Consider the following 72,089-nt stretch of genomic DNA (forward strand, 5'->3'; position numbering starts at 1 on the left):
GGCAAGGCCATCTGATCTGTCTGATAAGCTGTGCTTGGCTACCCACTCAGACAGCTGATACCACTGCAGTCTCACGACCTCCTTCAGTGTCAGCAGTCTGCCTTAACTATGCCTTTTCTCTTTACATGTGTCCATTCAGCAATGGACCCAAGGGATCAAGTTCTGTATTACTAAGCCCTTCCTGTCATCTAAACTCTACACATGCCTGATAAAAGCAGAATAAAGTATTGCAGGATGGTTACTGACATATTAGGTTGTACATGCTGGCACTCTCCTGAAACTGTTGTTCTTTCTCAGCATCTTCACCAGCTCCTTACCACAGTTATTTGCCAAACTCAGAAAAATATATTTTACACAACACATTTCATAATAAAATTTTACTTACCATACTGGTCCCTACTTGGTCATGGGTTTTTCCATTCTTCTCACAAGCTGCATATTACCAATCCTGCATAGCTCTCCTCACGCCATTGTGGTGGTCAGTCAAGAACAACGCAATGCCCTCCTCAGTTAGGTGAACACCATCCGTTCTGAACAGGTGAACATCTTCTGTGGTGATGCTGTCATGACAGATTGTAGATCCACCGACCCTGTGCATCAAGCCATGCATGGACATATTCTGTAAACATCTGGCCTTGTGTGCTGCCCGGTGACTGTTTGCTGTTTTCCACATCTGTCGAGGAATTATGTCAGACCACACAAAATGACAACGTGGCCACCACGACTGCAGGTCTTCAAAAATTGCTCTGATTTGAAACCGTAGCCTTTCGAGTGATTGACTAATGACATCATTCCCTCCAAGGTGCAGCACAAGGATGTCAGGCTCAGGGTAGATGGAACACTTCTCTTCCAACAACTGCAGTACTCTGCTCCAATGCATACCTCTTCTTGCAATCCAGTATACCTTCACACTGGATGTGGGAAACCTCCAGTTGTACTGATTTTCAGTTATGGAGGCATGGCTGGCAGTCCAGTGAAAGTAGGAATGGCCACATACCCACACTCTCACTTGTCATTCTCCTGCTTGGGAAGCCATGTCAGTATCAAAAGGTGGATGAACCTGCACAGGAAAGAAAATGCAAACAGATTACTACTGATGTTTGACAGATCTATTGGAAGACATATATATATATATATATATATATATATATATATATATATATATATATATATATATATATATATATATATATGTGTGTGTGTGTGTGTATATATACACACACACACACACACACATATATATATATATATATATATATATATATATATATATATATATATATCATAATGCATTACCTGGTTAGACCACCCAAGTCTTCACTCCTATCCACAGGGTCATTATTCTTTTCATTAGGTATATAAGTGGTGATGATGCTGCAGAGGTACATACCTACCACCCGTGAAAACACCAGATTACACACAATGACTGACAAGGGGGCACAGAAAGGGCACATGTAAATGTAAAAAGCAGGTTAAGGACCACCACTCCGCTAATATGCCGAGGACAGGCATGGTGCTTCAGCTCGTGGACATCTGAAGTGCTGGTTACCCACTCAGACTGCTGGTAGCAGCAATGACTCCCAATTGCATGCAATGCCAGCACTTTGCCTTACCTCTGCCTTTTCCAAAAATAACAAATTGAAAATGCATCCCTGTTATAACTCTCAAGTGCCCAGATTTTGCCTTTACAAAATGAAAGAAAGAAAGTGGTGCATGTGTGTGTGTGTGTGTGTGTGGGGGGGGGGGGTGGATTGCAATGACTCCAAGTGGAGAAAAAGTTAAAGCTGACTTGTGCATTCATCAATGTGATAATGACTTCTACTTATGTAAATAACAATGACAGCTGTTGAGAGTTTTACCTGAAAAGTCATGACTCATTGCTGTATTGTAACTGCACTGTGCTAATGACATGCAAAGTTATGCATGCTCATACACAGGTACTAATTGCCTTTTGAGTAGGCATTCATTATATTACCTTCTGCAGCTGTTATGTAACACAGAGTCATCATCATCTGTTAGTAGAAGGCCATTGTCATTCAGTAAAAATAGTATACTTACTCAGTAAAAATAGTATAACACTTATTATTGAGCCCTTCCTCCCACCTATTTGTTAGCAAGTTATCAAGCAATCACATATACACTCCCTTCACAAGGTGTAGGGCAAATGTCTTCCCCATAACGGGTGCCTTCAAAACACAAGTTTCTGTATGGTTAATCTTCTAATATATTTAAAAGGCCTTGAGATTTAATGCATACTCAAACTGTTATCCTTTCATGAATGCCTACACTTCATTTATTTTTTAAATCAGATGTCTAATATTAACCAAATATCAGACAGCAAAATATATTTCTTCCAAATGCCACTTAAGACATGATAATATATACAGATATTACTGATGCAGGTCGCAGTCAGATTCCTTTGCAGTATTGCAACTGCTCAGCTTATCAAGATGACAAAAAACACAGTTGTTTATAATAATTATGAAATGTAATGGCAAAACATTTAGCCTTGTGTTCTAAAATGTTGCTTTCCAAACGTCTGCATTCTAATGCAAGAATATCTTTAATGTTGGCTAACTATACATAAAGATTAAGTTAATGCACAATATGCAATATGCCAGGTTCTTGTATTACCTCTATATGTCAGTTAAATGACTGTATGATAGACAGGGTTGTCCCTCATCAAGCAGTGCTTTAGCTCTCTTAATTTTAATAAGGACAAAAATGTTCAAAGGTACTTTATCAAAATGCCATTCCCAATTTCTTGGGTAGCTAGAGCAGTTATCACAATAGCAACAATTTGACAAAGCAAATAAAACCACCACAACATCAACGACTTTCACGGCAACCAGATTTAATAAAAATTTAAACCAAGACTTGGCACTTTCACCTATAAAATACACTAGGCATCATCAGAGTCTGAGTTACTTGCTTTATTTGGTTCAGTATCACCTTGTGTGATTACTAACAATTTGACAATATTCACTTTCAGAATAAAATAGTGAGCTAATCAATAGCAAATACACTAATAAAGTAAAATCAAATAAAATCTTAAGTGTAAACTGCTTTTCATGTATCTGTGCAAATGTTCTGCTACTTGCTTAAAATACTAGTTATTCAAAGAGTTACAAAGTCCCTTTGACCAAGTGCTTCTGGCATAACAAAACAAAATTAATACTAAGCAGATACACTGTTTCAAATATAAATAAAATTATGCTAAAGGCTGTATTTGGCTAAAATAAATTGCAAGATACCCTACAAATGAAGTTGTTCAAACCCTTCACACTGTTTCAATTATCCAAGCAATAGCTAAACCAGCCATAGGTCCAAAACAGTTTCTTTATCTCAGTCCCAAGATGAAGGCCAAAATGCAGTTCAGTTTATGGAGGGGTATGCTTCTCTAATCAAAAAAGAAGCTAGTGTATTCAAACTACTAGTGCTGTCATTGAGAGAATTCCACTTTTTATAGCATTTTACATAAACTATGTCAAGATCAGTTTATTTCATGAAACCCACAAAAAAGATGTTTAACAGACTGAAGTTAAGAAAAATGTTTAAAATGTATTACCTCTCTTGGGTCCTCCATAGCAGCTTATTACTGTTGTTAAAATATATATATATGATACATCACATATGGGTTAAAAGGATCAGACAAAGAGGCCAAGTTCTTATTTTCCCAAATTATTAATCTATATAACCAGCACTATACTCACAAGTTTATTACTGCAGATAATTGTAATACAGTCCAAAAACATTCTAGGGTGAAAAATTTCACGTAATCTAAACACCCCTTCACCCAGAGATTTATGTGATATTACTTCTCTATTAATCTTGTTGATCTTATATCCCATAAGAAATACTTCACTTTTACCTCCCAAGTACACAAACAAGCCCTGGCTCATTATCAGACTTCCTTTTGTTCTCTTACAATAAAGTTCATAATATCATAAACTCTAAAATAGCTCAGCATTGCTTTTCCAACTGAACTTGCATCAGTCACTCTATTTGTCAGTCTGCACATCTTCCACAACAAGAATGGAAACTCTAAATGGTATTTTGCTGCAAGACCTAAAGGTTAAAGATGCAACTTGTTCTACCTACATTCATCACTCCTGAAAAGCAAAGACTCTTCAGTAAATTAAAAATAAGTTAAAATGTACATTTGATAGTCTTGCAGAGGCTACAATGAAGGTAATGCAAAATGAACTCAAAAATGTTCCATGCAGAACAGCTGTCACTAGTTAAGGATCACATGCTGAACACAAGCAATAATATGACTAGTATTCCATCCACCTTTCTAGATATAATCCAACATTTAACAAATCCTCCAATATAGTACACTCTATTGCCAAGTATGACAATGCTTACAGTGAGCCTCAGGCTGAACATTTATGATATTATATTAATTGACCATTAACTATAACAACAATAAACCCCATTCTATCCCACTAGATGCTAAAAACAGCAGCAGTACAGCCCTCATAAAACTGAACATTAATATCTTGGCTTCTGCTGTGGAAAAAATAATTCAAAATATTATACTTCCTATTATTCCTCCAGTTCATCCTGAGCTGTTACCATATGCAAAATTTAGCACAGCTATGTAAGCTACTATTTGTGAAAATGTTTTTAAAGACTGAAAATATACATGGCACTTGTTCCAGCATTGTTTTCAACTTAAATTGTGTTGCACCATGCAAGTATATTTCATCAATGTGGTATAACAGTGTTAGATTTTTGTTTTGATCTGTGCATTTATGCATAGTTCCTCAACATGTTAACAAATAAAACGTGTTTAAGAAAGATAGTGATTGTGACTACAATGATGTCCAGATCGTCTTGTGCATGTAATCATGATTGCTTTGTCACCAATTAAATAACTTTTTATTAGGAACAGAGTATTTTTAATGTAAAAATCGGAGCAAAAACGTGAATCGTGTGACTTCAACAGATACAGGAAACAATAATAACCGGGAAGAAATTCTGACATAAAGACTGCTGTGTCTCTCAGAGTATAAAGTGCATATCTTACTAGCCACAACAAATTTAGCCATTGTGCTTTTGCTGTAGTCTACAGCTGTTGCCAGGTAAGAGGACTTGGAAGGATGACAGACAACGGCACGCTATGTGCTCTTAAAAAAAAACATTCTGGGTAGAAACCGTTTACTATACTTAATCCTCAACCACCGCCACTTTTCTATTGCAAATAGTGTTAATACATTTCTAAACTGTGCCCACCCAACAGCTACAAGTTCAGGCTGAAACTGAAAACAAATACGCACCGCACCTGCAGGCAATAGGTGCTTCCTCCTTAAGACCCTACCCCAGTGATACATGAATGCCAAGAGGGGGAAAATAAGTCTAAAGTATATGGCATATGCATTTTGTGGGTGATGGCAACTCTGAACGTTTCGCTTCTATGCTTGTTATAATAGTTTGTCTACAAGGCGCTAAATTTACTGCTAATAAATGACCCTTTTTAAGCAGTGCCGGGGGACAGTAAGATTAGCTCAACCGTGCACAACATACTACAAATGAGAGGGGGCCTTTGGTTGTCTTGACTGACCTGTACACGTTACCTGAAACCAAGCGCTGATTTGCATGTCATTTTTGAGAATGCACGTATTTGTAACATTCTACGAATCTCTCAAATGCATGTAAGCATGTAAACCATGCTCATGCATACTAAGTAGCAGAATAGCACGGTGCATCTTAGTGGGATAGTAGAAAAAAGTGGAGATGAGAAGGATGGTACTGTTTAGGAGGTTAGGGTTAACAAGGTTACTGGGTAAGTTCAATTTGGTTGGCTGTGCATGACTAGTGGTATAGTGCCACATGAGACTAAATGGTCAGAACAGAAGGGCAGAGCAGCTGTGTTAGCACACAAGACAAACATTGTGATTAAGAGCTAAGTTAGAACATATTTTTACCTTGGTTATTAGGAAAAGTTGAACCGGGAAACTCTTTGTAAGCTGAACCGAGAAACTTGTTAGCTGAACTCCTTGTAGCTCTGGCGATCGGTGCAACCTGTGAGTCCCCAAATAAAATAGATGGATCCAGTAGCAGGTAAAATCTCCAAATATTTGCAGAAAAAAAGGAAATACCTGCTGCTGGACCCTCTATTTATTTGTGGAAAACAAAAAAAAAATGTTGGGGTGGAGGTGTGACGCAAGTGATGACTTGGATTGCAAGAATCCGATTGGCTGTCACCACTTGCTTTCTCAAACACTTTGGAAGTGGATTTTCGAGTAAAAGTTTAATGTGAACTTAATGTAAAATCAAGCTGAATTGTAACTGCATAAGATAAATTACAAGTTCAGTTATGATTTCAGCGTGTTTTGCATTAAGCTCAGCTACAGATCTGCAATAGAGTTCCTCACGCTTGTGGAAGGCACTCGGGTGTAACAACTTGCAAATAGTATCTTCTCATGGCGCACTCAGTGTTAAGCACAGAGGCACCATGAGAAGGTACTCAGGGTTAATGAGAGGCCTGTACAGTGTCACCAAATACATATGCAAGTACTCTGAGAGCTTAAATATCTCTAAATAAACCAGCCACTATTAAAAGGTTTAAATATATTTAATAATACATAATAAAATAACCACACAATACTCCAACAACCCAACACAGTCACTACAGAGTTCAGAATCACAGGAAATATTTTAAAACAACATTTCAGGACAGTCTCAAATAAATACAGAAAACATCTAAACTAATTTGTACTATATTCCTATCTATATCTAAGAGAAATTACTTTTCCCTAGTTACTTACTATTAGCAAGATGCAGGTAGAAGTGCTGATGAGTGGGATGTTTCTAGGTCCAAAGACAAATACAAAATGCACAGACTCACTCTCTGAGATAGTTTTTAAATTAATAATACACATTACTGTTGGGTTAGCCAGGATGACATCACTCTTTGTCACCTGCCTTCTGTTCCCAGGCTAACAGAAACTAACATAAATTTTAACATCTCTATGGGAGAAGTACATATTTCTCAGAAATTTGCCTATAACTGGAAGTCGTAAAACAATTAACACTTTTACATTTGAAACCTAGTAGTTATTTCTCTTTCAAGACAATAGAAAGACACTTTTAACTCTAGACATCGTGTCTCCTTGCTGCACTGAAATACAATCGTAAAACTTGAGGGTTTGCAAGTTAACTCTATATGTTCCAGTTTCTACCACAAAAACACACATTTGCACAGATACACAGTCCATATATATTTCTATTCTTTTCCAGTAGGGTACACTGTGGTTACATTCTTGAAGCTCAGTACATAACATACAGTTCAACACACACTTCTGCACCAGTAGTTTAATATACACATAGCATATAGTTTTTTTACATTTTTAAGACAAGCCTATGGATTATATTAATATTCACAATATTTACAAAATTCCAAATAGCTGGGTTAGCAGCCTCACACTAATAACCTTAACAAAGCTACTTCTTTTGCCTTCTTAGTCCAATATGCTGATGATTCCACCCTTATATGTGCCGCTCCATCCATAACCCAGAAATCCTTCTCTGAAATCAAATCCTGGCTTACTGAACTACAATTCATATTAAACCCCAATAAAACAAAATTTATGATTTTTCCATCCTAGTAGACCTACCAACCCCCTTTCCCCTTTTTCCATTAAAGCTGTAAATAATACAATTATCACACCAGTAACCTCTATAAAACTCATGAGTTTCATCATAGACAACAACACGAAATTTGATATGCACATATCCCAAACTATAAAGGCGGTATATAAAAAAAAAACTAGCCACACTCTATAGGAACAAACAGTTTTTAACCCACAATACTGGAATATCCATAGCAAGAACACACATTCTATTAACCCTCCTGTATGCTTCACCTATTCTTACCAACCTAAAAAAAATACTGACCTAGGAAAACGGGAAGCCTATTACAACAAAATAGCAAAATTTGCTACAGACTCTTCAGATCTAACACATCATTGTCTATCCCTGAAGCAACTATCCTGGATGGAACCTCCCCATTTACTAGTTTATAAACAGTTGATAAAAGCCCAAAAACTCCTTTCCCACTCAGAAAAAATATGTACTCTCCAAAACATAACTGAACCGTGTACCAACAACCAAGTATTGCGCTCTACTAACAAATTACTTCTGAAAGTAAGCAAAGCTAGGAATACTGCAGGTGACTTGCTATTCTCTAACCATGTCCACAAACTGTTAGATCCAATTCTAACAGCACCCATTTAAAAAAAATACTTCTTAAAAACCTATTTATCTAGTGCATGGTTATGCCAATGTAAAAATCCAGATTAGCATAAATCTTCTACAATATACTCAATTGCCCACAGTAATAATACTGTGAAAACAAACAACCTCCCCTGTCTCACTAATTTATAATAATGTCATCTTAGCTTACTTTCCTACTAAAATGTTACTAAACTCCCCTTTCTTTTCTAAATCAAATCTAAATTTAACTTAAGAAGCACAAACTTTTTTCTTTCTACCCTATTGATAATCTTAGTGGTAAACTCAGTTATACCTCTGCCTTTTCCATAACCCCTCTGCCTTTACATTTCCCCTTCCTTCTTACTTCTACCCTTACCTGCTTTCTATGCCTTATTTCAAATCAATACAGAATCTATACTTCTTATATTTCAAACTTTCAGATATTCAAAGTCCTATAAGCATTAACTAATACCAACTACATACTGCTCAGTGCAAAAACATATCCCAGTCAAGCATTGTATTTATGTTTAAGTTATATAACTTTCAAGACATGACCATTTGTTTGTGAAAGTTTAGAAAAATATAATTTGGGGATTGTGTGCATTACAATATGTCAGAATATTTATGGAAAAGTCTATGAATGCAGTGACTATTATCACTGTACTGAAAACTTCTTACTGATAACATTGTTATTAGTACAGTTTTAATAGCTTTTATTGGTTACAAAATGGTTATTTTTATCTTATGCTTTTTGAGTTTATTTTTCAGCAAATGTTCTGGAATGCAAGATGTGTTTAGACTGCTAGAGATGGGACATTCCACATAGGTATTAAATCCTCTATCCCATCTGCAGACATCTAATGCATGATTGGTGAGAAGTACAGTTGGCCTGGAAATCTTTAGCCATAAGCAAGAGCCATTCAAACACTAACAGCATATGTTCTTCCATAGGGTTGTTATTAAAGCAGTCCAGCAAAATCATCATAGACAGCTGAGTTTTTAGACACCATCTCCATGTTAATGACTACTACAGGGAGTATACAAGCTTACAAAAAAAAAGAAGCCTGAGACAAACAAGAGCAATAAACTAAGCATCTATCTTGTGTTGGGCCAGATACCTTTTCTAAAAATTTTGACATGACAGGGAATAATTGAAATAGGTCTAAAATCAGAAGGGGAAACTGGATCTTTTCGCTTAAGTAATGGAGTTAATGATGGTGTACTTCTAAATGTAAAGGAAGGACTTCTGACACTGGCATATATTCTAAATATACTTAAGTGGCTCCATAAGGTTATCCTCCGGGGTAAAGTTTGCCTGCTGCTATGGGCACGTGGGCATGGGAGGAGGGATAGACTCATAGGTTCATAGAAGGTTACTATTCTAATGGCCTAGGACCTTTACAAGCCTAGCTATGTTATACACATATTCCCTAATTTACCTTGGTTAGATGGTCATTATTTGCGTAATGAGTCTATGATCATCACCGACTACCCCTGTCCATGAGACACATAGGTGCAACAGTGGAGGGAATTTACAGTCTCCCATCCAGTTCTCTAGGGTGTACTTGTATAGGGTCATTCAGAAGTTCTGCTTCACATAAAATGGGAGTTTATCGAGAGAAGTAGCAATCTCTGAGCAGCATGTTCTGTTAATGTCATAGGGGTGGTTGAGATCCCTGTTGTGAGTGACTCTTGCTTCATTTGTTTTGCGGATGTGCAGCATTTCCATTAGGGCAGGATCACAGACTGCTCTACAGGCCAGGCACAAGTCACCTCTCAGCAGCCTATGAGATACAGAGTGCAGTGACAGGAGTCTTTCACTCTTTCCAAATAGGTCATGTTATGGAGGCCCTGAATTTTCTTGGTGAGAAATCTGTGTGGTATCTCCAGCTGCTGCAGGTGTCTGGTGAGGTACATGCAAAAGGGAGCATTGTACTGTATTAGTGGTCTGATGAGGGTTGAGTACAAAGGAGTTATAACATCCTTAGCCTTGGATGCAATTCCCTTACTTATGAGATGCACAATGTAGAAGGCTTTCCTTACCACTGTGGACACTGGTGATTGAAGCTTAGATTTCTATCAACATGTGTTCCCAAATCATGCACCACTGAGTTTGAGCTTAAGGAGGTGTTGTTAGTATTGTAATTTGCAGGGAATCCTCTTTGCCAAAGGGGATAATAATGCACTTTCTTTGCATTTAGTTTTAGCCCATGGCTTTCGCACCAATCATATGTCTGTGTTAGCCCCTTTTGTAATATGTTAACATCATTGGAGGACTCAATGATTGCACCCAGTTTGCAGTTATCAGCGAATTTGGTAAGCCACAGGCCATCTACTTTTGCCTGGACTTCCAAAAAATAGATTCCAAACAGTAGAGGGTGCAGCACAAATCCTTGTGATCCAGCACTGGTAACTGGTGTAGTGGTAGGGGAGGAATAACCAAATTTGACAGTATGCGTTCTGTCAGTTTGGCATCTAATGACATAAGGGTTAATCCCCCAGCTGGGGCAGTTTCTCAATGAAATCTGAGTGGGAGATTGTGTCAAAAGCCTTGGCTAAGTCAGGATAGGTGGTATGTACTCTTTTGCTTTAATTGAGGGCTTTGGTGACATTCTCAAAGTCCACCAGGTTTAATAAGCATGATCTACCCTTAACAAAGCCAAACATGGTCAGGTCAAGAGTTTGAAGGTCACCCATGTCCTTGTTGATAAGGTTCATGATGATTCTTTCCATGCCTTGTAGATAATGCTGGTTAGACTTATGGGTGTCTAGCTCCCAGAGTCGATTGATGGGCCCCCTTTGTGCAAGGGGATTACAGTTGCTGTTTTCCACTCTTCTGGAACAAAGCCAGTGCTAAGGATGTGGTTAAAAACAGTGTCAAGTGCTTCTGTTAGGTCTTGTTTTAGATTGTTTACTAAGCAGACTGGGATGTTATCTGGTCCCATAGAGGCCATGTTCTTGGCTTTGTAGAGCATGAATATGACCTGTTCTTTTGAGATACTAAGCAGAGAACTGGTGTCAGGTATGCTATGGGGTATGTCTGGTGGGTACAATGGGGTGAAGTTTGCACCAAATCTGTCAGCTAGCAAGTTGACAATTTCCTCAGGTTCAGTATGAGTGGTAATGTCCATTACAAGTTTGTCACATTGGTGGGCATTCCCTTTTAGATTTTGGACAATGCTAAATAATGCATTATGATTATCCTTAGCTAGGGATGCTAATTCAGCTTCATAATTAGCTTTAGATGACTTTACAAGATATTTTATTTGCTTTCTTAAGCTGTGGAGGGTATTCTTCCACTGTTGGGCAAGTTCCCTCTTGTGCTTAGACATCAGTTTCTTCCTTTTCTTATAGAATCTATTTATACTTGAAATCCACCATGGTGGCTTGTTTTTTCAGGAGTACTTGGTTTTGATCCGGTCAGGTACAGCCAAGACTATACAGTTGTTTTAGTGTTTATACAGGGCACTTGTTTACTCTTCTACATGGGAGTCAGTGCTGACTGTGTTAGCAGGGTTTATATTAGGTAATCAAAACTTTAGGTAATCAAATACCTAAAGCTCAACACCTAAACAGCGAAAGCTGTAAACATCGAACGGCTACTTCTGCAAATTTTTGCGTACGGAAAAAAATTCTCTTGGCCGTTATATGCCCTTTTCTCCATTGTAGAGTGATCTCAGAGTTGGTATATTTAGTTAGGGGGGTGTGGCAGCAAAGCCCCCCACATGGGAGGTGTGGGGGGTGAAACTCTGCACTTGATTAGGGATTGAAATGTTTTTTCTTCCGGCCAAGCAAATTTTTTCCCTATGAAAAAATTTGCAGAAGTGGCCATTCAATGTTTACATCTTTCGCTGTTTAGGTGTCGAGCTTTAGGTATTCGATTACCTAACATTTCGACTATATAATATAGACCCGTGTTAGCAGGGGGCTTGACATTTTTTATACCATTGCTTAGTAGGCTGTAATTTGATTTGGAGAAATTTTTAAGTTTTTTTGATCACGTGGAGGTGTCAGGTTCGATCGTTATTTTGAATGAGGCAGATTTATGGTCTGAGCTTACCACAGAGGGGAACACACAGGGGGTAGTGTGATGACTTCCCATGTTGGTGAATACTAAGTCTAGGACAACTGAGCCCTTTGTGGGGGAGCATGCAAACTACTGTTCTGGAGCATTTATACTGACAAAGTCCAGAAACCTCAGGGCAACCATGTTTGTGCTCCTGTATGTCACCCAATCTATGAAAGGATAGTTGAAAACTCCCATTACCAAGGTGTTTGCCTGTATAGTGACTGACTATAGCAAGTCCAGGCAGGTTGTCTGCTTCTATTGGTTCATGGTGGGGGACCTATAGCTAGCACTGGGTGTTTTATCTAGCTGGACCTAGAATGTTACTGAATAAGTTTTGTTATATTTTTTTGTGTGAATTTTAGAAATAGAAAGGATGAGTAAGATTCGAGGGGGTTGGATCCATGGAGGGTATGATGATTACACTATGGCACTTGAAATTAAGCAGTATCTTACATACTAAAATAGTGGCAATATAAAAACCCAGTATAATAGTTGCAATATTTTAGACAATAGCAAGCAGTCATGCAACAGTATTAAAACCAAGAAAGCATATGAGAAACGTCCTGTCACTAATTTCCAATATTCCCTCTTTTTCCAAGTTGTATCCTGTGGCTGGTTTTCCAGTCATCATGCTTGTTCAGTCCCAAAATCCTCTTTTGCTCAGGTCAGACTGTCTGCACTATAATTTTTCCATGTTTAATCCAGAGTTTGATACCTTTATCTCTGAACATTTAACATGCATAAATCATCCTTAACAACTGATATTTTCCTTGAACTTTGGAAATTATTTACATTTTTTTCTCAGACAAGACTCAAAAATCAGTGTTGATTACCTAATTAATATTCTGCTCACCAACATTTTTGAGAAGACTGCTTCATCCTAACTTAAACTCCACATTATATATTAGATTGCACTGTTGTCATAACAGAAAAAAGCAAGCTGTCTACTGTCCAATTAGATTCCTGTCCTTTAACCTTCATAACAGAATCTGTTGTCTGACAGTCATTGTGTAATTGATTAACATACTCAACTTCCACATTAATCTCTCTGTGAAAAAACAACTTTCAAAGGTCGACATTTATCATCTTACCCTTAAAGTGTAGGTTTGATTCCTTCTCCCTCTGTCATCTTTTTCTCAAACGTCATCCAATGCATTCTCTCACAACTGACTTGTGCACTCATATCATGGATTCACTTTATTTAGGTATTTCAAAAGAGACTAGATTTAACTGTCATATCCTCTCCTCATGCACCTTCTCCTTTATCCTATTGGGTTTTCCATACACCTTCTCAGTTAGCTTCAAATATTTATTTCAAAATGGGTACCTGAAATGAGCTCAGTTAACCAGATACAACCTAATCAAGGCTTTATCAAGACATAATAAAATTTCAGGGGGTGGGGTGGTCAAGATGGTGAGCAGTTAGCCACCCTGAATTGTGTGCTCTGCTTTTTTTTTGAAAATATTCTGATAGAATTTTATTTCTAAAACTCAATTAAAATAGTCTTTTATTACATCTATTATACAAGTAACTTTAAAAGTATATTATAGAAGAATAATCAAATTTGTGATTTTTCTGTAGCTTTTTTTCCTTTCAGAAGAACACCTGGTTTCATCTTCAAAATGAGCCACTCTAAAGGAATTTCCCAAGAAGCTACAATGAAGAAAGAATTGCAGTCCATTTTAACCAGCATTCAGGATCTTTCACTGAAAATGGATAAACTGAAGACAAAAATAGACATTATAAAAGAAGAATGTATGAAACAAATTGACTTACTAAATGAGGTTATTATACAACAGTCACTGCGGAGTTCAACAACAGAAGAAACAGTAAATTACATGGATGGAAGAGTGGCAGAAAATGAGAATCATATTAAATTAATACTAAACCAAAATGCTTTGCTTGTTGAAAAAGTAAATGATTCATATAGCAGTGCTAAAAGAAACTCTATTAAAATTTATATGGAATTTTGAAGAAAGAACAGGGAGACAATATGATATTGTATTTAAATTGGTTTACTATGGGCATTTTGAATCTACTTCGGTTGACCATTTAGAATGTTGACCTGAAACGCTGAATCCAGAATCCCGAAAAAATGAATACATCGACAACTGTGTTTCAGTGTATTCAACATAGCAAGAGGTGATGTCACTCACCTTCTGCTATGAACATTAACATACCATTAAACTCTACTGTCAATGATACATTAATTCAACTATTTTGCAGGGGGGTTATGCCCCTGCTGCATCCCCCACACTCCCTGCACATTAAATACACCAACTCTGAGATCGCACTACAGTGAGGAAATGGGCTAATTCCCTGTTCCTCACTGAACTGTGATCTCCCTGCACAATGCCAAACCTAAATGCTCAAATTGCATTACCCATTCACTGTATTGTAGTCAATACATTTTGGTTTGACGTTCTGCTGACTTGAAAACTACAAGTCGACCACATGCTGGTCAAACAATGCAGTTTCAAGGTCTTCAGTGTAAACATTTAAATAACTGGTTGCCAAAGTCTTTCAGCTTACCTGAAGCTTTCTCTTTTGGTATTGAAAGGACTCAGAGATCCCTTTAGAACACTTCTTTAAAAAACAATCCACCTTCTCCTAGATCAGCAATTGTTAGATTTATGTCCAAGCAGGATACAAATTTGGTTTTAAAGACAGCATGAGCAAATTCTCTTATAAAAATTAAACAAAACATCATTAGGTTTGATAATGACCATTTTTATCAGTTATGACCAAAAGAAAGGCTTGTATTCCATTCTTAAAAAGTTTAAAGAAAGTGTGCATTAAATCTCAACTTTTTTTCCTGACAAAAATTAGGATTTTTCTGCTTAAGGGACAAAAAAAATTAACTCCTTGGAAGATGTCATGGAATTCTCACAGAAGAAGATGCTTTTGGATAAACCATAAAAAATGCACTGATCCTTGACAAATTTGAAGAGACAAGTGCTAGAAATGGATGGAGTTTAAAATAAAAAATAATAAAAAACATAGGCACAAGTGACTACTTATATTCTGAGCAAGTTGTAATTTTCTCATATACACATTTTATTTATAATCCCCTTGTGAATGTCATCTACAATAAGGTAAAGATCTTGATTTATTAAATTTATATTCTCTTAGTGTCAAATGTTTGATTACTATATTTATTATTTAACTTTTTAATTGAGGGAGTAAGGATTAATAAACTAGGTCATTTTTAGTTAATAGTATTATTTTGAACAACAAATAAATAAATGTTGCTGCTCCAGAAGATAGTAAAATGCTATCAGAGCAATCCATTGCTGGATAGCCATAGTACTTAAAAGAGAATTTTATCAGTACTAAAATAGTTCCTATGTTACTGTATTATTGATAATAGTTTTTTTTTTAATTTATCTAAATGATTTGAAAAGAAAAATATATTTCTTTTCTTTTTTTGTTGTTGTTTGATTAAGCTAATAGATGGGGATTTTTCTGGGTTTAAATGCTTAGTGCATCTTATTATACTTTTACAGTATTGCTAAGGCATTTTTTGGGTTCACTAATGAAAAACTGTTTTAATTTTGAATGGCACTGCACATCCAAAGCAGTTGTGAGCTTCCTTCTCTTAAATTGTATAAGTTTCAGTTATATTTCCCACTCAAAACATCTTAGATAACATTTTTGCCATTAAAAGTTAGTTGTGAGATGGTTTTACTTACATTTGCAGCTTGACAATGTCGTGGAACTGCTAGTGATCCTGTAAGGACTGTTTGATCTTTGACATTCTTTGTAGCATGAAATGCTTCAATTAGAACATCAAGATGAGTGAAATAGATGGACTAATAAGTTGATATGTGATAATGTCTTTATGTTTTAAGGAAGAAGCGATTAGTAATGTTAAAAATGATTTAAATTAAGCTATACATCTGAAATGTATAAATAGTTAAAATAGTTGCTGAACAAGAAATGAGATGTAATGATATAATGTAGTCTGAATGCAGAATTAAAACAGATAAGTGCTTAAGATTAAGTAAGTAATGGAGAAGTGTATTTTTTTTTACTTCCTTCCAACGGATGGTGCAGTGGTGCAGCAGTAGTGTTGTCAACTAACAGTAAGAGGTTCTCTGGTTCGATTCTCAGGGGTGCCTTCTGTGTGGAGTCTGTATGTCCTCCCTGCATTCATGTGGGTTTTCTACAGGTGCTCTAATTTCCTCCAACATTACAAAGACATGCATCTAGAGCATTTCTCCCCGGGCCTCAACTGAAAATTGTCTTTGTTCCAAGTTGGCCTTTCCTGGTTAAAAAATGATAAGTAAAATTAAACATCTCATTGTATATACATCTTCTACATTACTTATTGTGAAAATATATGTTACAGTGCATTATTAGTTGACTGTTGTTTTGGTTTATGTTTAAACAATGTATTCATACCATTGATAGATGTGGTTCATTCTTAGAGCTACCTTATCAAGGGGAATTTTATTTTTAGGTGTTTTTTTTTTTTTGTAAATGAAGAAGCAGTGCTGGGTGATTAGGCACACCTTAAATATCTAATACATGATGATCTAATGTGGTCTATATTATGACTCCTGTTTAATGCAAGGTATACCACTATAGTTGTATTTACAATGAAATAGAAAGGAAAGTGTTACAGACATAAGCAAATATAAGCCAATATACTAGTAGCCTTCTTAGATATTAAATATATGGATTATATATAAGACTATTACAATATAAGCATGCTCTGTCATTATATTTTAAAAGGTTTATTAGTTTACTAGTTAAAAGTCATAGCAATACATTGAGTTTAGGCAGTTTTATCGAGTGGTTAGGCAACAGTTAGTATGATTATATCATCAAACTAGGAATTTGTTATTCCATATTAGGAGGTATTAAGGTGCTTAAGTCAAATTAAAAATGAATTCTTATTTGCTTTATGACATCATTTCATATTAATGTTTTAGTATTGAATTTTATGTCTGTCTATAAATGTTTTTCATTAAATATTAATGGTCTAAATAATGAGAGGTAGCTTGTTTAAATATCTAAAGCTTCACAAAGCTGATATTGTTTTTTTGCAAGAAACACACTTGTCTAGCGATGTAAATAGAATGCTTTAAAAGATTATTCTATTTTAGTTGATTGTCATTTTAGAATAAATTGAAGATGAACTCTTATTTTATGGAAAAAAATATTTGATTATGCCAAATGTGATTGATACTTATGCAGATAAGAATGTCATGTTAGGTTTGGTTGTAGATGAACTAAATACAAAATATGTTTGTAAGTACATATTCGATTCCTGGTATCGGAGCTAAAGTTTTCAAAATATTTAGATATCATAACTTTTTATATGAAAGCAGAGGTGATTATAGCAGGAAATTTTAACTGTATACTGTCTGATAAAGATATTATGGCTAATAAGAAACCTGGACTTTCATCAGTTGCAAAGCAGTTAAATCAACTATATAATTATATGATTATGAGAGACATATATGATTTGTGATTATCTAAATCTCTTAATTATACTCATGACTCTTTTAGATTTGGAACTCAAACTATTATAGATAAGGATTTACTTCTAATAGTTTGTTTACTAGAACTGAAGATGTGTTATATGTTTCTTGTCCTTTAACTGATCATAATGCAATTACTATCAATCTTAAATTACACCTAATAATTTAATACTTTGTAAGGGACTACCTGCATATGTAATTAAACGTAATGGTTTTAAAGAATGATTTATAAATGAGATAAAACATTTTAGAGTTTAATTATAATGGAGAAGTTACTGTGATCATTTTGTGAGACACTTTAAAAGTTTATTTGAATGGTTAAATGAGAAACTGGTATATATGTAAAAGAAGAGAATGAGATAGAGAGTTAACATAATTTCAATTTAATATAGATAAGTCAAAGTTAAACATAAAATCAAATGATAAATCTGTAAACTTAAAGTTGAAAACATTAAATTAGAAATATGTTGGTATTTTAAATCATAAGATTTCAATAAACTTAGAAAAGTTAAAATTACAGTTATAGTCGTTAAATCCCTACTATCTATGCAGACTAGCTATTAGATAAAAAAATAACAATTTAAAGCATATTAAAATATTTCCTATAAAATTGAAAGTAATAATAAAACTGTGACAGATTTAGCCAACATATTAGAGTGTTTTAAGAGCCATTATGAACAAATAAATAATAACAATAGGAGTCAGAAAAGCAATAGTTTATTTGATATATTTTTTTTAAAACACAATATACACTATAAGTTAACCAATGATAAAGAAATAGAATTAATACGTCTTTTTCATTTAAGTAATTAAATGATTGAATTGAAAATTTTAAAACCAATAAAGCTCCAGATTAGATAGGATAATTCCAGAAATATACAAATTAATACTAGATAATGTATTAAAAATTTTGTTGAAAGCATTTGAAGAAACTAAATCTACTTCCACTATAACCACATCTTGGAAATTTTCTCTAGTTTCACCTATTTGAAAATAAGATAAGAACAATAAATGTTGTTCTTCTTACCCTCCTATTTTGCTTTTCAATGTAGGTCATAAAATGTTTATGTCTCCTACTGTGAACAGAATGAATACTGTTTTTGCAGGAATAATGAATGGCAATCAAACTGGATTTAAATTAATTAGAAGGTTCGAGATAACATTATTAGACATTATGCCTTAATAGATTTTGGAAATAAGAACAAAAAAGAACTGTTGATAATAATTTTGGATATGGATAAAACATTTGACTCAGTCAATTGGAGCTATTTGTATAAAATTCTTAAAGAATATCATTTATCCTTAGAGTATGTAAATTTTATTACAGTGATTTATAATAACTTGTCTTCATTTGTTAAAATAGTCTCTTTTCTTTCTAAGTCTTTTAAAATTCAAAGAAATACAAAAACAAGGATGCCCCCTTTCTTCTTTATTTACATGAAGTATAGATCCCTTTACCAATTACATTAGATCAAATAAGAAATATTCCTCTAAAATACAACTTTTTGCAGACAATATTTTGCTTACTGTTGGTAAAATAGAATCATCTTTAAAACATATAGTCAATTCTATAAAATATTTTGAAGAGATTTCAAGTTTAAAATTTAATCACTGTAAAACAAACATGTTGCTAATCCACAAAAACTCAAATTCTGCCCTAAAAAGATGCAGTAATTTTAAGTGGGACAATACACAAATCAAATATCTTAGAATTATTATAACATCTAGTTGTAAGGAACTAGTTTTAATAAATTATAAAAATATAATTAATATAATTACTCAATTAACCATAAGTTGCAATAAATTATTTTACACTATGAAAGATCAACTTACTTTAAATAAAATGGTAATTCTACCTAAAATCTTGTTTTATATTCGGTTGCTAATTCTTACCTCTTCAAAAGATTTTTTTTTAAGAAATTAAAGTCTATTCTTTTTAATGTTTATGATATCTTAATAAACCAAGGATATCTTTTGAATGGCACACAAAAAGCTGGGAGGAAGGTGGTATAGGGTTTCCAAATATTGAATAATATGCTAAATCAGTTATCATTCAAATTATAGCTCAATGGCTCAATTTTTCATATGATTCCAAATGGAAATTAATCCATGAGAAAATTTTACTTGTTAATAATACAACTGCAGTAAAGACTCATACTCAAATTGTAGTTAATAAATGTTTTGGATTCTAAAAGATTTTTGTAATAATAACTCTATTTCTATACCTTTTGTTAATTATATACTTTCCACATTTAAGAGATATTTGAATGCTAATTATAAAGTCAAGAATCTTATATTTTTATTGTTTCCTATAGCATTTACAAATGAATGTTCAGAAACTTATAATCTGAATAAAATGTTAGATCTTAAAGATGACAGCTTAATCTTTTGGCATGAGTTCCTAAATGGTAATAAAGTACACTCAGCAGATTATTTGCTAGCTAGATATAGTTTAGGAAATGATAATTAGTTGAGTTTACAAATATGTAAAGATTCTTTAACTGACAAAATTAAAATAGTGATTGGTTCATTTATGAAAAATATGCCAAAACTTGTAGAAATTGTATTTTATATTACTAGCAATTTAATAAATAATATGTCCTATGTCTCTAAAATATGTAGAATTATTAGAACAGGTTCTACTTTTTTCAGAATTGACTTTTTGGAGGTATTCTACAAAAATCAATAATGAAGACTTTTCAGATAGAAATTAAAAATTATTACTTAGATCAGCAAGTAATTCTACATCTTCACTTTATTGAAGTCTATTCACTTGGAAGTATTTACACAGATTATAACTCAGCATAAGACTGCAGTAATGTATAAATTAACAAATATTAATTGCTGGAGATGTGGTGATACGTTGCATGCAGATTTGGATTCATATGGTGTTGGAGTGTAAAATGATAGCTCCTTTTTGGAATGACTTTGTGTGCAGATTGGATTCAGATGGTGTTAGAGTGTAAAATTATATCTCCTTTTAGGAATGAATTTAAAAATTTCACTCAAGCTTTTTGGTCTGACAGATGTATAATTACTAATTCTTTGATTTTTTTTTCAGTGTTCCAATTCCAGAATTTATTTCAAGAATGCAGGTGTCTCTTCTATGGTCTAATTTTGCTAATGCAAGGAAAGTAATTACAACATTCCATCTCTTTACCTCATTCTATGTAATAGACTCCTTCTGCATTTGTTTTTATTCATTTTTAATTTAATTGCATTTTTTAAACTGTTTGGTCTAACGTTGCTACATACTCAAGTGTGCACTGCATTTGAATTGTTTTGACTGCTGTTATAGCTACTTTTCTGTGTGTGTATATATATATATATATATATATATATATATATATATATATATATATATTTATATATACCTTTCCTGTAACTAGTGTATCCCAGATTCAGATTTGCTGTATCCAGGACTGTATGTAAGCTTATGAGCCCCCCCAGGCTTTCTGTGTTGGAGGGGAAGCCTTCTAGCTTATCAGTGGGAGTGGTAAGCACTAAGTAACCTATCTACCACATAAGGAGTGGTTCTGGCCCAGAAATTGTAGTTATTGGCCATTTAGGCAGTTTTCCCATCTCTCTCAACTTTCTGATTTAAAAGCCCACATTTGCACTTGTTTCCCCCCTTTCCTGTAACTAGCTAAGTCCAGATACAGATTCTTAGTTTTTAGCACTTGAATTTGCTTATTCGTGATCAGCACTTGTTCAGAACTTGTAAGCACTAAATAACCTACTAATTACTACAGCACTCAACCTTCCTTATTACCTAAAGGAAAACAGCTTTGGTACTTGCTTTCCTCACTTGCTTAGAGAAAAACTGCTCTTGTACTCACTTTCCTCACTTATCTAGAGGAAAACAGTTTTGTATTCAGGCATGTCCAAGGGTCAGCTCCCAGTGTTCTCTCCTGTCTATCTGATGAATCTAGGCATCTTGGGGCAATGTAGAAATTGCCTCATGTACACAGAAAACCCTCTCCTCCTACCACCCAACACTACAACCTGTGAGAGATGCACTTATCTAGCCAAACTGGAGGTAAAGCTTTCTCCAATCAAGACTGAACTTGACAGTCAAGAGGAGAAGGTAAACACTTGCACCACACCACAATCATGACATAGTCTCACTAAGTCTACACCACCAAAATCCACACATAGAAACACAAAAAGATTTGCAGAGGCTCTCAATAATAATCTGCTTAAGCAACAGAGACCTCCAAAGCAGAAATGCAGGCAACCTCCACCCCCAACACAACCCAAATGACACATAGCCTGCAGACTCAGTGTGCCACTCAACCACAGCCAATAAGGCAAAACAACATACCCAACACACTAGTCATAGGTGACTCTATAGTCAGGCACACTGATGTCCCACTCACCAGGCTAAACGAGGAGAAGGTTACTGTCAGCTGCCTGTCAGGTGCCAGGATCCGCCACATAACCCACGCACTCAGGTCACTCCACAACAAGTACAAATATGACTCTGTCATTGTACATGTTGGTGTGAACGAACTGAGACATACCTCTCTGGACTACATGAAAAGAGACATGGAAGAGCTCTTCAGTCTTGTAGCCCAGGCAGGTATGACCCTAGCCCTGAGTAGCATTCTGCCATCACCCAGAATGATGCCGCAGTACAAGGACAAAATGATTGACTTCAACAATTGACTAAGCTTCTGGTGCCATTCCAAAGGGATCCAGTATCTGTCTGCCTGGGATGGCATGGTCGACAGACCACGATGCTTTGCCAGAGATGGCCTGCACCTGTCTCCCCTGGGATTCTGGATACTGGCTAAGGTTCTTGCCGTCCCTATAATGCCTTTTTTAGGCAAGGTTCAAATGAAAAATTCACCACCATAACAGGAACAGGCAAGCAAAAACTGAGGGTGATGCTGCTCAATTCTAGAAGTCTGAATCTCAAAATACACTCACTCGAGGCACTCCTTAAAATGGAGAACATTGATAGCTGTGCAGTGACTGAGACCTGGTTCAAGGATCCAGAGATCACCCCTGCACTACCAGGCTATAATTCATACCACACTTTTCGGCCATGTAACCTGGACCAGAAGACCAAAGGTGGAGGTGTGTCCATATTCATTAAGGATATCCACACCTCCAGGCTAGTTGCTCAGCATAATGCAGCTGAGATTATCTAAGTGCAACTAACTCTGGGCAAAACTGCAATCCAAATTGTAGCTTGCTACAGATCACCAACCATGCCCCAGGATTCCCACTCCTCTTTTCTTGATGTACTGGAAAATATTAGGGTTCAACCAAACATCCTAATAATGGGCAATTTCAACTACCCCACCATTAACTGGGAAAACTACTCAAGTACCAACTCCTTTGCTCAACGATTTCTGGAATTCATAAACTCTAATGCCCTGGATCAACTTATCCACACCCCCACCAGGGGCAACAGTCCTAGATCTAGTCATTGCCAACATGAGTGACCGGTGTTCCACACCTGAAGCCAATGCCTCATTGGTCCGATCCGACCATAAGCTAATTACCCTAGATATCCACATCCTGCCCCCACCCCTCATTAAGGAAACAATGGTAAAACATTTCTCCAAAGCCAACTTCATGCTTCTTAAGACAGAAGTGTTGAATTTCATGACACCCATGCAAATGGACAATACAGTTATGACTACTGAATCCTACACAGTTGCACTTTATAAGCACTTACATGAGTGCATGGATCGTGCTATCCCAAACAGAAACAAGACGCTATCCTCCAAAAAAAGGAAGCTAATCTGGTGGTCCCCTGCCATAAGCAAACTGTATAACAGAAGGAAGAAACTGTTGCAAAAGAGAGTAAAATCCCACGAGTGGAGGAGCTCCCTGGTCAGCCTCAGTAAGAAGCTGCGATCCCTGAAAAATCCTCCAAAGCTAGTTATGAAAACAAAATCCCCACTGATTCTAAAGACAACCTCAAAGCATTCTATAGCTATGTCAAGAATCTCAATGGCAACACTCAGATCTGCTTTGAGTTACAGCACAATGGAACTAAATATACAGACCCAACTGATATTGCCAACATCCTGGCAAATAGGTTCAGTGCTAACTTTACCCCCTCTCACCCCCTAAAGAGTCCATCTCTATACCAGAAGAATGCAAAGTTCCTGTAATCATGACTGCACAGGTTAAAAACACACTCTCCAAAGCTAAGAACACAGCATCCATGGCACCAGACAACATCCCAGGCTGTGTTCTACATGAACTACAGAATGAACTGGCACCCCACCTAAGTACCATGTTCAATCATAGCCTCACCTCAGGCTTTGTGCCTGCTGAATGGCACACAGCAATGGTTATCCCACTCCACAAGGGTTTAGCCACCACGGACCCCTGAAACTACCGCCCCATTAGCCTGACGAGCCTGGTCTGCAAGGCCATGGAACGTATCATCATGGAACTTATAAACAAAGACATTAGTAATCTACAAACTCTGGTCCCCATCCAGTTCGGGTTTGTAAAAGGCAGATCATGTCTCCTAAACCTGATAGACTTCTTTGAAGCAGTCATCAAAGCCGTAGACAAGGGTAAGGTGGTTCACACAGCCTATCTAGATCTTGCCAAGGCTTTCTACACCATCCCCCACTCTGGAATTATAGATAAACTCACTAAATTAGGTATAAATCCCTATGTAACAACAAGGCAAGGAACTAGTAAAAAAACAAAAAACAAGTGCGAAGGCAAACGTAGCAGTCCAAATACACGTTTAATCTTTAAGCACTTTTCATCAGCTAGTTCACTGACTTCTTCAGAAACAATTAACAATAATAATAACCATTCTTGTGTTTAAAACCCTAAGCAATTATGACATCATTATCACATGACCAACTAAACATCCCATTCATTCTTTTTAAAATGACAGTGACTAGTTTATCTCAAGACGTGGAAAAAGGAGGTGTAAATAAAAGATTAATTAAATATATAAATAATAAAGTTCAGGCAAAAACCACAAATATTACATCTCACAAATGCTCGTGTTTTTCTAAGGTATAACCAAGCCATGCAGTTAAAGGCTTCAATAATTCAACCTGTTACATTAAATAGTCGTTAGGTTAGACTCATTGCAGTGGGCTGGCTACTGTAAATATATCACCCGAGTCACCTCTTAAGGCTGTTCAATTTGAGTACACTAGTAATAGAACAAGTGTCATTAAGTCCAGGGTGGCTATATGCGTTTAACCTCACTTGCCAAACCAATTCTAATTCTTCAAGTTTGAGGGGTCTCGGTCCACCTCTACAGTCAAAGTTGACTTGGTCAATAGCAACAAAATTAAAGTTGTGATTGTTGTAACCAGAAATATGTTTAGCTAAAGCGTTTTCAAATTTACATTTCTTTATTGCATATAAATGTTCGTACATTCTGTCCCTAAGTCTCCTTTCAGTTTTTCCTATGTATAAGACCAGACAGAATGTACATTTAGCTAAGTAGATAACGAAGGTGAAATTACAATTAAGTTTATGTTTCAATTTGTAAGACCTGCCATTTATATGGAAACAGTTTGTTTCCTCCACATATCTACAATAGTTACAATTCTGACACTTTAACATCCCTGGATTACGTACTAAAGGTGTGTTATCACTTTGCAAACACACTTTGAGGTTCTTCCCTTTCCTATAAAACACCTTTGGGCTATCGCCTAACTTTTCAAAAATGAGGGGGTACATTTTAAACAATTCCCAATTTTTCTCTAAAATATTTACACAGACATTACTACCTTTACTGAAGGTGGTTATGAAGTTAGTTGTGTTTTTAATGTTAATGTGGCTGACCTTCTGTCCTACAAGTTCAAAAGTACTTACGCAATCAGCCTCAGTCGTGCTATCCAAATGTTGTAAAGTCAAGTTGTTTTTAACAGGTAGTAGAGGTCTATAAGTGTTGTCACTTCTCTGCTCTATTATTTATTGTATTAAACTGTCTAAGAGTGGTTCAGGATAACCTCGATGTAGAAACATACTCTTATGTAGTGTACACTCATCAAAAAAGTCGTCATCTAAACTGACCATCCTGGCTGCTCTTACCAGCTGGCCTTTGACGACAGACTTTTTTTGATGAAAAGGGTGACTACTTGTGTAGTGAAGAAAAGTGTTGGAGTATGTCTTTTTCCTGATTATCTTGGTAGCAAAACAATTCATAGTATAGTTCTTACTCAAAAGTACATCAAGGTAAGCTATATTGTCCATTCCAAATGTGGACGTGAATTGCAAAAAATTGGTAGTACTATTGATATATTGTACTACCAATTTACTCACGTCCTCATTCCCATTAAACAAAATAAAAATGTCATCCAGGAATCTGGGATAGAAAATAAACCTGTTAAGGAACTCGTTGTTGAAAATAAACTCAGATTCCCAGTTACCCATAACCAGGTTGGCTATACTTCCTCCACAAGGTGCCCCATTGCCACCCCCACTTTCTGTAAAAAGAACTCATTTTGGAACATAAAGTAGTTGTTAGAAAGCACTAGGTCACTAAGTTCAGAGACAAGGTGGATTTCCCTATTGGCTGCATTATGTTTCTTTTTACAAATGCGCCACCCATTCAAGTGCTATATCATGTGGTATACAGGTATAGAAATCCCTCACATCTATCGTTAAAAAATTAAATTGAGGGTTAAACTCTACAGATTTTATATTCTCAAGAAATGTCCAAGAGTCTTTACATATTTCAGACTCCTTGGCTATGTATTTCTGTAATATAGTATCCACAAGTTATGCACAAGAATAGGTTGGTGACCCTATGCTATCTACCAATGGTCTCAATGGAGGGTTCTCTATACACTTATGTATTTTCGGAATACCGAAAATACATGGGTATCTGGGGAACGACGTTGTCAAGTAATTGTACATCTTCTGATCAATCTTACACTCAATATATAACTCCTCAATACAATCCTTGATAGACTTATATGCCGTATTGACTTCTGATCTTGAACTAGCAGTGTATGCTTCAGATTTAGGTAACTCATCCATACGGTGCTGATAGTCCAATGTACTGAACATGACTAACCCTCCTCCCTTATCTGGTTTACAGAAACGGAGGCTCTGTCATTTGAAAAACTGCAAATGGTCATGCTCTAACTTATTTGTATTAAAGACATTATTTTGTGTAGTGCCAGTCATGTTGGCATATCTAATGTCTAGCTCGCAACATTTCTCAAACAGCTCAAATATTGGATGCAATGGCGGATTATAGGTACTAGGAATATATAACGTGTCCTGTTCCATAGTTGTCAAACCATTACCCATCGTTAAATTAAAATTAAGTTTCCTAGTGTATAGTTTAATCTCAAGAATGGTGTCCACAATGTTTAATGGTTTGGATGGTACAATGTCAAACCTTTAGCCAAAAATTCTACCATGTCAATGTCAAATTTAGTAGTACTGAAATTGTAAAATTTAAAATCCCCAGCCTTATTTAAAACAATTTCCACTTGTTGTGGTACTAATAAATACTCAGTACTACCGATATTCTGTCCGTCAGAAGGTGGTGTATTCTGAATTTCAACAACGCTTGGTACTTGATCAAACACAATGTCCACACTAGGAGGGACAACCACATGGGGACAGGCTAGTGATGTTAATTCTTGTTCTTTTGCCTGTTGTCTCTCCATTTTCCTCTTGGTTGGGGTTGCTGAAGTTCTTTGATTTGGGTCTGGCCCCCAAATAGGGGCCCTGCCGAAAATTCTGGTTTGGTTTTGGTTAGTTGTCACTAACAGGGATCCTTTCAGCAGGGGTGCGTCTATGTGTAGTAAGCCCATTCTGCTCATGGTAAGGTGAATTTGTTTGGCTAGAGGGAAAAATACCTTTTCTCCATACCTGTTCTGGTGGAGGGTGGGGATAAGCTACACCTTGCTTATATGCATTACAATCTCTGTCAAGTTTTTTAAGTTTGTTTGATTGTAATTTCAGCATATATTCATCAATACAGGAGAAGACACGCCCGTACTCAAATCTGTACCTGCTGAACTCTAAATCGGACTGAATCAATTTGTCCAGTTCAATTACATGCAAAGAAAGATCTTCCACCCATAATATATAATATTTGACTATTATTTCAATAAGTTCCAGTCCTTGGCAATCAAAAAACTGACTAGTTCAATATGAAAAGCTGAACCGGCCTCCAAACTGGTGGGATATGGAGCACATCTTAAAGCCTACTACTACACATAGACGCACCCCTGCTGAAAGGATCCCTGTTAGTGATAACTTAGATAACAATCAAACTCATCGTCCACTAGAACCGGAGACTAATGTCGGCGAGCTGAGGGAGCTCACTTGGAGTGAGAGGTTATGAAGTGGCCAGCACAACTATAATTCAACTAACCAAAACCAAAATTTTTGGCAGGGCCCCTATTTGGGGGCCAGACCCAAATCAAAGAACTTCCAGCAACCCCAACCAAGAGGAAAATGGAGAGACAACAGGCAAAATAACAAGAATTAACATCACTAGCCTGTCCCCATGTGGTTGTCCCTCCTAGTGTGGACATTGTGTTTGATCAAGTACTGAGCATTGTTGAAATTCAGAATACACCACCTTCCGACGGACAGAATATCGGTAGTACTGAGTACTTATTAGTACCACAACAAGTGGAAACTGTTTTAAATAAGGCTGGGGATTTTAAATTATACAATTTCAGTACTACTAAATTTGACATTGACATGGTAGAATTTTTGGCTAAAGGTTTGACATTTGTGCCATCCAAACAATTAAATATTGTGGACACCATTCTTGACATTAAACTATACACTAGGAAACTTAATTTTAATTTAATGATGGATAATGGTTTGACAACTATGGAACACGACACGTTACATATTCCTTGTACCTATAATCTGCCATTTCATCCAGTACTTGAGCTGTTTGTGAAATGTTGCAAGCTAGACATTAGATATGCCAACATGACTGGCACTACACAAAATAATGTCTTCAATACAAATAAGTTAGAGCACGACTATTTGCAGTTTTTCAAATTACAGAGCCTCCGTTTCTGTAAACCAGATAAGGGAGGAGGGTTAGTCGTGTTCAGTACATTGGACTATCAGCACCGTATGGATGAGTTACTTAAATCTGAAGCATACACTGCTAGTTCAAAATCAGAAGTAAATACGGCATATAAGTCTATCAAGGATTGTATTGAGGATTTATATATTGAGTGTAGGATTGATCAGAAGACATACAATTACTTGACAACGTCATTCCCCAGATACCCATGTATTTTCGGTATTCCGAAAATACATAAGTGTATAGAGAATCCTTCGTTGAGACCATTGGTAGATAGCAGAGGGTCACCAACCTCTTCTTGTGCAAACCTTGTGGATACTATATTACAGAAATACATAGCCAAGGAGTCTGAAATATGTAAAGACTCTTGGACATTTCTTGAGAATATAAAATCTGTAGAGTTTAACCCTCAATTTAATTTTTTAACGATAGATGTGAGGGATTTGTATACCCCTATACTACATGATATAGCACTTGAATGGGTGGCGCTCTTGTTAAAGAAACATAACGCAACCAATAGGGAAATCCACCTTGTCTCTGAACTTAGTGACCTAGTGCTTTCTAACAACTACTTTATGTTCCAGAATGAGTTCTTTTTACAGAAAGTGGGGGTGGCAATGGGGTCACCTTGTGGAGGGAGTATAGCCAACCTGGTTATGGTATACTGGGAATCTGAGTTTATTTTCAACAACAAGTTCCTTAATAGGTTTATTTTCTATACCAGATTCCTGGACGACATTTTTATTTTGTTTAATGGGAACGAGGACGAGAGTAAATTGGTAGTACAATATATCAATATTACTACCAATTTTTTGCAATTCACGTCCACATTTGGAATGGACAATATAGCTTACCTTGATGTACTTTTGAGTAAGAACTATACTATGAATTGTTTTACTGCTAAGATATTCAGGAAAAAGACATACTCCAACACTTTTATTCACTACACAAGTAGTCACCCTTTTCATCAAAAAAAAAGTCTGTCGTCAAAGGCCAGCTGGTAAGAGGAGCCTGGATGGTCAGTTTAGATGACTTTTTTGATGAGTGTGCACTACTTAAGAGTATGTTTCTACATCGAGGTTATCCTGAACCACTCTTAGACAGTTTAATACAAGAAATAATAGAGAAGAGAAGTGACAACACTTATAGACCTGTTAAAAACAGCTTGACTTTACAACATTTGGATAGTACGACTGAGGCTGATTGTGTAAGTACTTTTGAACTTGTAGGATAGGAGGTCAGCCACATTAGCATTAAAAACACAACTAACTTCATAACCACCTTCAGTAAGGGTAGTAATGTTTGTGTAAATATTTTAGAGAAAAATTGGGAATTGTTTAAAATGTACCCCCTCGTTTTTGAAAAGTTAGGTGATGCCCAAAGGTGTTTTTTAGGAAAGGGAAGAACCTCAAAGTGTGTTTGCAAAGCGATAACACACCTTTAGTACATAATCCAGGGATGTTAAAGTATCAGAATTGTAACTATTGTAGATACGTGGAGGAAACAAACTGTTTCCATATAAATGGCAGGTCTTACAAATTGAAACATAAACTTAATTGTAATTCCACCTTCATTATCTACTTAGCTAAATGTACATTCTGTCCGGTCTTCTACACAGGAAAAACTGAAAGGAGACTTAGGGACAGAATGTACGAACATTTATATGCAATAAAGAAATGTAAATTTGAAAATGCTTTAGCTAATCATATTTCTGGTTACAACAATCACAACTTTAATTTTGTTGCTATTGACCAAGTCAACTTTGACTGTAGAGGTGGACCGAGACCCCTCAAATTTGAAGAATTAGAATTGGTTTGGCAAGTGAGGTTAAACGCATATAGCCACCCTGGACTTAATGACACTTGTTCTATTACTAGTGTACTTAAATTGAACAGCCTTAAGAGGTGACTCGGGTGATATATTTACACTAGCCAGCCCACTGCAATGAGTCTAACCTAACGACTATTTAATGTAACAGGTTGAATTATTGAAGCCTTTAACTGCATGGCTTGGTTATACCTTAGAAAAACATGAGCATTTGTGAGATGTAATATTTGTGGTTTTTGCCTGAACTTTATTATTTATATATTTAATTAATCTTTTATTTACACCTCCTTTTTCCACGTCTTGAGATAAACTAGTCACTGTCATTTTAAAAGAATGAATGGGATCTTTAGTTGGTCATGTGATAATGATGTCTTAATTGCTTAGGTTTTAAACACAAGAATGGTTGTTATTATTGTTAATTGTTTCTGAAGAAGTCAGTGAACTAGCTAAAGAAAAGCGCTTAAAGCTTAAATGTGTATTTAGACTGTTACGTTTGCCTTCACACTTGTTTTTTGTTTTTTATAAATCCCTGTGTCACAAGATGGGTTGCCAAATGGCTCACTGACAGAACCCATATGTGAATGTAGCAGACTCCAAATCCGACTTCAGACCAGTGACAAGTGGAGTACCACAGGGTTCAGTCCTGGATCCTCTCCTGTTTATTATCTACTTCTCTGAAGTACAGGCTAACACAGAAGATCTTTGGCTAACGAAGTTCAGAGATGACTGCAAACTAGGAGCCATAATCAAAACTCCTAATGATGTGGACATCCTACAAAAGGGCCTCACTCAGACAGATGCCTGGTGTCAAAGCTATGGCCACAAGCGCAATGCCAAAAAGTGCATTGTCATCCCCTTTGGTAAAAACTCTGTACCCATGAACTACAACATAGGCGGTAGTATACTTAACACTGAAAGTGTGATAAGAGACCTTGGGATACAGGTGGACAGTAGTCTATCCTTTGATAATCACATCACCATAGTAGTCAGGAAATCCTTCTACGTAGAAACCTCATCACAAAAAGTTTCTCATCCTTAAAAAAAGAGGTCATTGTCCCCCTCTACTCATCACTCATTAGACCCATTATAGAGTACAACACCCCTTTTATTATGTACCTCACAATACATCTACAACAACTGGAAAGGCTGCAGAAATACCTCACAAAGAGGATTACCAGCCTCAAACAGATGCCCTACGCAGACCGTCTCAAAAAACTCCAGCTTTACTCCAGTGCATATCGCCTACTCAGACGTGATCTCTGCCTAACATACAAAGCTATGTCAAACCCAGAGCTGTTGGACATGCTCCACTTAAAGAAATCCCAATCCCTCCGAGCTACATGCTCTAGCGACCTAAACCTTGTCACCACAATAAACAGAACATGCCAGAGGGATAGATTCCTGTCCCAGAGGCTTCCCATACTCTGGAAAAAACTACCTATCTATATCAAACAAAGCTTCTCATTAGCACTCTTCAAGAAAAATCTTGATGACTGGATGGGAAATAGGAAATTCACCCCCGGTGATCACCTCTGTGTCTGCTCAACAGTGGCACAGGAAAATAATTTTCTTGTGTGGCAAAAGCCAGGGTACCTTTTTGGCTGGGCTTGTATAGGTCCCAGGGCCGATAGCCTAGTACCTACCTATGAACCTATGAACCTATGAATAAATTGGAAAAGTAAGCTGCGCCATCATTTATAGAATTCATATATTTAGCCAACGGTATGTGCATAAAGGAATTGTTAACTATTACAATAAGAGCACCAACATGTTATGCATCAGTATATATAGGAAAAGATTAAGTGACTTACTTGAAAAATATTAATGGTTTAATTATTTATTATGAAATTCTTGACATGGATTACTGTAAATAGTTATTTAGTTGAAATGTTTAAATATTTTATAGTTTTCATTTATTGATGTTGTTAAAATATTATAAGAAAGTTATAAAAGACATAATATAATGTCAATGCCAGCAGTCTGCTTCATTACATCTACAGCCTATCACTGTATTTATTTCAGTTTGATAAGATGAGTGGAGTGATTGGCTGACCCCTTTCAGTCATGACTCAGGCCAGTTATTTCAATATAAAATACTACAATAATACATAGAAAACAAGTACTGAACATCGCATAGACAGTGGAATTGTAACATAGTGAAATTAAAACTTTTGCAGAGCTTTTATAGTAGGTACATAAGACCACAATTCTTCAAAGGATAACCCCTGTCATTCATGACTCAGGCCAGTTGTCTCAATATAAATCATTTAAGAATGCATAGAAAACAAATGCTGAACTTTCCATAGACAGTGGAATTGTAACATTTTGAAGATAACACTTTTGCAGAGCTTTTATAGTATGCACATAAGAGCAGAATTCCACAATCATTCAGAAGCTAATACATGATAAATGTACATGTAATAGATCTGACATAAGCATAAGCTATAAAGACTAGACATTATTTCTAAAGCAGAAGTATTTGAAGTACTGAAACATGTTGCATAAATAAATTTGATTATTATAGGCAAATATACTAAATTCTTGAGAAAGACAGCATCATCCTGAGTGAAAGTTCATGTTATATTATATTACACTGTTTGCTATGGAAGAAGAAAACATGTGGGTCTTACCAGTGAAACTAATATATTTCAGATTTCTCTCATTGTAATGGCCTTGGCTTCGTGTGATCTTGAGAATATATCCTTCCTCAACAAATGATAGTGCTTGTTAGCAAGGTTGCAAGATACTCAGAAAGAGGAAAGTGAACCAGCAATCTTTTGAAATACCTTTATCTTTCACTCAGTACTACTATGGTCTTATCAAAGTGCTTGTTCATTACATTCATGAGCAAATGAATATTATGATAGTCTATGGAGAATTTTTAATTATTTATCCTTTGTTGACCAAGCTGATCCCATGAGCTTGTGGCTCCTTGCAGGGAGATCTGAAGTGGTATTTATACTATCAGGCTAAATTTGCCCAGGACATCCAGGAACTTCCATCACTCTTTTTGATATGAGGCAATTTACATCCACCTGAGCTACCACTATGGGAACTTAGCATGACATCTCATCCAAGGGATGGCATGCTCAGGAGTGAAGTATCCCTTAATTCTGCACAGCTGTGTCAGTGGTTTTGTAAACAAATCCAGTCATCTGGAGTGGGAAAAGAACTTACTGCATTCTAGTCTCCCAACGCCAGTGGCAAACATGCTCCTTGTTGAGCTACTGGCATTGAAAAAATTGCCATTTCCACTTCTTCTCTGCAGAAACCTTGTCTTCATTGTAATCCTCCTCATTTGTTTCCAAAGCCTAAACGTGGATTAAGAGGACAGTGATCTATTTATACCCTCTTTGTTGGAAGAAGCAACAAGAATAGATTTTTTTTTCATTTACTATTTTTGTAATGAAAAACATTTGGTTCAGTTACTATGCTACCAACTTCTGAAAGAATGATTGTGAATATATTATCCCTTTTATCTGAAAGGAAACATTTCACTCTTTGCTGCCTGTTCTTACTGACTGTGCTAGTGAGATGATTATAAATAGGACCTGTTGGCAGGACAGATTTGTGTCCCAGAGACTCCCCCATCTGTGGAATAGACTGCCTCTCCACGTCAAGCAGAGTACCTCATTATCCCTTTTTAAGTGCAACCTGGATAACTGCATGGGAAACAGAAAATACACTCCTGGGATTCCACCTATGTCCCTGCTGGACAGGGGCTCTGGGTCTTGACTTGTCTAAACATTGGCTAAACTCTTGGCTAGGCTTATAAAGCCCTAAGGGTCAATAGCCTAGTAACCTCCCATGATCCTATGATCATATGATTATGTAAGCACACTGATTATACCAAAATATCTGATTGCTGAGCAGTAGTAATATCATTGCTGTCCTTGCACTGAAGTTATGGAATAGTGCCCCACCCACATTAAGTCACATGCATCAACAAATATTTTCTAATCTGTAGTAAAAGATTACCTCCAAATCGGAAATGGGCTCTCTGTTCACCATGTGTAGCCCTGTCCTTCCCAGTTTCTGCTTTATTCTTTATTACTGAATGCATTAAATGAAACATAGCCAAGTGCTTATCCAGTATGTCAAAATACCTTATGTTGCCTGCACCTCTTATCATGGACTTCCATCACACTGTTGTTGGTGTGTTTAGATTTCAACTCTATCTGCCTTTTTATTTGTATAAATGTTAGATAGCGGATTGCTATCTGACTGTTTCAACATACTTTAGATAAAACTTTTGTAGGTAGTCATACTGCTGTTTCATTTGAATGACATTTCCCTTAATTCTGTCAGGTAAGAAAACTCATAGTTTGCCTTTATGTTGACATACTTAAAGTATCATCGACAATAGCTTGCTCTGTGTGGGGTTAGCTTACTTTAGCTGCATTTCACTTTTTATTATTTTGATTACTAATTTTATTTTTAATTACTAGTGCTAGTTTGTCACTGAAAAGATCTTCTTGCCATCCAGTCATCTGCCATCTCAGAAAAAAAAAACATGAAAATTCAGCATAAGTAAAATCCATTTAACATCTGCATCCATTATAATCTCAAGGAGAAAGTTGCATCTCTGTTAATAATTTGAGAAAGAACAACCTTGCTTGGTATGCTTAATGTGCTTAAACTAATAATGGTTTCTCTAACTTCAACTAAATATTAACACAACACAAAATATATCTTATGGCTTGATGTTATTTTACTTTGATTGCAGTGCTTCATATATATAGCATGAAGGCTAACTATTGAAATGTCAGCACTCATAATTCAGAATGTTGTAATGGAGGTGGCAAAAGTCAAAAAATACAGGACAATGGCAAATATCATGTATATCTCTTTTGGACAAGCCTCATTGCATCCCCAAAACCTCCTGAACTCATACAGTATATACCAACTCTGAGCAGACATTTTCATACTTCAGAAAAAAAGGGAATGTTCTAAAAAGTGTCAGTTTCAGACTTGGTATATGCAGTTATTTTCAGCTATTCAGTCTGCATATTGCAGTTCTTGATATTATGAGTTTCAGCCATTCAAATGGTAACCAAACAGAAATTATCTCAAGACAAATACCTAGAAACCTACAAAGTGATCTTATTGAGATCCAAATCACAGTAAATAAAATTAGCTATCAATTTATACCATGATACAAAACTAACCTCCATGTCTCCAGAAAATCATACAACATTCCTAAATATTTAAGATAAACTCCCCTTAAACAGAAGCACATTTATCCTAGGTGATTTTAACTACCCAGTTATTAACTGGGGACTTATATCACCAGTGGAGATTATCCTCAAACATTACTTTATAAAGAAAAACTCCCAGTACCAGATTTTTCAGGAACTCACTGGAGAAAAAATATTCTTGACCTGGTCTTAACTAATTTAACATATGCATTACCATCCCCAAGATATCTTCATCATTAGTCAAATCAGACTACAAACAAGTAACCTTTTCTCTCAGAATCTCCAAGCTACCAGAAACAAATATCAGTGATATCAAGTTCTTCAAATGTACAAATCTCCTATAATTCTATGCTGAAGTCTTTAAATTCAGGTGTAAAAGCATTACTCAAATTGTTGATACTGTAAAATGTTATTCAGAAAAAGTTCACTCACATCTGGATAAATACATTAATTTGGCAGTTACAAGTAGATCCAAGCAAATAGGAGGTCTAAAAGCAAGAAAGTGTTATGATCCTTAAGCATAAATAAAGTGCATAATAAAATGAAGAAATCCCTAAACCTATATAGCAGAACAAATTACCCCCAAATTAAGGAGAAAACAAAGATCTAAATAAGAAAGTAAAAAGGACCTAAGAAAAACAAAGGCATCCTATGATCTCAGAATAGCTACATAAGCCAAAGATAACTGCAAATCCTTCTTTAGTTATGTCAGGAAAATGGAAAATAATATCCAACATTGCATGAGGTTCATCATATTGGTACCAACGCCTCCAATCCAGTAGATATTGCCAACATGCTGGCTAATAAATTCAGTGCTATCTTCACCCTAAATATATCTGTTCTAAATACCCTTATCCCAGATGGAATCAATTTACCAATCATCATGAAAAAGCATGTAATGAAGGTACTCCTCAAAGCAAACAATACTGCATCCATGAGGCCTGACAACGTACCCAGTTTTCTAATTAATAGCATTAAATAGGTTTTGGCTGGCTCACTCTTCAACTTCTACAGCTTAAGCTTATCAACTGGCATTGGCACACAAGAGTGACTAATATATCAAATATGCAAAGCCTTGAAAAGAAGTATTATTGACCTAATTAACTGCAATGTCAAAAATCTTATCAGACTCAAACCCAGTAGTTTAGCTTCGTTATGGGTAGATCCTGCCTAATGAATGTTACTCAAGCTGTGGACTCTGAACAAGTTGTCCACACAGTGCATCTTGACTTAGACAAGGCACTCAATGCCATAACACATGCAAATCTAATATGAAAATTGAAGGAGCTCCAATCTGACCCATATGGGGTTAGGTGGATAGCTAAATAGCTTAACAATAGCACTCAGACAATAACAATAGGAGGTGCATCCACTGAGAGCATGAAGTTGACCAGTGGAACTCAACAAGGATCTGTGTTGGGACTTCTGATATTTGGCATCTAATTCTTAGCTCTCCACTTATTAAATGAGGATCTTTCATTAACAATCTGTGGATGGCTGCAAGCTGGAAGTCATTATCAAGTCCACCTCTGGCATGCGTGCACTCCAACACAAGCTTATATTTATCAATAGCTGGTGTACTAAAAATGGGCTCAAGCCCAATGCCAAAAAGTACAACACTGTATATTTTGATAAGCACCTCTTCGTACCAGCCTACAGCATAGATAACATACCACTTCAAAATAAAAAGGTTGTGAGAGACCTGGGTAGTGAGAAAATCTCTCTGACATCTGACCATTATGTTGCAACAGAGGTTAGGAAATCCTTTTAACTTGCACAGCTTATAGCAATAAAGTATTTCTTCCTAATTAAAAGAAGGCATCATCTTTTTTTGCTCTGCTTTGATTATTCCCATCATTGAGTAGAGTACCCAGCTTGGCATGTACCTTACTAAGCAAATCAAAGCAATTGCTAAGATGTAAAGGACCCCAAAGGCCTGTAACTAAAATGGCCAAGTGGCTAAAAGATCTAATTATAAAGATAGACTGGAGATTTGGACTCCTTAGGGGAGATGTGTGTCAAACAAACAAATAAATTAGACAGTCCAGTTAACACCAGGGCCAGAAATCTAAATCTGCAAACAAAGAAGACTAAGAGAAAGCACAGACTTGTCACTTAGCACCTACCCCTTCTCTGGAACAAAGTACCCCTTCAAGTTAAGCAGTGTGATGTGTTGTGTATTTATGAAAGAGCTGGATGATTGGATGGGTGTTTGCTAATTGACCCATGTTATGATGGGCCTGAAGCTCCTTGAAATGAAAAGAAAGGCCTAATAATGGGAACTGGCAAGGCAGAAGTGACATCAAGGCTCATTTGCCTTGTAACTCATATGACCCTAAAATATGGCTGTAATGGCATGTTTTCCTTTATGTTCACTTTCACACAAGTGCTAAAGAAATAATTGCAAGTACCGTCTTCTGCTGACAGACCAGAATGCATCATCTAGCTAAATAAAGTGAGAAAGTGAACAGAAAATCCCAAGACAGTTTAAGGCAACATAAGCAGAGCTATCTGCTGCAAAATGATCCTTTCTTTTATATCTTTCCATAAGTCTGTTAGCAGGAACCGTGGTAGCTAAAGCACACTTAAGCTCCGCTGTGAACAATAAAACCTGATAGAAAGCAATGATGCAGGGACTTAACCCTATATCACATGTTCTACAGAGCTGCACAAAGGTTGTGCCAAAGCCACAAGTAATTAAAACAGAAAAGGCATTGAATATCAGTTAATCTATTGCAGGGAGACAGTAATAAAATAATTACAACATACTTTTTAAGTTCACTCAGGAGTACAAGTGAAAGTGCTATCCTAAGGTCTTATCTGGTTAGGAATTCCCACAGCAGTTCAGACAACAACCACTTCCCAGAGCACATATGACTGTTAGCGAGCATAACTAAAATGTACCTAGCAAGATGAACTTACATCTGCTACTTGAGAAAAACATTCGGGGCAGTTGTTATTACTGTCAAGACAACATTAAAGTATTACCGTTAAACACTAGGAGTCTAAACAAACAAACTACATGCTCAGCAGGCCTTACTTATCCTAGAAAACATCAATAAACGCACTGGCAAAGAGGCCTAGTTCAAGACCAGTGAAAGCACTCCAACAGTGCCGAGCTTCAATGCCTAACTCCTTTACAGGTTAACCACATCAGGTGAATCCACTAATGGTGAAGACATCTCTATATTCAGAAAAAAATCTCACCTCCAGACTCATTAGTAAAGATGATCAAAACCCTTTATCACAGCATTGCTAACACAGGAACCCCATCTATGTAGAATTTTGGCCCATAGTTACTGCCTAACCAGTATGGAGTCCCTATGTATTTAACAAAAACACCATTCACCTAGGAGACTTCAACTATCCCTCTATAAACTGAGAGTCTTATGCATCCTCAAACATGTATGTACAGACTCTCTAGACCAGTTAGTCTGCACGCCAAATAGGGGTGATAAGATCCTAGACTAAGTTGTTACCAATATGAAGCAGCTTTGCTTCATATGCATTGTAACCTCCTCCCTGATCAAATCAGACCACAAGTCCATCACATCCACAGTGAGACTAAAACCTGAAGCATCCTCGTACAGAATCCTTTACTGTCAAATTATATACCCATGTAAACAGCTGTGAAAATGCTTCCTTTGCCCCTAAACAAGGAACTCTGGACCCTGAAGAAAGACAAAAAATGAGGTAAGAATACCAGGTGAAAGATAACCACAAATCCTTCTTTGACTGCATTAGAAATCTGAGAAATAATGCCCAGCACTGCACAGAACTAATAGTAAATGATATCACCTATTCAGACACATATGACATAGCCAGTCTGCTAGAAGATACATTTAGTTCAAACTTCACCTCCTTCTCCCCCCAAATTCACAGATAACATACCTGCATTTATGCATCCACCCAAATCTCCCAAGAACAAGTCCTCAAGGCATTATCTATGGCTAAGAACACTGCTTTTATGGGGCCATATAACATACTAGGATGCTTATTGGCTAGCCTTAAACAGGATATGTCAACTCCCTACAGAAATTATTCAATATCAGCACCTGAAGAGGCTGTGTTCCAGAAGAATGGAAGACAGCAACAGTCATCCTCTTCCAAGGGTGGGGTGTCAGCTGACGCAGAAAATTATAAATGCATAAGTTTGAAGAGCCTCATAAAGACTGGCATGATATTTAAGGTGTTTACCTCAATGACATAAGGTAGAGGGTCTGATTCTCACTTTAGAAGAAAAAATGGGTAGGCAGAAAATGGCCTTCAGGGGCAATTAGCCTAATACTTACCTATGAAAGTATCATTATGGAATTAATACACCAGGATATATGTAACCTACAATCCATTCTACCAATCAAGTTCAGTTTTGACAATGGCAGATCCTGCCTGTTCAACCTGGTTGACTTCTTTGAAAAGGTTACTGAAACAATAGATGAGGGGAAAATCAGTAGACATCACATAGCTAGAGCTCACTAGGGTATTCAGTACCATTCCGCAGTCAGGAATTGTTAAATGATAACTCTTAGCTAAATGTTAAACCCTATAAGACTCACTGAATAGCGAAACTGGCTAACATATAGAAGCCAGGAAATTTCAGTGAATCGATCCGTCTCCTTCAAAAGACCTGTTATCTGTGGTGACCTGTGGTGTACCTCAAGGATCTCTCACTGGGCTAATCCTCTTTACCATTTGCTTCTCTGAGGTCAAAGCCAATGTTAAAGGTTTATGGCTGATAACATTTTCTGATGACTGTAAACTAGGTGCAATTATTAACACTCCAGAATACATAAAGATTCTCCAAGAGGGCCTTTCCCAAATAAATAGCTGCTTTCAGAACCATGGACTGCAAATAGATGCCAAACAATATATAATAGTATCATTTAGCAACTACAACACTCCCTGCAACTATCACATTTATAACACACCCCTGAAAATCAATCTAGTAGTCAGGAACCCAAGAACATATGTAGACAGTGAACTGTCCTTCATTTACCATGTATCCACTATTGTAAGAAAGTCCTTTTCCATTGTGCAGCTTATTAGTAAGGTTATGGTATCCAGGTCCACGGATGTGGTCATTCTAGTATATTCAGCACTTATTAGACTAATCATTGAATATAATGCCCCCTTTAGCATGTACATGACCAAACACTTGACAGAACTTGAATGCTCACAACATTTTCTCACTAAAAAAATTAAGGGTCGAAATCATAGAACATTGATCATCTCAAAGCAAATCATAGAACATTGATCATCTCAAGGTCTTGTCCCTATTCTGACTATCATATCGGGTGAGGAAAGGTAAGCTCTGTCTCATATACAGATCCTCTATAGACCCTATCCTCTCAGATCTTCTGCACATCCACAAGACCAGTGGTGGCATTATCCCCACTCAAGAAGGCATTACCCCCACTCAAGAGATCTTAATCTCTTCTGCAACATAAATAGAATATGTTGGACAGATAGGTGTGCATCACAGAGAATTCTACTTCTTTGGAATCATCTTCCTCACCACATAAAACAAAGTATGTCTCATTCTGTTCAAAAGCAATCAGGAGGAATGGGGGGAATCAGAAATTAATTTCTGGAATAGCACCCTTGTCCCTTAAGGAAAGGAGTAACATGTAAATGTTCTGCTTCTCTGGGTTATTTTGTATGCAAATTGCAAGAGCAAAAAAAAGTCCATAGGAATGTATAGCTAGGCTTCAAAAAGTCCTCTAGCTTCAACAGCCTGGTAAGAACCTGCAAACTTATGAATCTATGAATCTATGTTTGTCATGACTTGCAACCTGTACATCAGCACTGCTCAGGCAAAAATGAATGACACCACTTGTTTATTTCATTCAGCAAGATCTTGTATAACTTTAACCAAATATGGCATGTGTTTAGCTTTATGTACTGTTAGTTTTGAAAATAAGCAAGAACCAACATCATATAAAATTAAACACACCTTTATTCTTAAACAGAAATATGGAATTACCTCAGAGGCATATTATAATAATTTCAAATACATAGAAAACAATAAAAAGGAACAAATAAAGAAAAAAAATCAGCAAACACTGCCTTTGGCAGACTGTGTGAATGAACTGTCTATAAAGAAAAATATCAGGTAGTTAAAAATTATTGTAAAAGAATTGCCTATGTGGAAAATGCCTTAAAACTCAACCACAATGACATGCTTTTGAAAAAACTATTTGGTGCAATGGTTAAATCTGATTTTAGAGTAAATATATAGAGTTGTTTATGCATCTTAATGGTTTGCATTATGTAACAGTATCAGAAATAAGTAAAAAAAATGGAGTAATAACTGAAGTCTCAGGACCTAGAAAGTACAATCAGAGTTATGCTTAAAAATTTGTTAAAAATTAATGAGGTTTTCTTTCCTGCAGGAATAATAATCTTTTAGACTTGGGCTGCATGCATGTTTTCACTACAGGCAAAAAACTAAGAAAGTCAAGTACTAGCAATCATTTCAGAATTAATAACTTAAGCTGAGACAAGTTGTATAAAATACTTGGATGAGATTTAATGAAATGTTTCATCCTGGTACAGAAAAGTTCAAACTTGTAACATGACTAAGTGATGTGGCATCTTTCATAGACGTATTTAATTCAGACCACCATGCTTGCTTCTGTGAAAGAGCATACATAGATACTTCTCCAAAACTAAGAATTGAAAACTAAAGTTCAAGTAAAAGTTGAAGAATCAGAAATTCTTTTTAGTTTAATTTAACTTATACTGATTCCTAAGTGTTCCGTTCAACGGTATATTTGTTGGGACCTGAAAACAGAAATGAACCCAGTTGTAACTTCATCTACAGAGAAATAAATGATACAGGTAAGGAGAGAGTGTGGTTCAGCATCTGAAAATATGCCACCCATGTGACAACAAGCACAAATTCAAAATTCTGAAAAGCTGCACTTAGAATAATCCACTCTTGATCCATATATACACACACATATTTTTGTTTCTCTATCTGCCTGCAAAGCAGTGAAACTTTAATGTTTGTAAGTTTCTGAGCCCCCAAGCCTGTGTTGGAGGGAAGCCTTCTAGCTTATCAGTGGGAGTGGTAAGCACTAGGTAGCTTATCTAAAAAAAATAAATAAAAATCCACTTTATGCATCGCTGCTCTGCTAGGATTAAACTATTACCAGTACCATAAAGTCTGCTCTTCGAATTTTCCCTTACAACTAGCCAGTTTTTTAGTTTAAACAATCAAATCTGTTTCTTTGAGCTCAGCACTTGTTCAGAACCCATTGTAAGCACTAAATAAACTACAAATTACTACAGCACTCAACTTTCCTCACTTGTCTAGAGGAAAAGAGTTTTTAGTATTTAATAAATAAGCACCTATCCAGGCATGACTAAGGGTCAGCTCCTGGTGTTTTCTCCTATCTACCCAATGAATCTGGGCATCTTGGGGCAATGCAGCAATTGCCTTATGTACACAGACAACCCTCTCCTCCTACCACCCAGCACGCCAGCCTGTGAGAGATGCACTTAAATAGCCAAACTGGAAGCAAAGCTCTCTTCACCCAAGACTGGACTAGACAGTCAAGACGAGAAGGTAAACACTTGCACCATACCACACTCATCACATAGTCCCTCAAAACCTACACCACCAAAACACATACATAGAAACACAAAACACAAACCTACATTCATGGAGGCTCTCAATAAAAATCTGCCCAAGCAACAGGGACCTCCAAAGCAGAAATGCAAGCAACCTCCATCCCCCAATACAACCCAAATGACACATAGCCCACAAACACAGTGAGCCACTCAACCACAGCCCATAAGGCATAACAACGTACCCAACACTCTAGTCATAGATGACTTTATAGTTAGGCATACTAATGTTCCACTCACCAGGCTAAACAAGGAGAAAGTTACTGTCAGCTGCCTGTCGGGGGCCAGGATCCACCACATAACGCATGCACTCAGGTCACTCCACAACAAGTACAAATATGACTCTGTCAATATCCATGTTGGCGTGAATGACATGAGACATACCTCCCTGGACTATATGAAAAGAGACATGGAGGAGCTGTCTGATCTTGTAGCCCAGGCAGGTATTACCCTAGCCCTGAGTAGGATCCTGCCATCACCCAGAATAATACCACAGTACAAGGACAAAATGATTGACATCAACAATTGGCAAAGCTTATGGTGTCATTCTAAGGGGATCCAGTATCTGTCTGCCTGGGATGACATGATCGACAGACCATGATGCTTTGCCAGAGATGGTCTGCACCTGTCGACCTTGAGATTCCGGATACTGGCTAAGGCTCTTGCCACCCCTATATTGCCTTTTTTAGGCAAGGTTCAAATGACAAATTCACCACCGTAACAGGTACAAATAAGCAAAATATGAGGGTAATGCTACTCAATGCTAGATGTCTAAACCTCAAAATGCACTCACTCAAGGCACTCCTTAAAATGGAGAACATCAACATCTGTGCAGTGACAGAGACCTGGTTCAAGGCTCCAGAGAGCATCCCTACATTACCAGACTATAATTCATACCACACCTTTTGGCCACCTAACCTGGACCGAAACACTAAAGGTGGAGGCGTGTCCATATTCATTAAGGATATCCACACCTCCAGGCTAGTTGCTCAGCATAATGCATCTGAGATTATCCACATGCAACTAACTTTTGTCAAGTCCACAATCCAAATTGTAGCTTGCTACAGATCCCCCACCATGCCCCAGGATTCCCACTCCTCATTTCTTGATACACCAGAAAATATTAGGGTACAACCTAACACCCTAATAATGGGTGATTTCAACTACCCCACCATTAACTGGGAAAACTACTCATGTACCAACTCTTTTGCTCAGCGTTTTCTGGAATTCATAAATCCCAACGCATTGGATCAACTTATCCACACCACCACCAGGGGCAGCAATATCCTAGGCCTGGACATTACCCACCCATGCCAGAGGTCAATTCCTTGTTGGTCAGATCCGACCACAAGCTAATCACCCTAGACATCCACATTCTGCACCCACCCCCCATTAGGAAAACCACCGTAAGAAATTTCTCCAAAGTCAACTTCACGCTTCTTAAGACAGAAGTGGCAAACTTCACGACACCCATGCAGATGGAAAATAGAGGTATGACTGCTGAATCCTACACAAATGCACTTTATAAGCACTTACACAAGTGCATGGATCATGCAATCCCTAACAGAACCATGATGCTATCCTCCAAAATAAGGAAGCCAATCTGGTGATCCCCTGCCATAAACAAACTCTACAACTGAAGAAAGAAACTGTTGCAAAAAAGAGTAAAATCCCATGATTGGAGGAACCCCCTGGTCAGCCTCATTAAGAAGCTGAGATCCCTCATAAAATACTCCAAAGCTAGTTATGAAAACAAAATTGCCACTGATTCTAAAGACAACCACAAAGCATTCCATAGCTATGTCAAGAATCTCAATGGCAACACTCAGATCTGCTCTGAGTTACAGCACAATGGCACTAAATATACAGAACCAACTGATATTGCCAGCATCTTGGCAGATAGGCTCATTGCTAACTTTACCCCCTCTCACCCCCTAAAGGGTCCATCTCTATACCAGAAGAATGCAAAGTTCCTGTAATCACGGCTGCACAGGTAAAAAACGCACTCTCCAAAGCAAAGAACACAGCATCCATGGGACCTGACAACATCCCAGGCATTCTACATGAACTACAGAACAAACTGGCACACCACCTTAGCACTATGTTCAGTCATAGCCTCACCTCAGGCTTGGTGCCCATTGAATGGTGCACAGCAACGGTTATCCCACTCCACAAAGGGGGGGCCAACATGGACCTCGGGAACTACCGCCCCATTAGCCTGACAAGCCTAGTCTGCAAGGCTATGGAATGTATCATCATGCAACTTATAAACAATGACATTGGTAATCTCCAAACTCTGGACCCCACCCAGTTTGGGTTTGTAAAAGGCAGATAATGTCTCCTAAACCTGATAGACTTATTTGAAGCAGTCACCAAAAGCCGTAGATGAGGGTAAGGTGGTTCACACAGCTTACCTTGATCTCGCCAAGGCTTTCAACACCATCCCCCACTCTGGAATTATAGATAAACTCACTAAACTAGGTATAAAACCCTATGTCACAAAATGGGTTGCCAACTGGCTCACTGACAGAACCCACACTGTGAAAGTAGCAGGCTCCAAATCCGACTTAAGACCAGTTACAAGTGGAGTACCACAGGGTTCAGTCCTGGGTCCCCTCCTGTTTGGGATATACTGCTCTGAAGTACAGGCTAACACAGAAGGTCTTTGACTAATGAAGTTCGGAGATGACTGCAAACTTGGAACTATAATCAAAACTATTAATGATGTGAACATCCTACAAAAGGGCTTCAATGAGACAGATGCTTGGTGTCAAAACCATGACCTCAAGCTCAATGCTAAAAAGTGCAAAGTCATCCCTTTTGGTAAAAACTCTGTACCCATGAACTACCACATAGGCGGTAGTCTACTTAACACTGAAAGTGTGATAAGAGACCTTGGAACACACGTGAACAGTAGTCTCTCCTTTGAATACCACATCACCACAGTAGTCAAGAAATCCTTCTTTGTGGCACACCTCATCACAAAAGGTTTCTCATCCAGGAAAAAAAGAGGTCATTATTCCCCTCTACTCATCACTCATTAGACCCATTATAGAATACAGCACCCCTTTTGGTATGTACCTCACAAGACATCTAGAACAACTGGAAAGGCTGCAGAAATACCTCACAAAGAGGATGACTGGCCTCAAACAGATGCCCTTCACAGACTGTATCAAAAAACTCCATCTTTACTCCATCGCATATCACCTACTCAGAGGTGATTTCTGCCTAACATACAAAGCTATGTCAAACCCAGAGCTGTTGGACGTGCTCAACTTAAAGAAATCCCAATCCCTCCAAGCTACATGCTGTAGGGACCTAAACTTTGTCACCAGAATAAACAGAACATGCTGGAGGGATAGATTCCTGTCACAGAGGCTTCCCATACTCTGGAACAAACTACCTACCTATTTCAAACAAAGCTCCTCATTAGCACTCTTCAAGAAAAATCTTGAAGATTGGATGGGAAATTCACCCTGGGGATCACTTCTGTGGTTCTGCTTGACAGGGGCACAGGAAAATAATTGTCTTTGGTGGCAAAAGCCAGGGTACCTTTTTGGCTAGGTTTATATAGGCCCTAGGGCCAATAGCCTAGTACCTACCTATGAACCTATAAAGAAGACTGCTTTTATGGTGGCTAATTTTTCTGGCTGATATCTGATAGTGGATGATTCTTGTTAGTAAAGTTTCCACTCTATTGGAAAGCAAACTATAAAATATGTGATTCATGACTGAATTCAGATGACCGACACATAGCACACCCAAATTTAAGGAACTGCTCATTCTGCTTTGGATTATCAGCCAAAACCCTGCCTCTGTTATTGATACCTGATAAGCACAATGACAGTCCTGAAAAGAGGATGAAACCATAGGCATAAACAGTGCACTGTAAAATTTTTCCTTGGGACATGCTCTGGTGTGTCTAAAGCAAAAAGTAAGACAACGGTTTGCTGCTAATAGCCATTTGTGAGTCAATATGAAAATGACAACATGTTAGAAGAATGTATTACTACAAGGCAGTACAACTTATCTGCTGGACTTACCTGGTGTATTTAACAAATAAACTTTAGACAACACTGCCTTCAATAGTTTGTTCTGTTTAAATGTACTTGAGGCTCTGGTTTTAATGTTATTACACCACTCTTCTTTATTTTTATAGTGCCATCTTAAATAAAAATGAAAATAACACAAGAACTGCATGTTGAAAAGAATTATTTTTTTACTAAAAATGATCATCTGTAATCTTCCAGAGAATATTGCCAGATAAAAAGATATTCGGGTACACTTATGTAACATAAACGTCTATTATAAACAAGTATGCTTATTACACAAATTACATCTCATAATTATTGTTATCAACTCTATCTCTTCTATCAATAAGTCACGAACCTACTCTTAAAATACATATATAATACTAAAGCCTCCCCATTTGCTCTGGAAACTGTAGAAGATATCCAAGTAATACCAGAAGACATTATTTACTTTATTCCATCCCCAAATAACAACTTCTTCAGTGAATAAAATACTGTGACAGTTACACAAATACATACCTCTCAAATGTCCAGATCTTCACAGAAAGTTCAGAATTTTGCCTCATATTTTAGAGCATTCCTCATAAAATTTGGAATTTTCTAGCAAATAACTGAGGATTGAAGTTACTAAATAATGACATACATTTGAGTTCCAGGCTTCATATCATTCAGAAAATGTATGCTAATGCAAATTCTGTTATTCTAGCAACTTTGAAATTTAGTAAGAGCAATAATTAAAATCAGTCCATATTTTTGGGCATTAGTCCCCCCATTATTTTAGTTTTTGTCCAAATTTCTTGTGTTAAGGGGTTGAGAGGTATGTAGAAGTACCTGTTATATCTTTTTTTTCTCAGCCCAACATGGCAATTTTTAAAACAATATGCAAACTGTACCAGTTAAATTTGAATACATTGTAAGCACAAATAAACATTCTCCATCAACTGAGCTCTGGTGTTTACATCAGGACCTGTTCTTTACCATCTCACTGGCCAAAAGCCTGTCATGTTAATGTCCTGTAAGTTGTTGCTCTTTACCCTGAGTAACAAAGAGAGACAATTTATTCACCAAACCATACTCTGCACCGAGTTTCAGATTCACTTAGTCTGCGTGGTAAGAGGTCTGCTTTTAGACTGAAATGCAGGTAATCATAATAAACTGTGATTAAACACAAATTACAAACTGAATTGTTTTCCATTGCTGGAGCTTCTTAAACATAACTTCTAGCACCTTTACTACACATTTTAGATAAATTTCATGAAGGGGGGAGACTCTAGAAATACAAATCTTATTATGACTTCAGCAGCATCTAACTTATCTATTAACAAAGAAATATTAGTCCCCAGTTATTCTATGCTTAAACTTGAAAATAGAAGCCTAACTAACTTAAACAAGAATTATATCAATGTGACTTTTCCAGCTAGTTTAAAACTAATAGAAGTAAAACATATGATATCAAAACTGCCTGATGAAAAGCTGTGTTACAATCTCATTTAAGTTCATGCAGGAGCCAATGACCTGATGTCCACTTCACTTACCATATGAAGGATGTCATTCTAGAAATACTAGAAACTTCTGTTAACCTTATTATAAGTGCAATAATGTCATATCCTCACTGAAATTACTATTTATTTACCAAAGCTCACATTTTCAATAGTTGGGTAAGTTAACTTTGTCAAGTAAACGGTATCAAACATCAACTTTTAGGAAGACTGTAGATATGATGATCACATGTTTTCCAAAGAAAAACGAATCTTAGTCAATACCGGACTGTTTTTGTATCAGGAAAAAATAAAAAAAATATCTAAAAGCTTTTTTTAATAAAATCCAATATATCAACATTTAATAACCCAGCATACAGAAGATGTGATACAACTTTGAAATGTTTGTATTACAATGCACACATTCTAATCACCAAGTTTTATGAATTGTTCAGTATAGTTACTGAGCATAACTACAGAACAGTTGTGGACTCTTGGAACACATCAGCACTAAAGATTCCAAATTACACAAAATATGAATGCCTCAGAGAGAACTCCTGAGATGGAGGAGTAACATTATATGATCACAGGATCATAGGAGGTCACTAGGCTAATGGCTCTGTGGTGCTTACAAGCCTGGCTAAGATTTTATCCCCAAAAAATAAACTTTAATCAGCACCTGTCATGCCTGTCAATGAGGGACACAGGTGGAAACCCTGAAACAAATTTGTGGTTTCTCATCCACTCATCAAGGCTGCACTTGAAGAGGGTCAGTGATGTACTTTGTTTGACATGCATGGGGAGTCTATTCCAGAGATGGGGCAGCATCTGGGAGAGAAACTTGTCTCTCCAACAGATTTTGTTAATGTAGCATATTAGATTTAGGCCTTTCTGTCGGGTAATGTGCGAAGAGTTAGACTTACGGATATGGAGCATTTCTAGTAGGACAGGGTCCGAGATTGCCTTGTAGGTGAGACACAGATCACCTCTGAACAATCTGTATGATACTGAGATCAGTAATAGTGATTTCAGCTTGTCCAAATAGGACAGGTGTTGGAGGTCATGGATTCTCTTTGTGAGGTATTTCTGTGGCCTTTCCAGTTGGCACAGGCTTTTGCAGAAGTACATACCAAACGGGGTGTTGTACTCAATTATTGGCCAAATGAGGGAGGAGCACAGAGAGGTAATAACCTCCTTTTTTTCAGATGCAGTCTCTTTACTTATGAGATGAATGAGGTAAAAAGCTTTTCTGACCACTGCCGCTACATGATCAAATGTGAGATTGTTGTCAACTTGTGTACCCAGGTCTCTCACAACAGGTTGCATACTTAGGGGGTTGTCAGTGATGTGGTAAACAGCAGGGACCATTGTTTTGCTGAACTGTATGTTAATACATTATTTTTGCACTTAACTTAAGGCCATGACTTAGGCACCACCCATTTATTGCCGTGAGACCTTCTTCTAGTATATTAACATCATTTGGGGAGTAAATAACACCACCCAATCTACAGTCGTCTGCAAACTTGGACAGCCACAGGCTTTTTGTCTTTGCCTGGACCTCTGAGAAGTAGATGCCAAACAGTACGGGTCCCAGGACAGATCCCTGGATAACATCACTAGTGGCAGGTCTGCTGTCAGAGGTGGAGGCACCCATTTTGACCCTGTGGGTCCTATTGGTGAGCCAGTTGTTAACCCACCTGATGAAATAGAGATTTGCGCCAAGTTGTGTTAGCTTTTTGATGATGTCTGGGTGGGGGATTGCATCAAAGACCTTGGCCAGGTCAAGGTAAGCTGTATGTACTGACCTTCCCCTCATCCAGGGCCTAGTTGACAGTCTCAAAGAAGTAAAATAGATTAAATAGGCGAGATCTGCCCCTGGCAAGCCTGAACGGGATGGGGTCAAGTACTTGGAGATTGCCTATGTTCTTGTTTATGAGGTCCATAACAATATGTTCCATGGCCTTGGAGATCACACTTGTCAAGTTAATTAGGATATAGTTTCAAGGGTCAGTAGTGGCACCACCTTTGTGCAGGGGAATGACAATGGGTTCTCTACTCTGCTGGAATGAAGCCTGTAATTTAGCTGTGTTTGAATAGGATGCTCAATGGTGAGGCTAATTCTTGCTGGAGATTGTGCAAAATACAGCCTGGGATACTATCAAGTGCCATGGAAGCTGTGTTCTTTGCCTTGGATAGGGCTTTTAACATTTGATCTATGGAGATGTGAGGTGCAGGACAAGTAATGGGGATGTCAAATCAGCCTTTGGGGGGGTGGGGAGTGACGTTTATGTTGAACCTATGTGCTGGCAGATTAACCAAGTCAACAGGATCAGTGTAAGTGGTACAATTAAGAACTAATTCGGAACAAATCTGGGTTTTTCCATGGAGGTTCCTGATGTAACTGAAAAAGGCTTTGTTGTTACCCTCTGTTTTGGAGGCTAGTTTTGATTCATAGTTGACTTTGGAAGTTTTCACTAGTGATCTTATTTGCCTGATTTGGCTCAGGAGGGAGTTTTTCCAATTGGGAATTTGTGCCTTTTATCCTTGGACAACAGTTTGTTCCTTTTGTTGTAAAGCCTGTTGATAGAGGAGATCCACCAGATGAGTTTGTGTTTCCTTGAGGAGCAGGTATTATTTCTGTTGGGTATGGCTTCGTCCATGCAGTTGTACAGGTGCTTGTATAGTGCACTGGCGTACTGTTCACCATAGTTGTCTGCATCCTCTGAAGGGGGCGATGGTGTGAAGCTACTGATACCCTCCCTTAGAAGGTTGCAGTCAGCTTTTGAGAAGTTTGTGGATTCATAACAATATTCCATCTTAACATGTGATCCAGTTAACAAGGTAAAATATATAATGTTTCAAGTTTTTGATCCATTATCAAATAAATCCTTTAGAATTGTTCTTTATTACTATAGACTGACAATGGAAGCATCAAAACACTGGGATTACCTCACCTGTATAAATCATACCTTATTAATGAAAGACATTGGGCAGGATTCACAAAGCCTCTGTGTAAGAGTTATAACTCTTACATGGAGGCTGCAGCTAAACGGAGTGATGTCAGCATGCTCTGCATATTCATGAGAGCATGCTGAATCACACCTAAGGCTAACACGGTCCATGTAAGACAGCAGGGGGCGTGTCCGTAGGCCAAGCCCTGCAAGCGGACACGCCCCCAGAAGAGTAAAAGTGCCCAAAGTAAACACCCATGACAGAGTCCATGGAAATGTGAATAAACACAACACATCACATGCCCCCACAGACTACGAACATAAAATGTACAAATGAACATCTTATAATTTTTTTTAAATTGTAAAGATGTTTGCCCGTGAGTGCGCTTCTTGCTGGCGCCCGTAGCGCAGCCACAGTTAGCAGTCAGTGGGAAAGCATGTAAGAACTAAATATGCAAAGTAAACCAAGAAGCAATAGAGTAGCGATAGAGATGTCGGCTGAAGAGCAGGCATCCATGGTTTGAGCCCCCACAACATCAATTTTTTTTTTAGTAAAATAAGCACGAAACAAGTCCCTGACAAATATGTACACATATAAATTCACAATTTATGTAAAATGTAATGAAATAGTCCATTTATTTTGAAGAAATGTGAGGTAACAAAACAATAGAAAATGCCAGATGTGCCTATAGCTGAGCTACAGTTTAACAAGGTGAGTGCATCTGCCCGTAGCTGAGCAGTGGTTTAACAGGTGGAAAATGAGTGCCCATAGCTGAGCAGTGGTTTAACAGGCGCAAAATGAGTGCCCGTAGCTGAGCAGTGGTTTCACATGCTGAAACTGTGTGACCCTAGCTGAGCTGAGCGTAATATGCGTGCTGACAGCCAAATGAGGCGTGAACCAGTGCACCCCGTTTGCGCGGAGCTGCGCACCGCGCTAACAAGCTAACCGGCGGGCAACGTTGAGCAAGCTGTAACAAAACTGCCTTTACACAGACACACCCCCTAGCCTGTCTAGACAGTCATAAAACATAAAAAGCAGTGGCCAGTTTCGAACCCAGGATACCAAGCACCATAGTCAAAGCACTGAACCATTAAGCCACGACAGCTGTACTCAGAAAAGCAGTAATAGCAAATATATAGGAATGAATAGAAAGTGGAGCATGACAAAGCAGGTTTTGTGAAGTGGATACAGTTCCAAAATGGCCAATCACAGATAAGTGCGGGAAAAACGGCATATATAAGCCCCATAGGCAGGAATACACAGCATAAACAATTGTAGAACTGACTTGCAGCCAGAATGTCAGGTGTAGGTGAGGGTAGTTGCTTTCGAGCACAGAGGTGGGGCATTGAGGAGTCCAGATACTTGGTCTGGCTCCTAGTCCACAATCATGAGGCCCAACTCATGCAGGGCCAGTTCCTGTGGGGAGCATATAGGGCTGAGGCGTGGGACCGGTTGGCTCATGATCTCACCAGTGCCACAGGGATTCCAAGGACTGGTGAGCAGGTCCGTCACCACCATGTGGACCTGAAGAGATGCAAGCAGGACCAATTGAACCTTTGGATCCAGGAGGCCCGGCAAATGCCCAACGCCCCACTACTGAGTAAGTTACATTTAATTATGTCTGTAAGAAATTAAATTAGCTGATATTATGGAGATGTGTATTCCAATATTACTTCATTTATATTACAGCTGCAGGTGTCCGTTCTGCGAACCGCAGAGCCTATGGTGATAGGCTGGTGCGGTTGCGCCACCAGGCAGGTCAGTAATCCACTCCCAGTAACTGTAAAGAAATATCAAAGTATGACAGTTAGCAAAAGAGTGCAGTGTAGTCATTAAGTAATAAAATGTGCAAGTAACAGTGTAAAAGTGTTTGCAAGTATTGCTTGATTAGAAAAGCGTGTTGCAGTCTGTAATCCAAACAGAAAAATGAAAATGTCTGAAATAAAGTCTGAAATAAAGATGCCCCACTTGTAATATAATAGTACACAACCTGCAGCAGGCTGAAAAGTACAGCTGCAGAAGATGAGCAAATCACATGTGTGAAATATATCCCTGTTGAAATACTGAAACATGACAGAAGTGAGACTGCTGGAAAGGATTGTAATAACTACAGGTAAAACATGTCAATAAAGCCTAGAAGTAAGTACCATCCTGAATAGTAAAATGAAAATAAAAAGTGAGAGAGTGTGAGAAAGAGTTATGAATCCACCAATAAAGTAGTACAAACCCCTGAATAAAGTATACTGCAGTCAGTACAGAATGAAATGAATGTGACAAGTAGAACCAAACTGCGAAATGTGTCCAAAGTGTTGCTGCAGCTGGAATGTGTATCCCAAAATCTGGATATATTGCTCTCAGTCTGCAATATGCAGATAGTATGATTGTCTGAAATATCAAACATCCACAGTTGTCTATAGCTATATAAAGCAAATGTAGCAGGATGATGTAGCTGAACAAAGCCAGATATGAACGTGTATGAATAACAATAAAATGTATATTGATGTAGCAGTAACAGTCCTATCACCAAATTGAAGTAGTTATCATATAGGAAATTGTAGTTAGAAGAGTAGTGTATATATATCTGTAGCTATTAGAAATGTACAGCATATGTATTGGTATTCGAAGGTGTTAATAATATTTTCTTCACCCCACCCTATAACCACATATAATCCATTCCACGTGAAATTGGTATGTGCAATCACAATTAACACCCCTGGACATTTGTCCTGTTGGGTCATAAATATTTGCATGTCCATTGATGCATCTGCCCTGTTCATACATCCAAACCTGATGGCCTGTTGCCATCAATCAACCCTGCATGTTGTTGGACTGTGTATTGCTGTTCAAATTATGCATGTGTTATGCTCGCTGTTCAATGGTGTGAATATCTAACCCAAACTGTCATGACATAATGCAAAACATAGGACGACAGGGAAGGCGGGTACCAGCAGACCCACCTCTCCCACCTCAGCTGGCGAGTGCACCTGGCACTAGTGCCCAGTCTGGACCCTCCTCCGGTGGCCCTGTGCCACCTGCATGTGGAAGCACTGCAGGGGATGGGGCCTGTCCCCCCTCTGCAAGCGTGGCCGGAGGAGAACCACCAGTCACCCTCCATAGCGTCTGGACTGTGGTGCATAGGGAGATCCAGGACTCTTTTCATGGGCCCCTACGCCAGCTTGAGGCACAGGTGGCACAACGTACGGGCATACCTGTTGCCCAGCCTACACAGCCCCCAGCACAGCCCCGTCCTGGGCAGTGAAGGAACAGTGGCAACTGTCCATGGGTGGGGATATCAGTTCCACTGTTGCCATCTGTGGGGTCATGGGCTCTGGATATCCAAACCTCCGTCCCCGTCAATTGTGTAACCCCCCTACACGTGTCATACACCGCCCCTGTATGCGTCTTGTTTGTCTTGTCTGTTGACCTACCCAACCTACCTCCCCAGCTATACCGACTTCCTTCACTTGACATACCACTCACATCTGAAAAAAAAAAAAAGGGCACTCTGTACCCACAAAAAAATTACGCCCCATACATAGCTGTCCATTCCGCACATATGTCTGCCGGACATGGAAACTATCAATTACAATTGGCTGTACAACAAGTATTATTGTTGTCCTTACACCTCTCTCAGGGGTGGAAGGTATCAAATGTCACACCAAATTACAAACATATGCACAGCTGTTGCTGATGAAGAAATGGGCAGCTATGGGCCTTACCTACATCCCTCTTGCAAAACCCAAGCTTGTTTCCCTACTGTCTTACCCTCTTTGTGACCCCTTTTTCACCACTTTCCTGTCTCCCCATTTTCATTTCTTTCAAAGAAAATAGCGTGGGGTGTGCGCAAGAGTAAGCACGTTTAAGCAGTTGTAAGCGGGTGTGCGCAGAGCTGAATGCCAGTGCGCATGCGGGAGCTCCGCGCAAACCAGCGCTAACCTGGTTACAACTGCTTAAAAGTGCCTTAGTCACTCTGATTGACAGGTCCTGTAGTCAGTTCAAAAGCAAAATAAAATCCCACTGTCAGTCCCGAACCCAGGACCTTGGAAACAGTAGTCTGCATGACTTACCACTACGCCATGACTGCTATACAAGAACATTGTGCTAAAATAAATATATCATGTAATAGTAGGAATGAATGTAAAGGGAATATAGGATGTGTAGTACACAAAGCATGTCATTTAGAATTACTGTCAAAACTAGTGGATTTCCATAATAGTAGTGTTTGAACAGAAACAGCCATGCTAGTTGGTAGCTAGTAGGTAATAATGTCACTGTAGCACCTTGCAAGCCACACACATACTCACAGCAGGATAATCACTGCCCATACCCCACAACCTCTTACAGGCACACATCAGGACCAAGTAATAAAATATGTGGAGCAAAGGGCCAAAACCAGGGACACATTACAAATAATGTTACAACAAACTTAGACAGTTCAGAGAGTAACAGGTTCTGCATTTTGTGGGATGTTTGAAAGGGTATGAAGTCTGAAACTTGAATGTTTGTCACTATATTCTGACTTGAGCCCAGAATGATTTGCCAGAAAAAGCTGTGCATGAGATATTGACCAAAATATGAGGCAGAAATGTGGACAACCTGCAAATATTTGTACACATGAGAGGTCTGACACCACCATATTTGAATAGTTAAGAGCCTAGACATAGCAACAGTGAATGAGTTACAGGGATACCCCACAGAGTCCATGTGAAATGTACAAACAGTAGGCAGAAAGGTGTTACAACACATGCAATGGTAACTATGGAGTCCTGAAAGTATGCACCACTTGCATGGCAGAAAAAGTGTAGTAATACATATGCTCATGCTATCCCACAGTCACAATTGCAGCATACCAGACAATTTAATGGGTGTACCCCACTGATATGTACCATTCCATGAGGCAGATAACAGATGCACCTGAGAGTCTCTGGGGCCTGCTCAGCAGCATACTCAAATACCCTAATAGATGTCAAGGCCCACACCATGGCCAGACCACACTGCATGCTGTAACACCCTAGCAGATATAGCAAGCATTCCAAGGTGTGAATCTACATGGAAAATAGGAAAGCCACAGCAGCACACTACAGTCAGGACACCTAGCAGGCATACAAGTAGTGACTGTAAAGGGCAAATATTGAAGCCATAGCAACAAAGTGCAAGCAAAAGTGCAAGGAAAGCACACACACACACATTAACAGTAGTAGTAGTCGTAGGTGTCAGTGTACATACACAATTAGTACAGGAAACTGGAGAAATGAATGGAGGAATGTTAATCTACAACACAGCTTGAAATATGAGAGAGATACCAACCTTTACACTCACAGAACATTGTCCACAGCATACCAGCATGGTCCCTGCCCTTAAAATCTGAAAGGGCTATGCCTATCTCACATACCTTTTTATAGCACTGTTCTGAAATCACAGTGAGAACTGCAATCAGTACACAACTGGCTGCATGCAATTAGCAAATGCTGGCTAACAATTGGTGCAGAGGCCATCACATGGACATATGCAGATACCTACAAAAGTATGCTGTACTCCCAGTCCACACATGCAATACTTTCATTGCACCCTGAGGAGGAAGTGAGAGACAGACTGAGAGAGAGAGACAGAGACAGAGAAAAACGAAATTAAACATACACAAACAAAACTGTTCAGCAACAGCCACCTGAAAGCTGACAACTGGCAAGTGGGGCAGCAGGACACAAAACCAGATGGCAACACAAGCAGCTGTGACAAACACAGGTAATGTAAAGTAATACTATAAAGGTCTACATACTGTGAACCCTCCATATGTGTCATTGGTCTGTATCCATATGTATATGAAGATGTGCAAAGGGCAGGGGACATACAGCAACTATCAGTGAAGGCTGTACATACATTTGTATGTGAGAGCATCTATGTGCACATATCAATGTAGGTTGAATGTAGGTTGTAGTGCAATGTACAAAGTAGGTTTCACAGTTATGTATGTTTAGCAGTATGTTAGTGTGTGTATACAGTATGGTAGACAAACATGTTGATATACCTGTCTATCATATGGATACGTATGTATGTCAAAATATGTATGTATGTATGTATATATATATATATATATATATATATATATATATATAATATGCATTTATGTATACATACATAGAGAGAGATGTAGGAATACATAGACAGATGTAGATAGATAGAATATGTACAAACATATATATGTAATACACACATACAGATATAGATATATGTAGATACATATACATAGACAGACTGATCTGATTATCTACAGGTATGACTGTATATGACGACCTCAACACCCCCTGTCCCACCTCCTCTGTCACTCTCACCCCCTCTGTGTCACACACCCCCTCCCCATATCTATAGCAATATATGTACATCAATATATATATGTGTATATGTATACAGACACATATATATATATATATATATATATATATATATATATATATATATATATCTATACATATAGATATAGCTATATACATATATATATATATATATATATATATATATATATATATATATATATATATATAGAGAGAGAGAGAGAGAGATGTATATATATTCTGAGTGAGGCACATGTGTATAGATGTATTGCAACAGGTGCCTGGTGACAAAGGCATGGAGTGAACACCAGTGTCAAAACTGGAGTACCATACCCCATTTCAAATCACCTACACCAGTAACCACCAGATATGTGATTGGCTGCCCACCACTGCATGTGTCAGGGGTGAACAGGGTCATAAATGTGTTTAATATTTCCCCCAATGATATTCACAATGGCACACTATTCCTGGAATACCTGCACATGGTATGTGTCAGCAGACATGGTGTGTCAGCTATGGACATGTAGGTCAGTGTACCCCTCCACACCACATAATGGCTGCCATGGTATGTACCTCACATGACAGCTACAGATATGGAGAAGGACACAGTGACATGTACAACACTGTGACAATGCACGCAAACACATTACCAATGCACAGTGACTGACACCACCACAGAGTACACACATACTACCCACATAGAGGTTACCACTCCTGGATTTACATACGTAAGTTACACCCATGACAGATGTCCAACAACCATAGTAACACCTCACACCATCCACAACCTAAATGATTGCTGTGTGTCGTCCATGTCACTGCAATAGAGAGCACATGTGGAGGTAAAGGTTCCTACCCACAGATAAGACATACCCTGCAATAAACCACACAGTGTTAAGAAGCAAGACTCCCCATGAGTACATGTCACACATACCCCTGCTGAATGTTAGTCAGATAGGTAATATGCCATATGAGTCACCCTGTGTAACTGTTTGACAGCAGCAGGTACCATCACACCACATGTGTCACAATGGTCAGGGTAGCAGAACAGTATGCTGCTGTAGTCCCAGGGACAATAGCATATTGTATAGTATTGTATTGTAATGTATTGTATTGTGTTGTATTGTATTGGTATGTTGAGGTGCCTCCTTCATGGAGTGGAACCACTGCTGCTGTGCGCCAGTGTACAGGTACATATCCTGTAGTCAGGCTAGTGTTACATAGCACTTCTATATGTGTGTTTAGCTCCTGTCAGAGTTCATGTAGCATGCAACCGGGGATACCATTAGGTCCCACTCATGTTGTGTATTCTGCTTTCCTGAGGGTGGCTCTCACCTGGACATCTGTGATGACAGGGAGGTTACAGTCAGCTGGGATAACTATGTCATATTTTGGGGGAGAGGGAGGAGTGACACCTGCACTGAACCTGTCTGCCACAATGTTGTCAATATCTGTGTTTTCAGTGAATTATTTGTTGTTGTGTACTAACTATGAGCATAGAGGAGGGATTCTGACATGGTTGCTAACATAACTGAAGAAGGCCTTCTGGTTATCTATAGTGTCCCTCTTGATTTCCCTCTCAAAGTTGCCCATGGATGTTTGTATGAGGGAAAATAGATCCTTACTAGTTCTGCTCAGACATGCCTTCCCTTTATGGAATTATGCTCTGTCTTGCAGTAGCTTCCATCTTTTGTAATACAATCTGTCTATGGCTGGGGTCCACCAGACAGGATGCTGTCCCTTTGTGGAGAGTGTCTTGGTCATATATGGGATTGCATGATCCATGCATTCTCGGAGATGTCCATAGAAAGCATTTGTGTAGGGGTCAGCATTGTAGGTTGTGTCTTCCACTGGCCCAGTGGGCTGAAAGGATACCATGTCACTGTTACAAAGTGTAAAGTTTGCATCTGCAATGTTATTCACTATAGTCATTTGTGCTGGTGGTGGAGGTGGGATATGTATATCCAGGGCAATTAGTTTGTGGTCAGCTCACAGTAGTTGATGATGTAGGCCATACAGTTCCTAGATACAAACCCCCAGAGTGAGGAGGTGCTCTGAACCTGAATTAGTGTTCTGACTGCTGGGGTTTGGTAGTATGTCGTATGGAGTGTGCCAGGTACTGTTGTACAGTTGCTGGCTGGGCACAGATACCTGGCCATTTACATGTGTATCCACCAATAGACAGACAGATGCTATATATGTGAGATATGGTGTATCATAACAGTCGAATAGCATGTGTAGTATGTGTGCCAAATTCTGCTGACATATATTGCTGATATCAGGTTATTTTCTTTTTCAGGTACATGGCTCACCCGCGAAATCCAGCTTACTCCGCAGCTGAGGATGAGGAGATACACCAGAGCCTTGTGCAGGATTATGCAATACTCTTTTCCCACACCAGCCAGAATCAGCAGGAGAGGGCTGCACTGTGGCAAGACCTGGTCTGTCGGGTAAATGACATAGGCACGCATAATAGGACATATGAGCAGGTACGACATCACTGCAGTGATTTAATCAGAAATGTCCATCAGCGTGCATCGGATATCCACAGGCAACAGGTCGCCGCAGGTGGTGGGGTGGCTACACATCCCCCACTCACCAGACTGGAGGGACTACTCATGAGTGTAGTGGCTCCAGTCTGCCAGCAACAACAACAGCAGCAGACATGCATTATGATGGAGGCTGGAGCCACGCAGCAGCAAGACTATGAGCGTGCAGGTAATATGCCATATGTATAGTTGACTATTGTGTACACTGGTAGTTAATGCATGTGTGAGGTGTGTCCTTGGTTTGTAGCTGTCATCATAGTATTTAATGTGCAAGTGTGATATCCTCAATATTAGCAGCTGACCTGTGAAAGGCGACTGTTGTACTACTGACCTGTATCATACTCAGTAACAATGGCACAGTTGTGCCCACTGACATTAGTTTCCTCACTTCTGCAGGTCCCTCCAGTGTAACAGCAATGCGGCCTATACATGCTGGTGAGTGTGTATTAACAATACCTGTAATAGTCTTGATAGTAATAGTAATATTAGGCTCACTTAGTAGTGCTCTTTGTATGCATGCAGGTGTGTCTGTGTCTGTGTTTTGATATCACGCATACTGAGTAGTGTACAATTGTGTGCAACTGTGTGCATGTGTACATGTGCATGTGTGCATGTGTGCATGTGTGCATGTGTGTATGTGTGCATGTGTGCATGTGTGCATGTGTGCATGTGCGCATGTGTGCATGTGTGCACCTGTGTATGTGTGCATGTGTGCATCACTGGTAATATTGTGTAGACATTGTAAACTGTGTTTCCTGTTTCCCTCCCACAGGTTCTGGTGCTGCTCTGGTGTCATGCAGTAGGGAACCTGAATCAGGTGCCATGGGTACTGATAATGATGACATCTGTGTAATGGCACAGGAAGGTATGCCAGGGTCCATCATTGGTCAGCCGATTGACAGTACACAGCTGTCAACCCCATCAATGCGCACAGTTATCCTGCCAATACACCCTTTGTCACCAATGTCCCTAGGTGATGGACAGCATACAGTGGGCATTGAACAGGGTAATGTGGTATCTGTGGCACAAGCCTCCGCACACAGCAGCCATGGGCATGGCCCTGAGATGGTACAACACAGACAGATGTCCAGGGGTTCTCGTGGGAGCATCCGTGGGCGTACTGCCCCTGTCAGACGTGCCCACAGAGGTCTTACAACCTCAGCTATGTTTCGGGCTGTCATGCAGGCGCAGTCTCGTATGGAACGGTACACCAGACAGGGTCTGAGGGAGCTGACAGCATGTCGCACAGCTATGACTGACAGTATCCGTGACATTGCGACTGCCATCCGTAATTTCACCGATGTCATAGACAGATGTTGTGGGGACATATTAGACCGGTTCCACAACTACATGTCCATGAGCCAGGGTGATGGTGGATGGTTGAGGCGTCGACATGGGCGTATGCCAGCAACAGCAGCAGTTGGCAGTCATCGTGGATAACAACAGGGCCGCAGCTGCCCCCATAGTGCCAGCAGCAGCCCCAGCAATGCTGGGTCTGTGCTGTCATCAGACCACCCCAGGAGACTACGTGCACGTGGCTCTGGCCAGGCCCGACAGGGATCTGTGTCCAGTCAACGAACACCTGCTTCTGATGACAGCACCCAGTCTGGGTTGGTACCGGATACGGTCTGTAGCACCCCTGCAAGGCACAGGTACCGTGTCCGTGGCCAGAGACACTGATCTGTATGACCTGGCAGGTACAGTCTGTGGCTGTCCACAAACACCAGTATATGGCAGCCATGAGGTGGAACTGTGTGCATCCATACACACATGTGAATTGACAACACCTAGGGCTACCGCATACACGCACACACTGCATCAACATTGCCCCACCTTGTACTGCTGTCCCTCACCAACACACATACACATACATGTCAATCGGTGGTATCGGTGGCTGACTCAGGCATGCCAAGTTCACACCCTGTGCATATGATGAGACTGTGCCACCTCCTGCAATCTGTAACATCAGTGCAGGTACAGGTTAACATGCTGCTGATGCACAGGGTGACTACATAGACGTGCAGTAATAGTATCATGTTGTTAACAGTACTGTGTGCTGAAATAATTGTGGGTATATCACAGCATGCCTGATGCAGTAAGGGTATGATTGTCATGTACTGTTGTCTACACCCATGGTAAGTACCATAGTGTATCATCTGCACATGTTGGCATACTGGTGGTAAGGATGTCAACAGAAGGCTACATACATAGGTAGCACTGGGGATAAGGTAATGAAAGTATTAATACGCAATGATGGACATGTAAACTGCAAGTGGCATGTTGCCCACACTGGACTCTGCAATGCGGATGTTTGAGGATGTTGATATGTGTGCAGTACTACACGACTGGTACAGGACACACAGGAGCACCCTAGCACAAAAAGCTCACATCTCATACTATGCTAGACAGCCCCAACACACAAAACTAACTGTCACAGGAGGGAGAGTCCCCATACATGTCAGGGATACTGTGGTGGCAGGCCAGGTAGCATACATCCTACTAAGTATGGAACCACTGAGTGAAGGCTCAGTGTCTGTTATTTGACATGTGTATTACTGCAGGTATGAGCACATGGGTTTCCATCCAGTTATTGTACATCCTGACAGTACATGGTCTGTACACTTGTGTGTGCTGAGACTGGACCCTAGCCATCTGACTTGTGTATTTCCATGTACATGTGCATAGTGCCTGCATATTTGCAGTGTTACCTACTGGAAGTGGTACAGCTTGTTTGTTGTACAATGGACTACATGCAGCCCTACTTACTGTAGCTTTGTTTGCATGCATGTTTGCTTGCAATTACCCTGGAATACTAATCCCACCTGCAATGCATAGTTACAGAGCTTCTGTGGACTCCTAGTGACATCTGCATAGCTTACTACATGTATGTCCATGTCTCACTTGACAGAATGTCACTGTTTGTCCTGTTCACATGTACGTTGCCTGTGACAAATTGCATATGACTTACCTGGAATTTGTCCACGTGAGCAGTCATATATGCTACTGCTAACTAATCACAGGCACTACACCCTCACATATTCATCTTCTGTTGAACCACCTGCTTTGCTAGGCACGGCTTGCACCTGTCACCCCTGGGCTTTTGGATATTGGCAAAGGCTCTTGCTACCCCCATAGTGCCTTTGTTAGGCAAGGCTCAAATGACAAACCCACCTTCATAGGTATCACAAGGGATTAGAAACTAAGAGTAATGCTACCCAACGCCAGAAGTCTAAACCTCAAGATGCATGCACTCAAAACTCTCCTTAGCATGGAGAACATCGATATCTGTGCAGTAACAGATGCCTGGTTCAGGGCTACTGAGAGCACACCAGCACTACCAGGTTATACCTCATACCATGCTTTTCAGCCCCAAAACTTGGAACAAACCACAAAAGGAGGGGGAGTATTGATATTCATCAAAGATACCCACACCTCCAGGTTGGTGGCAAAGCACCAAGCATCAGAGACTATCCATGTGCAACTAACAATGGGTGAAACTGCCTTCCAGGTTATAGCCTGCTACAGACCACCCTCCCAAAGCCAAGAACTGCACTCGGCCTTCCTGAGAACAGTGAAAAATATGAAGGTCTCTCCAAACACCATTATATTGTGCGACGTCAACTACCCAAAGATAGACTGGGAGCATGACTCTAGCTCCAACATCCTAGGCCAAAGATTCCTAGAATATATGAGCACAAATGCTATGGAACAACTTGTTACCACTCCCACAAGAAGGGGAAACATACTGGACCTGATCATCACCAACATGGGGACTCTATGCTCCAGACCAGAAGTGTATCCCTCACTGGTAAGATCAGGCCATAAACTAATCTCACTGGATATTCACATCCCGACCCCACCCCCCTGCCCAGAACACCACAGTGAACAACTTCTCTAAAGCAAATTCACACTCCTCAAAACTGAGGTGGAAACCTTCAAAGCCCCCAGGCCTGTGGAAACTACAGACCAGACCGCAGATTCCTCTATAAACGCATTCTATGGACACCTTCAGGAATGCATAGATCATGTGATCCCGAATAAAACCAGGACCCAATCCTCCAAAGGCAGACGTCCTGTCTGGTGGACCCCAGCCATAAACAAACTACACAATAGAAGGAGGAAGCTACTAAATGATACAGCAAAATCCCAAAAAGGGAAGGCATCACTGATCAGTATTAGCAAATAAATACAGGCACTCATAGGATTGTCTAAGGCCAGCTTCGAGAGAAATTGCACAGGACACTAAGGATAATCACAAAAGACTTTCTTTAGGTATGTTAGGAACCTGGGTGGTAATTCCCAGATATGCTCAGAGGTAGTCCAAAATGTCAATAGAAACACCAAACCCACAGACATTGCCAACATTCTAGCGGACAGGTTCAGCGCAAACTTCTCCCCCCCCCCTCCACACCGAAAGGGCAAATATGTATCCCAGCAGAGTGCTGCCCCCCCCCCTGACATCTCAGATGCTCAGGTAAGAGCCGCCCTCTCCAAAGCAATACACACTGCATCAATGGGACCAGACAGTGTCCCGGGCTGTGTCCTACATGAACTCCAAGAAGAGCTACAACCAAACATAAAACTACTGTTCAATGCCAGCCTTACTACAGGATATGTGGCCAAAGAGTGGCGTACAGCAACAGTGGTCCCTCAACAGAAAGGTGGTGCCTCAACGGATCCTGGACACTATCGCCCCATAAGCCACACTAGCTTGGTCTGCAGAGCTATGGAAAGGATCATCATGGACCTCATAAATAAAGATATTGGGGACCTACAGACACTGGATCATACCCAGTTTGGCTTTGTTAAGGGCAGATCCTGCCTCTCAAACCTGGTTGATTTCTTTGAAACAGTCACCAAGGCCATTGATGAGGGGAAGGTGGTCCACATAGCCTACCTGGACCTCGCAAAAGCCTTCGATACAATACCCCACTCGGGCAGTCTAGAGAAGCTCACTAGCTTAAATATAAGCCCCTATGTCACTAGATGGATTGCACACTGGCTCAAGGACAGAACCCACATGGTTAGAATTGCTGGAGCCATGCCAGACTCCAAACCAGTTACAAGTGGTGTCCCACAAGGCTCAGTCCTGGGACCTCTCTTGTTTGGTATATATTTATCGGAGGTACAGGCCAACACGGAAGGACTGTGGCTGACCAAATATGCAGATGACTGCAAACTGGCTGCCATAATCGACTCTCCAGCCGACACAAGCATCTTCCAAAAGGGCCTCATAGAAACAGACAACTTGTGCCAGAGCCATGGCCTCAAGCTGAATGCAAGAAAGTGTATAGTCATCCCCTTTGGCAAAACCAAAGTGCCCACAAAGTACCACATAGGTGGTAATCCATTAAGTACAGAAGAAGTAATTAGGGACCTGGGGACCCAAGTTGATAGCAATCTCTCATTTGACAACCACATGGCCAAAGTGGTTAGAAAGACATTTTATATAGCCCACCCCATCATGAAGGGATTCACATCTAGATCAGGGGAGGACATCGTGCCTCTTTACTCATCCCTCATCAGGCCCATAATTGAGTACAATGCCCCTGTTGGGATGTACCTTACCAGACACCTGCAGCAACTGGAAAGACCCCAAAAGTACCTCACCAAGAGGATCAAAGGGCTCAAACAGATGCCATATGCTGACCGGTTAAAGAAACCCCAGCTCTACTCAGTGGCATACCGCCTGTTCAGAGGCGATCTGTGCCTGATGTATAAAGCCATGTCAAACCCGGAATTAATGGGCATGCTGCACCTGAGAATATCCAAATCCCATCAAGCTACACGCTTGAGAGACTTGAACCTCAGCACTGAAATAAATAGGACATGCTGGAGGGACAGATTCATAACCCAGAGGCTCACTTCACTCTGGAATAAAATCCCAGTCCAGGTTAGGCAGAGTCCCTCATTGACTCTCTTCAAGAGGAATTTTAATGAGTGGATGGGACATTGTAGGTTTAACCCAGGTATCACTTCTGTGTCACTGTTAGACAGAGGCACAGTATACTAACCTCGAAAAAGGGCATGGCAAGATATATTTATAATGGATGGCGACAGACAAACACATTCTGGCTAGGTTTATAAATGCCCTAGGGCAGATAGCCTAGTATGAACCTATGAACCTATGACCCTATGTACCTTGTTCCCCATTGGCCCTATGTGCTGTTAATCACCATGGCAATCACAATACTATGGTAGCATGTGCAAAGGTCAGTTGTCAGTCACCTCTATGGTACAGTTGTGGAATATGTGGGTCATGTGGCAATGCCACAGCTGCCACATGTACACAGTCAACCCTCTCCCCTACACATGGACGTACAACACATGTATGAGATGGAACCACATAGCCAAACTGGGGACTAAGAACTCTGAACCCAGTATTGGCATAACCTGTCAGGTGGCATGAAATACTGCAGTGACTACAATACCAGTCTGATGTAGACCTACACTGACAGCAATACAAGCACGTGAACACACTGGGCCATTCGTGGAGCCTAAGAATAGCATCCTGCCTGAGTGGAAGACACCTCTGCAGCTGGCACACAGGCATACGTTATGCCAGAACACATCACGCATAACACATAGCACACAAATCCTGTGTGCCAAACAGTCACAGCCTGTACGGCTAGACAACACACCTGCCACAGTTGTGTTAGGTACCTTTATTGTCCGGTACAGTGAGGTCACACTCACCAGGCTGGACAAGGTGAAGGTCACAGTGATATGCCCATGGGGCACTATGGTCCACCACATAACACAAGCATACAGGTCAGTCAGAGGCATGGACACATATGACTCAGTCATTGTCCATGCCACATACCTTCTCCTGCTGTACTTATAGGGTGCTGACATCATCAGGGTTTAGAAAGGGGAATGTACATCCTGTAGTGTGTTCTCCTAGTTGCCAAAAGGGACATTTTTTTCACACAGAATTGCACACACACGAAGCCCACTCATCCAAACACATACACGATTCAAATCCCTACCTAACTACGTTATGACACTCAAGATGGACACATTAGCAGAGCATGCTATTTGCATTACTGGAAGATTTTTCTTCTCCTGCTGTACTTATAGGGTGCTGACATCATCAGTGTTTAGAAAGGGGAATGTGCATCCTGTAGTGTGTTCTCCTAGTTGCCAAAAGGGACATTTCCCTCACACAGAATTGCACACACACTAACCCCATTCATTCAAACACACACACTTGCCATTTGCAACATTCAAACCCCTGCCTAATTAGGTTATGACACTCAAGACGGACGCATTAGCAGAGCGCGCTACTCACATTATTGGGAGGCTTTCCTTCTCCTGCTGTACTTATAGGGTGCTGACATCATCAGTGTTTAGAAAGGGGAATGTGCATCCTGTAGTGTGTTCTCCTAGTTGCCAAAAGGGACATTTCTCTCACACAGAATTGCACACACACTAATCCCCCTCATCCAAACACACTTGCCATTTGCAGGATTCAAACCCCTATTTAACTACGTTATGACACTCGAGATGGACGCATTAGCAAAGCGCGCTATTCACATTACTGGGAGGTTTTCCTTCTCCTGCTGTACTTATAGGGTGCAGACATCATCAGTGTTTAGAAAGGGGAATGTGCATCCAGTAGTGTGTTTTCCCAGTTGCCAAAATGGACATTTCCCTCACACCGACTTGCACACACACACACCAACCTACCACTACCTAACTATGCTATGACACTCGAGACGGACGCATTAGCGGAGCACGCTATTTGCATTACTGGGAGGTTTCCCTTCTCCTGCTGTACTTATAGGGTGCTGACATCATCAGTGTTTAGAAAGGGGAATGAGCATCTTGTAGTGTGTTTTCCCAGTTGCCAAAAGTGACACTTCCCTCACACACACTTGCACACACACCAACCCCACTCACACCGAGCATTTGCAGGATTCAAACCCCTACCTATATTATGACCCTCGAGACAGACACATTAGCAGAGCGCACTATCCGGATGACTGGGCATCTGTTCTGCACGTGCAGTATTTATAGGGTGCTGACATCATTATTTCTACAGCGGTATGTACATCTAGTACTACCTGTCAGGTGGGGGATAGCATATATATGCATTTGCAGCCACCTACATCAGGGTCAGATATGCACATGGCATTGGCATGTTATGTTTTATACCATGCTTCATGACCACAGGACCTGTAACACACAACACAACCAGTCCTGACCACCCCTCCCACATTCAGGACACACACTTTGCTTCCCTGGACACAGTGCCAATATATGCAGGTGTTCACATACACCATTCCAGTTGTTAACGCCATGTACAGGCATATTGTGTGTGGGAACTACTCAGGCCTCTACAACATTACCCTACAGCCACTACAATTTGTGAGTCCATGTGCTATGGCAGAACCACTCACCACAGCCACAAGGCGGAATACATATTGCACCTGACCATCTACAACATGGGTACTCACTGTTCCACACCAGAGGTAGACCACCATTGTTGATATCTGACCATACCCACCTTTCCCTGGCCATCCATATCCCATCCCCACCCCCAGGCAAGGTTGTCACTGCAAACAAACTGTATTTATCAAAAGCAGACTTTACACTTGTGAAGACTGGGATGGAAGACTTCAAAGGACCCATGCTGGGGGAGTATACTGGCCACTCTGCATAATCCTTGACAATTGCATTCTATGAGCATGTGGAAGGTTTGCATTGATCATGCTATCCCAAATATACCCAAGACTGCTCCACAACAGGACACCTGTCAGATGTACACCAGCCATATCTGAGCTGTCCAACAGAGTGAGCTAATACATTGCAGAGCAGTAGCCCACAGAGGGAGGCCATCTCTGAACAGTACCGGCACGACACTTCAATCCCTCATAATCATCAGGACACAGTGTTGACAGTGAAATTGTCCAGACAATGCAGATAAGGCTCCCCTCAGTCTGTTATTGACGCCCACTTACTGTTAGAGGTCCTCAGCAACCCTCTTCCAGCACACACCAACAACATGGCTGTGGCTTAGCAAATTCAAACCCTGGGATCTCCACTGTGTCCCTGCTTGACAGAGGCACAGCACACTAGCCTCACATGGTGCCTTATGTGACCTACTTTACAATGGCACAGTAGCCTACTGTACTGGGGAGGCAGATGCCAAGCACACTCTGGCTAGGCTGTCATTCCCTAGGGCAAACAGCCTAGTGTTCACCTCTATACCCATATGTTTAATTGTCAAATGCACATTATTTGTTGCTGATAGACTGTTTGCAGGTCTTTATTGCCATAGCATTCCCTGTTTGTATGAACAAGTTGTGTATCTGTGGAAGATGTTTGCATATGGGAGGGATCCACTATATCACGTATGTCTCTGTAGTCATTTAATTGTGTGCACTGGGCAGATTGCTGTAATGTGGTTGGTTCCTGGAATAACACGTACAAATACCAGATATGTGTGGCCAACTGCTAAACTGAAATCTGGCCTAAGTGTGTGAGCATGCCCAGTTCAGCCTTCCCATGGCATGTTGTCTGACATATGTCTCATTTATCAAAGTGTGTGAGCATGCCCAGTGTGAGCTTTCCATATGTTGAACTCTGCAGCCCACCACATTTGTGGATGAGTGTGAACTTCAACAAATATCTCCCGTTTATGGTTGTGTTGTGTGTCATGTTATGTAGTTACTGTCCGACTGCTTTGTGTGTGAACACAACAGGGATTATACTGTGCCTGCAGGGTTTGCATCGGATACTTTGCATACAATTGTCAACATCCTTTCATAATGACCAAACACTGTAGTACCGTATAGTGTACTGGTTCAGTACTTTGACTGTGGTGGACAGTATCCTGGGCTTTAGTCCTATCACTGCTTTACATTTCCATAGTGAGCACAACAGCCTGGTTAGGGGCCAGTTGTGCACATCTGACCATGTTGCATTATGTTCAGATATGAACTACTTAAACCAGGCTTGTCCAACATTGGTAGTGTATTCCACAACATAGTTGTACATTTGCAAACACTAGCGATGTGCCCTAGGCCATTTCTAATGCTAGTCAGAGAGTGTGTTTGTCTTTTGACACACATTGTAAGTGGAGTTTGCCATGACATATGTCATGGTTAGTATACTGTGCCTCTGTCTACCTGTGACATAACAGTGATACCCAGGGTAAACCTACCATCTCCCATCCACTCATCAAGATTCCTCTTGAGGAGACTCGATGAGTGACTCTATGGATAGCCTGTACTGGGAGTTTACTCATGAGTGGGGGTGGCTTCTGTGTTATGGATCATGCAGTACAGCTTGTCCTATGTATGTCAGTGCTGGGGTTCAGGTCTCTCATGTGCATAGCTCACTGCCATTCAGATTGTACAAGGTGCAGCATGTTTATTGATTCCAGCTTGGACATGGCTTTATACATCAGGCACAGCTTGCCTCTGGGTGGGCAGTATGGCAGTGTGTGTGTAGCTGCAGTTTGTTTAATCAGGCAACACATGGCATCTGTGCAAGCTCTTTGATACTCCTGGTGAGGTACTGTTTGGGACTTTACAGTTGATGGAGGTGTCTGCTGAGGTACATCCCACAGGGGCTATGTAGTCAATTGTAATGCTGATGAAGGAAGACTGCAGAGCTACAATGACCTCCCCTTATCTAGATCTGACAACCTTCATGATTAGGTGGGTATATGGTATGTTTCTGTAAACACTACAGCCACATGTTTGTCCAATGCAGGATATCTATCACCTTGTGTCCCCAGGTCTCTCATTACATGTTAAGTACTTAATGGGTTAACACCTATGTGGTAATTGGTGGGCACTTACTGTATATCCACGGGGGTTGACTATACACTTTTCTGCAATTAGCTTGCTGACATGACTATGGCACCAGTTGTCTGTTTCTATGTGTCCCTTTTGTGGGATGCTAGTGTCAGCTGGAGGGTCAGATATGGTGGGCAGTTCGTAGTCCTCTGCAAACATGTTCAGACACAGTCCTTCCATGTTGGCCTGTACCTATGGGACATATATACCAAACGAGAGAGGTCCCAGGACCAAGCCTTGTGGGATGCCAGTTATATCTGGTTTGTAGTCTGACATGGCTGCAGCATGTCTGACCATGTCAGTTCTGTCCCTGGTCTGGTTTGCAACCCCTCTACTGACATAGGGGTTTATATTTAAGCTAGTGAGCATATCTATAATGAACATGTAGGGTATTGTATAGAAGCCTTTGCAAGGTTCAGCTACGCTGTGTGGACCACATTGCCCTCATCAATGACCTTAATGACTGTTTCAAATGAGTCAAACATG

Source organism: Protopterus annectens, chromosome 1.part1 (assembly GCF_019279795.1).
Source record: "Protopterus annectens isolate FY-2018-M chromosome 1.part1, PAN1.0, whole genome shotgun sequence".
NCBI lineage: Eukaryota > Metazoa > Chordata > Ceratodontiformes > Protopteridae > Protopterus > Protopterus annectens.